Raw genomic sequence first — 72,089 nt, forward strand, 5'->3', positions numbered from 1 at the left:
TTAATGAAGAAGTACAAAATATTTAATAGTTTAGAGTGGAGTCATTTTTCGCAGACCCCATTTTAATCAAGAGATTAAAGTTAACACGATCAAAAATAGGACAGATAGACCTTTATGCTTACTGATATATTTCATTTAGGAGCATAAAGCATCACCTCTGAGGCGTTGCTACAGAAAACACATAACCTGAATATAATTGTGCGGAGATGTCGAACAGATCCAAACTGAAGATTATTCTACAAATAAATAGGCTGTATTCTATGATCTGCTTCTATCCTACCTCAATATATAAATGGGAAGCTTTCAATGGGGGCAAGACAGAAAGGGGAGCAGTTAGCTAGAGAATGGCAAGGCCTAAGGAAGGCCCGGATGGTCCCCACATGTTTCGGACATTCAACGAAGGAACTTGCTTAATGGTTAATGAGCTCCTCCATTAAGACAAGCCTTTGTGAAGGTTAAACCTCAGATTCTCACCTTAGCATGAATTTCTTTAATCAGATAATTAAATTGCTTTCTTTTGAACACGTTACAGAATCACAAACTGAAAGAAACTTTTTTTTTCCCTTTTTAATCAAGCATTTCTTTTTTTTTGGCGGGGAGGGTTACTTGGAGCACATGACATTTAGGAGAAAGAAAATCCTTAATCAGAGAGTGGGGACACTTTGAGTAGCTGAGGGGCAGCTGAAAGACATCTTCCTGTAATAGGAAGAAGCATGCAGGGAAAAGTTCAAGATTGTTAGTAGAGAAAGATCAACTGAAAATTTTGTTTTCTTGAATTTTTTTTTGGTGGACTCAGCTATCTCTCTTTATGCTCTGGAAAGTCATCCAAGTGGCCATTGTCCTATGGGAAGAAGGTAATGGCCAATCCCTTGAACAGAGCTAATGGCCAGTCAAGACATTGCCAAGGAAATGAGTGGGTGGTTCCAACAGTCACCCATCTGATCAGAGTGCTAGAGAAAATTGTTCTCGCGAGGGTGGGGTGTTGCTTGTTGCCCTACCAGATATATATGGTTGGAATAGTCATCTGGGTCCCAGAAAGATTCTGGAAAAAGCCACAGGTTCTGTTGTTCTACTGCCTTAGAAATCTGTTTCCTCATGCTATCTGATCGCCTTGAGGCGAGCTCCAGAAAGGAATACTGCCTCGGAATGGGATCAGGGATGTCGGAATCTCAGATAAGTAAAAAGCAAAACAGAGCAAAAAACCTTGTTCGACATCATTTAATAATGGTTCCTATGAGTAGCCAAGAAGAAAGACGAGGTTGTTTTCATCAAACAAAATCTGGCAGAGAAAGAAGAAAAAAAGTTTAGAATGCTTTGCTGTGTCCATCTAGCTTTTAATCTTAATATCTTCTCAAATTCCTGGAGAGAGGATGTGTGTGAGGAGGGCAGTGGACAGCTGCCTACAGATCTATCCTCTTGTTCAGGGGGAGCCCCAAAGGACAAATGCAGGTGCATAGTTATAGGTGGAATCCTTGCAATTCAATTGGCTAAATGACAATGTCTTAAATGGCCTCATGCTGAAGACTCATGCCTGGAGGCTATGGGGTGGGGAATAAAATTAAGCATCATTTGGGAGTTAATTGGGGTGAACCGCTGATCCCAGTTTGCCTGGGACTCTCCTAGGTTTAGACCCCGTGTTGCAGTCCCAGGTAAACCTAGATATCTGGTCACTCACCTAGATGGTCAACCTCAGTGCTTGGAAAGCTTTTTTCAAACCCTAAAATCCTTTTATGCTGACGATTGTATGTGTAAGACCAGCGTTGCCTCTGTGAACTCTGGGCTTGGTATAACGGAAACAATAAATGTGTCACTAGCTTGGTCAAGAGGACAGAGTGTTGGACTAAGATCTGGTGGTTTTACCAATAAACAACTATGTGACCTTAGGAAAAGTCTTTCCTCTCTGAGTCTTTTTATTTCCCAGAGTGAAGGAACTCATCTGGAGGTTTTATAAGGTTCTTTCCAGCTCTACGATACCATGGCTTTTTTCTATGAATTTAAATTGTCTCATGTGAGTCTTAAGAAGATGCTCTTGCATACCAATTCTCTGCTTATTTATGTGTATGTGGAGGGGGATTGGGTGTAGGAAGGGAGGTGGGAAAAGCAAGTAGGTTGAACGAAAAAGAGAGTGTAGAAAGGACAATAATGACAACAGCAACAACAACAAAAATAGGAGAAATTCTGAGCTTTTACTCCAAGGAAGTCAGAAGGCACATTATAAATCTCTTTACTTACCACTATAGAATTCCTTTTGGGGGCCTAACAAGCAAGATCTCGCCGTTCCCTATCTAGCTCCACAGAGGAAAAGAAGTTTGTTCAAGGTTACACATTAAATTTGTGGTGAAGGTAAGACGTTGAGGTTATGTCTCCTAGACTGTGCTGTTTTCCTGCCAGGCTACGCTGCTTATGAAGTGCCCCTAATTAGAGCAACTGCTCCTTTCTCCTTTCATTTTGAACCAAAGAAGGGGAGCATCATCTCTGATTTAAAAAAAAAAAAAAAAAAAAAAGCAAACATGATAGGGAATCATTTTCAGGCTCAGGCTCTTCTCCCAACTCATTGTCCAACCCTTGGCATTGTTGACACTTTCAGATACGGGTTAAATACTGCAAGGGGAAGTCAATGCTACCCCTTAAAAATTAATTGTTCAAGTACTAGGTCATTTCAGAGTAATGCACCGTGAAATTATGTTATTCTCCAGAAGAATTTCCATAAAGTTTAACATGCCATGACACATTCTTTTTCCATTGGAGTTAGTTTTTTTTTTTCTTTCTTTCTTTTTTTACGTACATAAAAGGAGGCTTTGGAGTCCAGGGATGTGTGTAAACCTTGCTGCAGACAAAGCAGGACATGTGAGGCAAGACTTTCAGAGCAGCAGATGCTGCTGGATCACTGCTAAAGAAGACCCCCATTACCATGGCATGTCCCCTAAAAGCACAGCCCGGCTGGTATCTGCAGAGGCAAGCGAGGAAGAAGTCATTAGTCTTGGTGCTTTTTTACTGTTATTCACACTGGGATAATGAGATTATTGGAATATTTTTTTTCCTAATGAGAATGAGACAGACTACCTTGGTCTCTAAATGATTTAGTCACAGGGGGAACACATTACTCTTCCCTTGATTGCTGTCAAATGCTGGAAAATTGGAATATTATACTGATATTTATCGTGATGGGCAATATTTTTCCTGCCTTCTCAGTGTCAAATGAGATGGCAAAAATATTTGTCTGAAAAGCAGACTCCTTTACAAGGTTTATAGAAAGGAAGACAGATGAAGATGCAGGATAAAGAACCAGGGGTGGAGGTTAGAAGGAGGATAATTGGAGGATGGTTTTTTGCTATTTCTTCATCTTCTTTTTTTCCCCCCACCAGTAGAGCTATCCCCTTGTTTTAATTTCCTACCATCTTCTCTTCCAGTAAGCTCACCACTGCTTGGGGCTAATTAGACATTGTTTAGATTCAGAATAGAAGGTTAATTTCAAGGGGAAATGAGTTTGTGCTGGTCTGGAGGTCATTAGTGGCAGCTAGTTAATTTGTGTTGCTTGGGTAGAAATAATATCCTCGGGATGGAGAATTCCTTGCAGAGGGAAGGAAGGTTTTCACGCTTACTCTTAAGAACCTTTCACCTGAGACTTGTCAGCCCTGGCCAGTATGGACTAATTGGGTGACCTGGGGCACTGAGGTCCAACCCAGGTCATAGGTGGCTTTGCAGCCAACTGGACAAAGAAATTCTGAGTTCTAACTCCTGGTCCAAACTTGTTCTCCAAGAAGGTCTGAAGCTTTGAAAAAAATGACCAATATTAAGTGAAACACTGCCTGTCATCATTATGTGCTGGCTTTCAGAAGGGAGATGTCTTTGTATTTCTACATTATAATCAGGAAATTTTAGTGTTCTCAGCCTAACAGGTGGAAGAAGCTTGCAGCATAAGCACTGGCCCTTGATGTGGAGATGCGACTCTCTGTCAGATTCATTCTGGGATCCAGTTATAAATACAGAAATTCAGGCTTTCCCACGGTGGTCCTGATGCGGTTAGTTCAGGTGGAGGCCTGCTCATCTGCATTCTAGCAGCCTCCAGGAGGATCCTGTTGCAGCCCTGGACATAAACCAGGGCTCTTCCGGGGAACGGAGATGCTCTAGATGCTTTGAGTGGTGGAGGAGGCGGGCGGGAAGAAATATTGGAGGCTTTATGCGAACGAATGAGATGCAGGACTTGTGGATGTATCTGCGATTAGGATTTTTAATCCTAATCCCTGGAAATGAAAAATTCCTGAGGGCCAGGAAAGGGGACATTCCTGTAGCTCAAATGGTGTTTGGATTCCAGCTCCTCCATGAAATTTCCCACCCCTGGCCTGGAATCTCTCTTCCTTTGAACACCTCCGAATTAAACTCAGCAAAGTCCAACTCGCTTCTGTGTCTATATCTATAGGTGGGCAACTGCATCTATGATTTAGCCCCAATTGAACGGTGTGCAACTTGAGACCAGAAATCATGCATTTTATTCATCTTCGACTCTCATCCCTGGGGATTTCTAGAAGGGCCTTCCCTGTGATCTATTTTGTACTGAATTAATTAAGTGGACAAAATTGTGCCACCCAGAGGGACCACCGGGTGGAATGAGTGGCCCTCGGTGGCACCCTGTCAGACACCCTTTCTGTCTCTTGCTCCTTCTTTGTTTTCCTATTCGGGTGTCCTCCCCTCCCCCATCATCTCAAGCTCCCAGATAATGGTTTGCCTTTTTCTTCTTTGAACCCCTCCTCTTCTTCCCTCAGCATCACCATAGAGACATTACTTAGCCCACTCCTGGGTCAGTGTTCCCTTATTGCTGCCGGGGACCTTGGGGAGGTTGGGGATTCCAGCATCGTTTTGCATCAGAATGCATGCAAATCATTTCCTGGGTGTCTGTCGAGGGATAGTGTATTCCAGTCACGCTTATTGCTCGTCGAGCTATCTTGCGTGTCACTCCCAGTAATACCACTGATTTAAAACATATCAATGTATCGACAAGGTCGGAGAGCAAGGCTGTCCTAAGGTGAGCTGCACATTCCAAAGGGGTGAGCACTAATTGTTCCGGTGATTGTTTATTTATTGGCGACCACATAATTACTCTCTTTGGGGTCGCACAGTCCCCTCCAGGTTGCCACGTCCTTGTGGCCTTGGGATCAGGCCAGGGCAGAACATGGTCACCGACACTCACATTCCCAAAGCAATCAGCCAGAAACCTTCCAGAGAAGGTGGTGGCCTCTGTTGCCAGAGGGATGAGGAGTGGTGGGTGGAGAGGCTTGGCTTCCCACCCTGCTTTGGAAGCTCTCCTGGTTTTCTGGAAGGGGTGCAAGTACCAAGCGGGTCCAATGTGTGACCCAAGTGACCCCAAAGGGAAATGGGCAGAGCAGATGCATAGGAGTCTCATCCTGGGAGAGTAGTCCCGGGGCTCTGCATTTACAGGTGTGTGGCCAGAACCTATGTCACACCCTCCGAGTTTGGGAAGCACCCCACACTCCACAATCGCACAGCCAGTGACAGGCCCTGCGAGGCACCGCAGGGGCACGTCCAAAGCAGACGCATTTGACTTCTGCACGTCCAGCCACAGAAAACAGATAAGAGGCTCTGCTCCTGATTGGCAGGCAGGCATTTCCTGGCCACGCAACTGAGGTCACCTTCGGGGACCCACCGGTCTCCTCAGAATCGGGGACGACGAGGCACCTGTGGCTGGTCTGCTGCAGCTACCCCTGGGGGCGGCTTCGTCTGTGATGTTTCAGGTGGACCCACACCTGCAAGGGGCTGCGCAAAACTGCAAACCCAGGGGACCCGTGCAGCCGAGGGCTGGCACTGGGGTGACGTTAGTTTGCACTCTGGTCTCCAAGGCTGGCGGTTGTCCCCGGGAGGGGGAAGAGCAGGTGCCCGGAGACGGCTGAGTGCGGGAGAAACGGGTTTCCACCAAAGTGATTTCGTCCAATGTTTTTCTCTATTTCCTTATACATTTTTAAAACAGATTTATTGCTAGCAAAAGTGCTGGCTGGACAAAGCGCTCTCATGCTGTGCGTTTGCTTTTGCTTTGGAAGGGTTTTAAACCTCTCTAGGTGTTTTCTCTCTCTGACACAGGCTGGCAGAGAAACCTAGCCGTCTGGATTCCCAGTTCACTGCGGCAAAGGCTTCGCTGCCTCCCCGCCTGGCCAGCTCCAGGCCTGCCGGGCCCCACGCTGCGGGCCGCGCAGCACCAGATGGAGAGAGGGAAGGCCGGCCCGGCGAGAATCCTCTCGAAAAGCAGCAGACTGCCCAGGGAGGAGAAGGATGGTGCTGGACCAGTTGGACAAGAGCCCAGCTCTGCGCAGCTCCCCCCAACCCCCCATGCAGGGGCTGGGGGTGGGGGGAGAACAAAACCACAAATGAGAACACTAGGGGGCCACGAGCCAGCTGGAGACAAAGGGGTGTGAGCCTCGGGGTGGGGGCTGTGAGACAAGGAAGGCTCTGACGGGATGTTCAGAAGTCTGGCCTGCTGGTGGACAGCTGCCGCCCGAGCTCCAGGCCCGGATCATTGTCACAAGTCCAGCAAGCTGAGCCGTCTGCCTCAGCCCAGGACCCAGGAAGACTGATGAGACCAGGAAAGGCCTCGGGCCTCCTCCCGCCTCCCCCATCTTTTAGCTTTTCCTGTCCACCCTGGGTGATTTAGTGAGGAGAGCCAAGACCCCCCTCCCCCACAAGGCAACTGGCAGCCGCAGGAGGAGGAAAGGGCTGAAGGGAGGGAGGGCAGGAGGGAGAAGGAGGAGGGGAAGGAGGAGGGGGAGTGGGAAAAGAGGGAGGAGGAGGAGGAAGGGGAGGAAAAGTGGGAAGGAGGGAGGGGAGAGGGGAGGAACAGGAAGGAGGAGGAGGGAGAGGGAGAAAGAGCAGGTTTAGAGATTCAGTGGGTTTCAGAGCAGAGGCTGCTTCTCATCATCCCGAGAGACACTGTCTCTCGGCAGGAAGCGGAATTGGTCTTTCTGGAGGGTTTCAGGCTCTCCAAATTTCAGAACACCAAACAGAAATGGAAATCCACAGCAGGAGGCTGGCCTCAGTCCGGCTGTCCCTATCCTGTTGTGCAGGCCACTCGCTTCTTCCCATTCTGGGTCAGAAAATCATCCCTGCTTGTGTTCTGACCGAACTTCTCATCCTGGAACATCAGAGAGCTTCTCTCCTCTGCCTATTACTGCACAACGCAGAAGATTAAAAGACTTCATCCTCCTCCACCCCCACTCAGAAACAAGAGCAACATGAAGTGCCATTTAGTCATTTCTTTGCATTAACTGATGATCGTCTGTTGAGCTGACTTGAGGTTTTCCAAGGCATTTTCCTTCCTGGGTAAAGATGGACAGGACTGGGTCCTGGTGTGCGGAGGAGAGAGAAGGTTAGGTTCTTTGAAGGTTATTATGCAACACACACACGCACATAATTCATGTCTGTATATACACACAACATACGTACATAGACATGCATGTGTATACTATACACAGATAGATACATAGATGTGCACAAATTTATATGGACACATATACGCTTTTATCTATGTTTAAATGACATTTATACAACATTTAAAATATCTGCATACTGCTTTATATTTCAAAAAAGTATTCCCATATCTAGTGTCACATTTGATGCGATTCGTATGACACCGTTGACGGATATGTAACAACAGAATCCTAGTTTTACAGAGGAAATTCAAGTTCAGGGGGGTTGTAATGTGTATAAAGTGAGTGGCGTAACTGAATTCAAACCTAATTTTCTTTTTCAGTACAAGATTTTATGTTCTTTCCTTTACAGGGTTCTGCCTCGTATATTATAAGGTCAAGGAATGCTCGTGAAAGGGGTTCCTTCATCTTTATCAGGTAATGTGCTCGACACGATTTCATCTAATGTAGTTTTTAAAGTAGTTATTTAAAATAGGAATTAGTGTTGTTCAGTATGTAAGTGGTAAAGTCAGGATTTGAACCACGATCTGGATGACTCTAGAGCCACACTCTTTCCATTACTGCAGAGAATGGACAAGATGACTTCTTGCGGGCCAGTGGGGGGCAGAGTAGTCCAATGGTGAGGCATGAGTTTCCATTGAAACTTTGGGTCTGTTGACCCAAAGTCAACAGTTTATGCCTCAGTTTCCTCAAGCATAATGGGATTAACAATATCTATCCCACCGTGTGCTCTCAAGATTAAATAAAATCAGGTAGGTCTCTAGCATAGTGTCTGAGACATAGTAGGTACTCGACAGATGATGCTTATAAAGCTTCTGTCTATATTCTGTCTATATTGTTGCTTTGGATATGATTCCCTAGTCCTCACTTAGACCAAATAACCCCTACAGATCAGGAAATGTCATCTCAGTAAGAGCAGGACGTGAAGATCCAGAACAGGGTTTTTGTTTTGATGCTGAAACTAAGGCTCTAAGGCAAGAAGAAGAAATCCTGGACCAGAGAGGTTCTGAGGATTGTTACTGTTGCCTCTCCCTTCTCCACTTAACCAACTTTCTGCCCCAAAGAGTGGGGGACAACACAGAAATACAAGTACACGGAAACCTCCAGTATTGCTCTCCATTCTGGCCAACCCCATGGAGGCCCTGCCAGCCGTGCCCACGTTATCCGCTCTATGCCAGCTTGAGGGGGTCATTCTTCTTGGCTTTACCTTCCTGAATGAAACAAAAGAGAAGAGTAGCTTAAGTTATATATTAGGACAGGGAACGTTCCAATATGAACCCTCTTCCCTTTCCAGTCCATCATGATCCGACCTCCACCTTGCCTTTCTGCTCATTGACAGAGTTGTCAAAACCTGTTAGCAATGACGGAACCAATGAGTTTACAGAGTATGGCCTGTACTCCACTTTCTCTTTGGTGCAAATGCCCTATCCCTTGGAAGCTTCAGGCTAACGAGGATCTCTATCCCTTCGTTACTTTGTATTTTAAATTAAATTCTGCCCTTTCTGTTTTAAAAAGAAAATAAAATACCGAATTTGCCCTCCAACTCTTTCTTTTCTCTGACACGTACACATGCTGCATTTCTAGGCTCTTAGTATTGGTGTTTTTTTCTTTTTTTTTCTCTGACGCATGTGACATTTTAATAATTCTAACACCAGGGGTGGGAGAAATGAAAAAAGAAACAGCATGACAAAATACGTCTGGGCCATTTTGGAATTAGTGATATTTTTCAGGAGTGATCAATTACATTACTTAACTGGAGAGCTCAGATTATAAAGAGAAATATAATTAGTGGCAAATGTGGTGAGATATATAAAGACAGATAGGCGGGCCAAGGAATGGGAGCTCATCAATTTTTCCAGGTTCCATCAGGAGGGCAGTTGTTTTACTGCAAGACTCCATCCAAGTGATTGGAAAGCAAATGCAAGCACACTCTGAGCATTGCCAGTGCTCAAAGGAAAAAGCATCAGCTGAAAATCAGCGGGTCTGCATCTGGTCTACCATTGATTACCACACAATTCACTTCTCCGGCCCTGTGTCTCAGTTTCCTCCTCTGTAGAAGAGGATTAACAATGCCTATCCATCCTGCCTCCCTGGGAGCTGTTGTGGGGCTTAAATAAACCATATGGATGTGGACTTGCTTTGAAAATTAAAAGCCCTATATACATGCAAAGGAGGATTAGGAATATTATCGCTATTTGAGCTGGATCTTGCAGAATAAGTAGGATTTGACTTTCTGGAAACAGATATGGGGGATATCAATTAAAGGATACAGAACAAGCAAGGCTTCGAACCCATAATTAGTCTCCTGTAGCATAGAATATTGAAATAGAAGAGGAAAATATTATAACCAAAACATGGGCTGGAGCCGGAACATGAAGGCTTAGGAGTCTGAGGGTTTTTGTTTTTTCCCCCAAAGCAGGAGCAACTGCTGACAAGTTCTAGTGGGTAATTCCATAATCTAGCCAGGTTTGCAGAAAGATGAAATAGAGAGTGTAGGGTAAAAGGATTTGTTAGGGGGAAGTGGTTAGGCCACTGTGGTAAGAAATAAGGGATGCCGATGCAGGGACATGGGATCTGAGCAAAGAGGCATTGCAGGAGAATTAGTGAGGTGGGATACACAGGGCTGATTGAAAGGCCAGGGAAGAGGCTGGGGAAAAGGAAAAGGAGAAATCAGGCCTCCTTCAAATATCAGAGTGTGAGTTTCTGGGAGGATGGCCATGCCACAGACAGAAATCTAGAATCCGGATTGAGGAGCACCTTGGGGTGGGGATGGAGAGCATAGTAAATGCGATTCATCCTGCCAGTGCTGATTTTAAGGTGTTGGTTAGATATGAGTAAAAACTTGCCAGGCTGGAGTTCAGGAGGAGTTAAGGTATTTTAAAATCATCAGGAAAGAGGAAAAGCCATCAGGGTTGAGAAACTCTAGGAAGAAAACAAGAAGAGTCAAGGGGACAGACCCAAGAGTTTCAAGAAGTTTACTGGAAGGTGACGTGGATCTGTCAACCTCACTCGCTCATCGAATTTTCTGCTTTCCTTTTAAAGCTTGTTACTCTCAAGGACAGTGATGCAGAAGGGAGGCATCTTATCTCCTGGGAGGAGGCAACCTAGGGCCACAGCGGGAGTGAGAATGTTCGCTCAGATGGGTCATCCCTGGTGTGGCACTTGAAGAGGGGAAGGCATCGTGGCCCTGTCAGCATCCACGGAAGTCATGGTTGGCCAGTCTGGCCTCAGGGAGTCTGGGAGATTCCTCTGCAGCTAGCTAGGAATCACTCTTAAGGATCAATAGCATTTTTGGATTCCCTGTATCCTTATCCGGAAAATTATCTCTTCTCTGAGCATGCAAATGGCCTGTGTGGCAGCTTTGTTCATGGAAAGCTGGATTCTACTTTACTGGAATGTTCTCCACGCTGGCAGCTTGTAGGTATGGAGGAACCATCAGCCTGTAGCGCTCCTTTCCCTGGAACACAGGATCGACACTGTTATAGGAGGAAGGAAATGAATTAGATCAACAGATTGGAAACTACAGCCGGACAACTTCCCATTCCATGGCTGAAAACCCCACCCCCAAATCGGAATGCCAAAAATGGCATCTTTGCTTTGGTATCTCCCTGTGCCTGGGGATGGTTTTTATGGCTTTGTTTATGTGTGTGCATGTGTGCGAGTGTTTGTTTTTGAAATCTCAGACACACATTTTACAGGAAGAGTACTGGCATTTCAGAAGTCATTGATGTTTTGGGTTATTGTATCCTAGAGATGTGGGTCATTGCTGAACAACCTGACATGAGCATTATCAGGCTTGCAAACCTGTTTTCAAGTGAGATGTTCTAAAGCAATATTTATAGCAAAGTTATGACCTCGAGGCATCTAAATGTAATCCATTTTTAAATCTCATTTTTTCCCTCTGAATCCTTCAATCTAATTAGGCTCACATCAGTATATTATTACGGAGAGTAATCATTCCTTTCTTCTAATAACATTCATGGATAATTTTATTTCTCATTTCCAGCCTCCTACTCCTGTGGTGTAATTAGTGTCTTTGGCACCTCGTGATGCTCAGAATGAGTTGCAGCTGCTAATTGCTAATTGAAAAATTAGAAACTCAGTTAGAAAAAGGATCTAATTAAAATGAAATTAGATAAAATCCCTTCAAACCAGCTCCTGTCTCACTGTCTTTCTCCTTTTTCTTTGTTTTTCTTTTTTCTCCTTCTGCCTTCTTCTTCTACCACAGAACTATTAGCACTTGCAAAATATGTGTGATAACTGAAAGCCAAATACCTTTCCAGTGAGTGCTATCCAGGGGCCTTTAGGAGGGAATTTTGGAGAGTTTATAACAATTGAACTCAACTTCAGAACTTGGATTTTCTCTCTAATTCACGTTCCACCCATGGAGCTCCACCTTACAAATAAGACTTCCTTGCTCTCTTTGGAGGATAAGTGTGTGATGAGCCCTACGTGCTTTTCTTGTGTGTTTGGAAGGGTGAATCATTGCCAGCCTCCTGCCTGTGAGCCTTAGGGAGTCACTCACTTCTTGTCGCAAATCTACCCCACTCTCCTCTCTACTGTATTTTTCCACCCAATGAATGATTATCTAGTAAATTCTCAGCCCTGTAGGAGACACAGAGTGAACCAAGTCCCTTCTGCCTCCAAAGTACTTAGAGTCTGTCCAGAAGGCTGGACTGACAGACATAAAAACAGAACAGGAGAACATATAATCAAATGCAAAATAATGTATCAGACTATATGTGATATTTAACTCAACCCTTCAAGTATTTTTGAGCACTTTCTTACTGTATGCCAGGTACTGTGCTAGAGCCTCGAAATGTAAAATACACACCACATAGTTCCTACTCTTAAGGAGTTCATGTCTGAACACATGTAAGTCAGTGATTTATAGTATCATATGACAAAAGCAATAGTAACAAATGCACAAGTTGTCAAATTAATGTAGAAATACGGATGATGAATTATGGTGGGCTGGACAGAGAGGGCATCAGAGAATACATGGAGGAAGTGATATCCCCATAGGATTTTGAAGGATGAGTAGGAGTCTACTAATGGGACAAGCATTTTAGACAAAGGTGTCATTTCCAGAAAACAGACGCATAAAATAATATGGTGACTTCTGAAACTATAAATAAGCTGGCATTTCTGAAGCCTAAATTGGAAGATATAGAGCAAGAGATGAGACTGGGGAGGTGGGTAGATCACAAAGCATCTTGTGTGCTTTTGCAGTTTAAAGGATAGATAGATTTGAATATTTGGGAGAAATTTTCTTGGACGATATAGGAATTAAATGATGGTAGGATCAATAAAAGTCTTCAGGAGGGGGTTTTGTGGAATGAGAGGAACATTCTAGATTGAACAAAAAGATAGGAAAGACTTTGCATATCCAATATGACTATGAGAGAGAGAGTAGTTTAGAGAGCAGTAGGTAGAGAAAAATCAAGTGAGTTCAGATTATGGTTAAAAATCAGGTAAGGCAGTTTCTTTTAAAAAGCAACAATAAAAATAGGCACTTTCAACTGCATATTTTCCTTTGTAGATATAAGTGGACTCTCCTTTAAGATGTGGATACTGAGCCGCAAAGCTTAAATAATTTATCCGAGATCGCACAGCTAATTTGTGACTTAGAAGAACTGCAACCCCAGTAGGTCTGGTTCGGGAAGCCATTCCCTCCACTTTCCACCAGCGCCCCCACCTCAGGCCCTGCCTCAGCCCAGTGTCCACCCCACCACCTCTGCCCTCTGCGCATTCTGAAGGCGGCAATTTGTGCTCCGCACAGCTGCACTCCTCCTCAGTCGCTGGCAGACACGTGGAGAATGGATCCTGGCATTTCTTGACTTGCCAGTCCCTCTCGTTCAGCAAGGGAGGCAGTCACCACCGATTGATCTGCAAGCTGGCACTTAGGGGAGGCCATTCTGTCTTTTAAGAATTCTCAGTCAACAAAAAGCACAGAGATAAATGAGAAAGAGTGGTGAACTAATGGGCCAAGGGAGTATTTCCCTGCATATGCTGTGGAAGGAGAGAGCCGGAAACTGCTAATACCAGGAATTCATTCACCAATAATTTAATGTGTTTGGAAAGCTTCTACACGAGTAATCTATTTTCTGCTTTAGGAATACTGTCCAAACAACTCTGAAAACAGAGGTATACATGTTCTGTTCCTCATAACTTATTTTGAGCCCCAAAGATAATGGAATGGCAATTTAAGATAAGACCTGCCTTCAAAAAGTCCTTTTTGATAGCTAACCTATTTTTCATGCTGCAATTCAGCTACCTTCCCTCCAGTTTATCAGAACCAAACCTGAAACTTTTTTTTTTTTTTTAAACCAGCCTATTCTCCTAGAATAATTAAAACGCTCTGGTTTGTGCATGACTCATCACGCTGAGCAGAGTTCAGGTAAATGGGTGTGAAGGATATTAGTGTGTGAGCTTCGGATCGGACCCCTTGGCTTCCCACCTAATTGTGCAAGCTGATAAATCTCCCCATGGTGATGATGATGGCAAAAAAATACTAGTATTTGTAAGGTTTGAGGATAGTTACATGAGATAGTACATGACGTGTTTTAGTGCATGTTTGACACACACGGGTCCTGAGACAAGAGAGTGGGAAGAAAGAAAAGAAGGCTAGAGAAGCACAGAAGGAAGCGATGCTGGCCCTGCTTGTAGCACTCAGCTCTCTGCCCGACAGAGACTAAACCCTCTGTGCTCACGGCTCGCTCGTAGAACGAAATGTCTAGATCGTGCGGATTCTTTGCCTGATTTGCTTCCTGTCACTTCTAGTCATCCCAACTCCATTGACCCCATGCTCTCTTGGTGGAGTGAGATGTTCCGAGGCATACTGAGAAAGGAGATGACACACTGACAATCTCCGGTTTGTCACTTTGGGAAGAAGATTGAGCAAGAAAGAAAACGGGATTGTGAACTGGTCAAGGGAATCAGCTTGAATGCAATTTTAGGAAGCCACACCAGGGAGGAGGGAGGCTACTCCGGTTGCGGGGGTTCCAGATGCTGGTTCTCCTCGGTTTCTCTGTCCTTGATGCTCTCTTGCCCCTCCCCTCATGAGGTCCCTGGGCCTTGAAGCTTTCTGCTTCCTCATTTTGGGGGAAGAGCCTGATAACTAACTGGATACGATGCAAATAAAAACTATGGGAAAGTTAAATGAAATGACTATTTCCTGGAAAAGAAAGTTAAAGGGAGTGGACGGGGCGGGGGGGGGGGGGGCTCCTGTATATGCTAATTTACTGAGAGGCAGGTTTTAAAAACAAGCTGTTTGAGAGAGCATGTATGGATCATAAATTATAACACCCTTAAAATTCGGTAGCGATCAGCTCAAGTTTTGGGAAATACATTGAGTAACTTGCCTCTTTTCTAAACGATTCCCTTGCACATCACCTTTTTCCCATTTTCCTCTCCCACAAAGCATCACGGCACATTGACACAAAAATAATTTAGCCTAACATACCAGGGGGAGAAGCATTTTTTCCCACTTCAACCTAAACTGTCTCTCTCCTCAAATAGGCAACTGGGGAATTCTCTACCCTCTTGGACTCTGCGTTTTAAGGGGGAAAACGAGAAATGCACATCAAGACAGTACGTGAGGCACATCCATATTCAAAGCATGATTCTGTAGGACAGGTCAGTCCTTCTGGGGTTCAGCTCACTTCCACCTCAACATACCCTGCGAACTGTAGCCAAGATGGCAAAGCTATTGCTATTCAGCTTCGCAGCGAAGGGATTTTCAAAGAAAGGTGACTTTGAAGGATTCAAGGTGAAAGTCACTGTCAGCTGGCAGAGCTGGCTGTTTGCAGAGAAGGAATTCACTAGGGGATATAAGGAGGGCTGGGGGCTTTACGTCCTCGCTATGGCTAAGCTTCCCATTTCAGAGAAGCAGGTCGTCCTGCTAATTATCTGTCATGTCACCCTGGCTCTCCATAGAAACAGATAATTTCCTTCTCTGGGTTTTTCAAATCCATTTAGAGTTGCAAAAACACCCTTCCCACCCCGTCTTTCAGAGATCCCAGGAACAGGAGTAAAGGTTGTGACCGCTGGAGCAATTTTCTTCAAGGACTTCTAAGTATGTTAATATTTTTGCAGGAAGGCGACTGTGCTAACTCGGTCACCACAATATCTTTAGGTGAATAGATGCTGTTGTATGGTTGCTAGCTACCTGGGGGAGGAGGGATGAAAATAGTAGTAAGGGCAAATTTACTCAAGGGGAATAATACAGTGTATTATGAGACCCAGCTAAATGTCGCACATAGGATTTTTTGGGCACTCTGACCCAAAAGTGCCAGCACCAAATATTCTAACGATCTAGATTTTATTATGTGCAAACACCTCAAATCACTCTATCACATAATATGAAAGTGATAAGAGGGAAATCAGAATAAAAGGAAATGCAGAGTGATGTCCTCAAGGGAGGCTGGGCTTCCACGAGGTCTAATAAGACTGGTGAATCCACTGAAGTCTAGAGACTGTCCCTCAGCTTTACACGTTCAGATTCACATCGGTCAGTTTCCTGGGGTTCACCAGGGGGACTGGTACTCAGCATCGAGAGTAACGTAAGAATGTTCTATACAACTGCGCTTATCGTGTGTCCTTCATCGTGTTAAGAGATGGCAAAGTCCAGCGCTGAGGAGGGAATGAGCCCTTGGGGAGATGATTGGGTACTATTTTCTCTTTGTAGCTTCAGCATCCAGCCCAGTGCCTCGTCCCTAAATACACTTTGCTGGATGGCAAATGACCACTCAGTGACAGAGTGATTCACTGGCTGGTTGGGTAGGTGAGTGAGTAGATGGGGGCAGGTGGGTGGAGAGATAAAAACAACAGGCAGAAGAGAAAGAGTGAGGGAAGGGAACTTGGCAATGGTCCCAGCTGGCATTTATTGGACAGCACCATGTGCCCAGCACTGTGTTAAGTGCTTTCACCTGCTTTGATCCCAAAACCCTCACAACAACCCCAGAGAGGGTGTGCTTGCCATTTTATACAAGAAGAAAGTGAGGTTTAAAGGAAGGTAGTTGGCTCAAGGATACCCCAAGAGTATGTGGTAAAGTCAGAATAAATTCACAAGAGACTAGGGCATAAAGAAATTTAAAAAAAGATTTTTAAAATTTATTTAGTTATCATGAAAGAAAAAGAGAGAGAGAGGCAGAGACACAGGCAGAGGGAGAAGCAGGCTCCGCAAGGGGGGCCCAATGTAGGACTCGATCCCAGGACCCCGGGATCACCACCTAAGCCAAAGGCAGATGCTCAAGCACTGAGCCACCCAGGGGTTCCATAAAATAATTTTCCTTAGGACACAATGAAGACTAGAACACCTAAGTTAACACCACCCTTGTATTCTCTGGCAAGCATCGTCTCTCCTGCTGGACAAGCTATGTGGGACGCCAACTGGAATCAGACACATCCTTGGGGAAGTTCACCTCAGAAAGAGAAACCTCTAACCACAGTTTAAATGTTTAATATTGTCCAGTGCCTCCCTACATGTTCATGACAGCAGTATAACTACCAGGGATCAAACCTTCATTTAATCCTTCCGAGCACTTTCTTCCCTGGATGATACTCATGTGGAAGGTTCTATTTCCCTATGTTCTGTGCTTCCATTGTTCTTCTTTTAAATTTACACTACCTTGGAAATCAGAGGTCCTTTATGATAATTTTAGATATTTCTACTCTAGCGTATATTGTGTGTAATATCATCAACAGCTCTTCTTGTTTCTCTCATTTTTCAGCCGCTGCTACACATTTCAGTGTCACTTAGCATTAGCCCCAAGTAGGAAGTGAAGTGGCTTGCTCAGCTGGATGGGACCGAGTCTCCCGATTCCAGCCTAGTGCTTTCCTGCTATATTACATCCACAGTTGAGCGAATAAATGTCGTTTCACAGAATCTTATATCCATCAAATTAAACTTGTTTTTAATGAGATACGTCATGGTTTTTTAAACGCTCCATGAGTTCGGTGGAACGTGGGATTTCTCAGCTCTTAAGGCTTTAAGTCTGCTTTCTCAGATCTTCCCCAGCCAGGGACCTGCTTCCAGCCTGCGGGCTGCTGGCACTGGTTTATGGAATCTGAGTAGGTTTTTGTCTTGTGCTTTAAGAATTTTGGAAACCCAACCCTAGACCCTAGACCTAGACCTTGCTGCTTACCTGCTGCGAGGTAAGCAGACACAATGTGGACACGTTTCTTAAATCCACATGCCTTTCTAGTACATCTATTTTGACAACAAAATGTCAAGATTACTAGGTATTCAGGATACCTGTCAATCCCACAGTTAATGGTAAAATTTCCTAGATCTAGAAAGACTTTTCTATATGCAATCTTGCAGGACTTTGAAGGCAACTTGATGACACCAGAAATTCTGGGGAGGTTGAGTGTCTTCTGAGATTTTTTTTCCCCCCAACGAAGAAGCTAAATGAAGATACGACTACCATGGGGGTGGATAACTGATGGATTACTTTCTGCAAAAAACAGAGAGCTGTTTACAGGAACTTTCTCCCTTCACGGAGTAACAACATTCATTTGTTCCATGACAAATATTAGTAGAAGAAGCCACCCTCCTCCTGTGTGTAGGGACACTCACACACCCCCATGCCCATCCTCACTTACCCCCTCTCCCCAACATGGACCACCAGTGGAAAGCCTGAGAACTAATCAGACTGGCCTTACATGGCTAAATAGGCCTCGTCATTATTTTTCCCATATATTTTTTTCTGTTTCTGGGTAATGTGTCCCATACGCCCTCCAAGTACTTCATTATCTGCTTATTTTCTGTTTGATTCACCCCCTTCCTTAGCTAGCAATTTCACTGGTATAGCTCAAAATTACTTTTAATAGTTTTTTTTAACTCATTTTAAAATATTCCCCTTCCCTAATCCCTTCATGCTAGACTTGGCTTTCTCCTAAACTAATCTGTGTGGTAGCAAATTAAGGTCAATATACATTAAATATACCACCAATCAAAGTTTATAATGAGAATCCTTCCATATATTAGTTTTGTTTTAAATTAGGTGGAATGATTGATGGGAGGGATTCAGAGCATTGAGGATGATGGTCTAAATTCTCCCAGCCAAGAATAGGGCGGGCATCACCGAATCCAGATGGTGTATCTTCAGACATTTCTATGTTAGCACAGTCTGCAGTATTGCCTTATAGTGAACTCCTCAACCTCCCTGTGGGCTCAGGATCTTAATGTTTTCAGGACCCTAGGACAAAAGTACCAAATGGAGGCTCACATGCCCAAGCATTTAAACATTCTAACTCAAGTTAACAAACTGTTAACTACGTTCCAAGTGTCTACATTGACAATCATATCTAAGTAATAACCTGAGCACCAGTTGACATTTAGAATTCTTCAACCCTTCAGAATTCTGTTCTTGAACAATGAAGAATAAGGGCATGGGAAGGCCTGGCCCCTGACTTGTGGCCTTCCTTTTTACTTTCCACTGCTGGCTCTGATTTGCACTGCAAAGGCCCTCATAAGGCTTCATATGAACATCATAGTCTGCACAGCCAAGGTCTGTCCTATCTTTACCAGCAAACCTCTCTTCTGTCCTCAATGTGAGGCATGGATAAACAGAAGACCCGGGGAAGAGTCTTACTTAGATCCTAGAGGTGAACTCCAGGCTGATTTGGTAGGGGAATTCCTGAAGGGGTCTGAGCACTCTGAGTGTGGTCAAGATAGATGGGCTTGGAAGACATGGACACTCTGGGTAGACATCACCTCTTGACTCCATGGGGTGGAGAGCAGTTAGGAGAGTACGACAAAGAGGAACCCTCTAAAGTGTGGGGCCCATAGGCTAGGTCTCTCTTTTGGGGCCAAAGGTTAGCACTGGTGTTGGAAACTCAAGAGAGTTTGGAAGAATTAATGTGAGAAGAATCGGAGCTGACAACAAATTATTACTTTAAGGATATTTTCATCTTATTTTTATGAGGTAGTTTCCATTATTATAAGCAATAACCATTTTTATTAAATTAATAAGCATTAAACACTCTCAAGACTACTCATAAATCATTCAGAGTGCTCTTATTTTAGCTAGATGAAACAATCCACCAACCCCCTAGCATCTATTCCTCCCCTGTACCTGTTCATCCGCCTGCATTACCACCAACACGTACACACACACAAAATGCATACAGACCTTCAGAGGGGAATTTTAATCTAAATTGAGCCTTGCAAGTACAACTCATCTAGTAAATATTTCTAAGCTCTAAGTGCTCTGCGAAATCCTTATTTCCACCCCTCTTCCTTTGTATAGAGTAAGAACTGAGGTTGAAAGACTGGAAATGATTTGCCTTCATTTGCCTTGCTGACCTTCACATCTCCAGATCTCACTGTGACTGGAAATCAGGATGTTGGGGCCAGCAACAGAGTTAATTCTAGGGAAGGGAAAGTAGCCAGTTGTCCCTTGATCAGTGGCTAATTGGTGTGATCCACTAAGAAATCATCCCCCCCCACCCCATTTTAGAAATCTTTTGTCTACTCTTGGGGGAAGTTAACGAATCAGAGGGAATGGAAATATTTTCACTTTATTCAGGACAGAGGAGATAGGCTAGTGTGTGTCTAAGAAACTGAACCATTTTACCCCAAAAGGAATGTAAGGATTTTTTTCTAAAAATCAGGATTATGGAGGTAAATTTTACTTTTAATAAAAATCACCGGTTTTGAAAGTACAATTTGATGAAATATTATATGTGTTTATAGTCAAAATCACCATTGCAATCATCACATAGACCATACCCCCAAAGTTCCTTCCTGCCCTTTGGATGTCAATACCTGCATCTGTCCCCAGCATTTGCCAAGTGATTAGCTCTTTGCTGCTATTGTTTTGCCTTTTCTAGAACTTCATATAAATGGAATCATATAGAAAATAGACTTTTGTGTCTGGTTTCTTTTACTTCTGAGATTTACCCATGTTGTTGCATGTAATAGAGGTTCATTTTTTAAATTGTTTGAAGAGTCCTTAATTAGATAGATAACCCACAATTTGCTTATTCATCAATTGATGGACACTTGGATTGTTTCCAGTTTTTGACTGAGAAAGGAATAAACAAACAAAAGAGAGCATCCCCTGACATTTGAAAGCTGGCCTGGCACTCACAGCTAGGTCATGCTACTGTCCTAGAGGATGTAAACAATCTCACAAAATAAAAATCTCAGACAAGGTTATTCTGAGACCATGATAACATGAGACAAAGCAAATCCACCTCATAATTTTGTCTAAGTACAGACAAAAATATTTTTTTAAACAATATTTATTTATTTATTTATTTATTTATTTGAGAAGTGAGAGAGAGAGAGAGAGAGAGAGAGCACGAGCAGGGGGAGAGACAAAGGGAGAGGGACAAGCAGACTCCCTGCTGACTAGGGAGCCAGGTGTAGGGCTGGATCCCGGAACCCTGAGATCATGACCTGAGCCAAAGTCAGATGCTGTACTAACTGAGCCACCCAGGTGCCTCCAGACAAAAATACTCTTTCTTATTTGCTACCTCCAAATTCTAAACATTACCCTTCTTGGACAAAATGAGTGACTACTGCTTCTTTACTAATTAGAGCTATGTGTTCATCTGCCCTCCCTATAGATTTATTATCCAGATACCCAATTATAGAACTACCTTCACTTTGACACCCTCAATCTAGAGTCAACCCCCACTTCCTTCTGGTGTCTCTCAAATGACCCAACCAGAGTCTGAATCCTATAATAGTCTCATTCTAATACCCTCCTACTGAGATTCCCCAAGCTTCCCCATTGTATGTGTTCTCCCTCATTGCAATGAATAATAAACCCAACCTATACAACTATAGGCATCTTCCTGGGGCACTTTGGCTGGATAGCTATTTTTTTTAATTACTTAAATTTAGGTTACATACAGCTGTATTATTAGTTTCAGAGGTAAAGCTTAGTGACTTATGTTGCATAAAACACCCAGTGCTCATTACCTCAAGTGCCCTCCTTAATGCCCATCATCCAGTTACACCATCCCCCCTTTGTTTTACTCATGTGTTATTTAGAACTATATTTTTTTTCAAATAGTTTAGAGTTTTCTAGATCTCTCTTTGTTATTCATTCTATTTTCTTTCTGCGAACATATGATTTTAATTTTCTTAAATGTATTAATGTATGCCTATGACTCAAAATATGGTATATTTGGTGCATGTTTCATGTGTACATAAAAAAGAGGAGAATTCTACTGCTATTGAGTAGAATATTCTATAAATGTAATTGATATAAATATCAGATCATGTTTGTTGATGTTGTTAAAGTGCTCTATATCCTTGTATTTATGTGTGTGTGATTGATTATTTTATCAATTACTGAGAAAAGAGTGTTGAAATCACCAACAATAATTGTGAATTTGTCTGTTCTTTCAGTTCTGTAAGTTCACTATTTTTTTTTTTATTTGTTCCATCTACTCTGATAGTAATTCCACCCCATGTCTTTTTCATTTCAGGTGCTGCATTTTCAGGAGTTAGTTTCTTTCTTTCTTTTCTTTCTTTCTTTCTTTCTTTCTTTCTTTCTTTCTTTCTTTCTTCTTTTTTTCTTTTTCTTTCTTCTTTCATTTCAAATATCTTCCTCATCATTCTCCTATTGTCCTTTGTCTTTTTGAACATATGAAACACATTTATGGTAACTATTTTGACATCATTGTTGACTAATTCTATCAACTGTCATTTCTGGTCCCATTCTAATTAATGAGTTTTCTAGTTATGGCTCATATTTTCCTATTACTCTGCATGTTTTTGACCGAATACAGACATTATGAATTTTATTTTGGGGGTATTGAATTTTGCTGTATTATTTAGAGAGTACCATATTTTATTTTGGCTTGCACTTAAGTTCTTCAGATCAGTTTGTCCTTTATAAGGCTTGCTTTCAAACATTCCAGGGCAGCTTTTGGTCTAGTGTTAATTTAGTTCTACTACTGAGCCAATTTTATTCTGGGGATTTGTCTTGTGTGTTTGGAAACTCTCACTTTGGCTGGTAGGAGAATAAATTATTCTCATTCTTATTTGATGTCTGACATTGGTCTATCTATTGCTTTCTGGTGGTTCTTTACCAATTTCAGGTAGATTTCTCTCCTGCATACTCAAAATGGTGCTCAGTCAAAGACACTAGGGGACCTTTCTTAGATCTCTGGATCTGTCTCTGTGAACACCTCCTTTATCACATTCTTCCTTGCAAACTCTAGCTACACTATTTCCCTGAAGTCCAATTTCTATGTCTTTAACTCAGAAAGACCATTGGCTTTGTTGTGTTCACCTTTCCTGAATGGTAGCCTGAAGAGTATCTCATTTATTTTTTATTCTCTTAGGACTCACAGTCATGTGCTACCTGTAATTAAGTCATTTTAAATGCTGAAACTTTTTTTCTTCTGGTTTCCTGGTTGTTTGAGGCACGCAGATAAATCTAATCCCAGTTTTCTCATCATAGTCAGTAGAGGAGGTCATTTGGTCACTTTTTTGAATGATCAACTTTTCTGTTGAGCTATGGGTCATTTACTGATTGCCAAACAAGACCTATTGTTGAGGTAAATGGCAGGAACTGGGTAAAAGCCTTAGTGGGGATAGAAGTCAGGGAAAAATATTGAATTTTGGGTTTTAAGCACATGGGCTCTTCTATGTGGTCATAGGATCATTTAGTAGTGTGGAAGGGTTGAGACTGGTAGAGTTTGTGTGGATCCTTTTTTAAAAATATTTATTTATTTATTTATTTATTTATTTATTTATTTATTTAAGAGCGAGAAAGAGAGAGAGTGAGTGAGTACATGCAAAAGAAGGGGGCACAGAGGGAGAGAGAGAGGATTTTTAAGCAAACTACCCACTGAGTGAGGAGTCCTCTGTGGGGTTCTGTCTTAAAACCCTAAGATCATGACCTGAGAGGATGCTCAACCTACTGAGCCACCCAGACACCCTTGTGCAGAGATTCTAATAATGGCTTGGTAGCTGTGTTGGTGTGAAAAAGAATCATTCGATAAATTCCGTTGTGTAATTGAGACAGTCAATGTTCACCTGTCATGAGATCTGAGCACTCTGTGGGATTGACACTTTGCCATATACCAGTCACTGATTCTGGAGAATGACAGGACAGCCATTGTGATACGTAAGGAGTGTCCTTTCCCAAATTTGTTCTCAGAGGCCAGACTAGGGCATCATATGTACTCTTATTACAAAAAGAAGATTGCTTTAGAGCTGATTTGTGGCTGTTAACTTTTTAATTTTAAAGTATTTTAATCTTTCAATGTCACAGCACTGGGTGGAAATAAATTAGTAGATGAAGCTCAGGCTTAGAATATTCTTTCTCACTTTTAGTATTAAACAAAGGATGGACTAAGAGGTTCATTATTCCTAATGAGAAATATAGCCATTCTTTTTGAAGAAGTTGAACACTTATCACCTTTAAACTTGATTTTTTTCTTCTTTCAAGTCCTAATTGTTTTATAAAAGAATCGAACCTGCTTATCAATGAAAATATTTATGCTCTATTAATTAATTACTTTAAGTTAGGCCTACATCCTATTTATATATGTATATAGGGTAGTTTTTTCTTCTCTCTCTCTCTCTTTCTCTGTCTTTTAAAAATTTATTTATTTATTTTAGAAGGATTGCATGTGACAGCAGGGGATAGAGGCAGAAGGAGAGGGAGAGAGAAACTCAAACAAACTCCATGTTGAGTTTGAGCCGAGTATGGTACTCAATCCCATGACCCTGAGATCACGACCTGAGCTGAAACCAAGAGTTAGATGCTGAACTGATGACACCAGCCAGGCACCCCATTTCCTTCTGTATTACAGATTATGAAAGGGGTGTCTGGCTGGCTCACTTGGTAAAGCATGCAGCTCTTCATCTCAGGTTGTGATTTCAAGCCCCACATTGGGTGTACAGATTACTTAAAAATTAAATAAAAATTTAAAAACTGATTATGCTATTTGGCTCATTTGGACACAGGAGAAATAGATCTTTGTAACATGTGGTTATTCTCATTTACAGGATTTTTCGTCATGGTATTAAGAAAGTTGGGAAGATGGGATGCCTGGGTGGCTCAGCGGTTGGGCATCTGCCTTTGGCCCAGGACATGATCCTGGAGTCCTGGGATTGAGTCTCCCACATTGGGCTTCCTGCATGGAGCCTGCTTCTCCCTCTGCCTTTGTCTCTCCCTCTATCTGTGTCACTCATGAATAAATAAATAAAATCTTTTTTTTTTTTTTTTTTAAAGAAAGTTGGGAAGATAGGAAACCTCAGGACCACTCAGTTGAACAAGGGGAATGAGAACATAATTCAGGATAGACTGGAGTTATGACAACCAAGCGTTGTATTTTAGATAGCCTTTTGATCTTCTACTGCCCCATTCAGTTGCTCTGCCGTTACAGTCACGATGTCTGCCTTTGCTCCTCTGTCTTTGCTTCAGCTTATTGTCCCTCTCTGGATTGACCATGTCTCTTTTCTTACTCATGGCTTCTGCTTGTTTATGATTTTGCTATATCATAGCTTCTATTTACTGCCTTCTTTCTACGTGTATTTCCTCTTCTGCCTTTCTCAGTTGTCTACTTGGTCTTTCTATATTCTGATTGGGCTGAATTCTCTTTTTGGGTTACATCATAGGCTGCTGGACAGATGGCTATGTTAGAACAAGTGCCCATCCTTGGTTCAATCACTTGTAACAATGCAGCATAAATAATACTACTGAACTGGTTGGCTCATCTCTATGAAACCACTTAGAAGGGTCCTGGGATGATTGAAGGCACTATGAGATATTCTGGAGGGGAAATAAAGGTGTTAGACATCTTCTATTGACTATATAATGTGTAGATGTCAACTACATTATCATTGAGTGAATGAATGAATTAAATAGTAAACCCACTCTCCTTTGCTTGACTGGCTGAAGAACACTTAGCTACAACATAATTTATGCTTTAAACTTCCATTTTACTTCATCTCAGTCTGTTTTTCCCCCTCTGTAACTCAAAATGGAACTGGGCACCCTGCGGCAGAGCAGATCCTCTACTGCTGAATGAAGGAAGGTGTTTCATTTTTTGCAGCATCCTATCTCCCAACAGCTAAGTGCCTCATTCCTCATTTGCTTCACAGGATGGCTGTGAGGAAGAAATGAGATCTTTTATAGAGAATCACCAATCTCGTGTCTGTGCCATAAAAAGTGCTTCATATCAGTTGGGTATTATTTTTCTGTGCTCCTCATGATTGGGTCCTCAGTTAAGCATATCCCAAGCTCCATTAAAAAAAAAAATGTTCCCTTTCACATCAGGAGACATTCCTTGTTTTTGTGCCATCAGTGGCATGGGGGTGGCAGTAAATTAAGTAAAATGATCATACTCTGAAGTTAATAAGTTATTTTTCCCTCTTCATAAGATTTTTGTTTTTAAAAGAAGATTTTGTGAACTCTAAATTAAACTCTAAATGTATATATCTCAAGCAAATAGGAATTGGGTAAAGAACATACCTTTTATGAATGTTCAGAGGTAAGAAAATGTAGTGGGAAATACTTATTTTGGCTTATTTGGCTTTCTCAATTCAAGTGCGGAATAAATCAGATCCCTAATATTAGGGTCAGGTTTAATTTCTACAGCTTTTAGAAGACAAAGACCAGGTCCATGTATTACCTTTATGGAAAATCTTCAGCAATCAAATACTTAAAAAAAAAGTGGTTAGGACAACTAATTTCACAATGGTGTAGTAAGAAATATTTTCCTGCTTTAGAAAAAGATGAATGAAGAATGGAGATTCTTGACCAATCTAATTGGTGAGTTAGAATGCCAATATAGGCCCATTCTCCTAGACTCTTTTGTTGGCCCTGGAGCCCCTATTTTTTTTATGTTTTCAACTGCGCGGTGAACCCTCCTCCTCTTATTTGGATCTCTAGGAGAAAGTGGACATTGGTGGAGCTGAGTTGTCAAATGTCATGAGACCCTGGCCCATTTACAACTTCTTAGAGAAAGTAGTCGTCTACCCTCACCCCCCATCGAAGTAGATAAACCATACACAAACTCTTATATGCAGCTGCTTGCTTTTGGGACGTCTTGCTCACTAGTTATTTTAGCAATGTTTCAGCAGGCAGAGCAGTCAAGCAGAAATACCACACTCTTTGTGAAAACCCGAGGTCAGCACAATTTCTTCCCAGGGAAATTGTAACCTTTTGTGCTGAGATTGGGATGTCTGGGTTAGAAAAGAGTAGAGAAAAACCAGTTTCTGGGGCCCCCAAATCCCTTATCTTTTTCCGGAGCACCAGCGCTAAGATCACAAGTTCATTCCTGGCAGATGGAAAGTTACTGTCTCTCAGGGCTGCTAAGAGAACGTAGGGTATTTTGCAAGTCACACTACCAACAATATTTACATCTAAGTGATATACATTTTTGAGTTTCCTGTTGTCTTGCTCTTATCTCTTCCTCCATTTTATTTTCTTCTTCTTCTGTATAGAATGGCTTGTAGAGAGACTAATCCCTCTCAAAGATTCAATCCTTCAAGATAGTCTTTCCGAACTTTACATATCACATGCACACCTCCTTCTCCACCAGCTCTAGGTAGTTGAACTTTGCTCTTGCAGCCTCTGTGTTTGCCTCCAACCTAGAGAGCACAAAGTATGGTATTAAAGTCTGCTTACAGGTCTGTGTCTTCCAGTGTCCCATGAGGATAAGACTCATATTACACTTATCACTGTGTCCGGAAGGCTCAGAGTTTAGTTAAAAGCTTTCAAATTGGAGACTTCTAGATTCAAACCCATTCTGTCTCTATGTCTTCATGAACTTAATCTCTTCTATAAAATGAAGATGATAATACCTTGAAGGTTGATATAATTTTAAAAAATATATGGGTAGATTCCTTAGATTGTTGTAAGGTTTTTAAATTTTTTTATTGAATACACGTTTGCTGAACATCAGGACCCTCTCTGAAGGAGAAGATTCCATGAAAGATATACAGTTTTAGGGGGACGTTAGGAGGTGTAGACAGTAAAGCAGTCTGTCTTTTGGTGACATGGGATGTTGTGAGCTGATTCTAAATGTTTAGGTCTGCTGGGTCTTTCATAGTGTAAACAGGCTTGGCAACCACTTTCTGGCCAGCCCCAGGCTTCTTCTCCATTGCTGTCTCCACCCTCCACAGCCTGAGACGCATGTCTCCAAGTCATCGCCTGGGATTATCATGTTTTATGGACAAATGTGGCGTCAGAACAAAGGTCTCAAGAGAAAGAGTCTTTCTGTTTTTATTCAGATCAAAGCTGAGCCTGTATTGGCTGGACTCTGACCTTTTCTTAGAAGACTTGGAATCGTTCTCCTGGTTTCAGTGGATTTACATTTGTGCAGAAACATATTAAGCATATAGGCCTACTTTATGTCTCACCTTTACAGCAAAAAAATAAAATAAAATAAAATAAAATAAAATAAAATAAAATAAAATAAAATAAAAAAAATAAAATAAAGACCATGAAGACTTGCTTTGTCAGTCTGTGAGCACAGTTGAGAACATATCAATTTAGATGGCAAGATTGCTGAGCTGGGAGATGGAGTAGTGGCCCTTGGTGTTCTGCTTCTCTAGACACACATCGAACAAACATTTCTTGAAGATTTCTGGCATGCTAGCCCAAATTTTTCCTTTCAATTCATTTCTCTTAATTTTTATAACATGTGAGATATTGTTGTTGTGATTTGTAGAACTAGAGTTACGGAGGTAAAGAGACTCACTCCAAGGCAACATAAAATAAGTGGAATAGTCAGGACTTGAACCTAAGTCTGCCTTATTGCCTAGTTCAGCTTCTCTCTTTCAGCCCTATTTCCCCAGTGTCAAAACATACTTTCCCCCAAAGCAGTACAAAAGCTGAGGTCAAGGGCAACCCTCAGTTTCGTATTTTGGGGAAGTTCATGGCCTCACTGTGAGCTTGGCAAAAGCTATATTCTTTCCTCTTGGGAAAAGTGTATATATGTATCAAATTTGACATTGAATTTCTTGAATTAACAGAGTCCTGAATCCCATTCATGGGCCTCAGTTTAAGAATTCAAAATCTGGTCTAAATTGTCAGGTTACTTATGGAGAAGTTAATACCAAGAGAGGGGAAGGAAATAATTTAGTCAATCACTTGGCGACAGAAATTTTCAAATTTTTATCTAGTTTTATTTAATCACCCAATGAATCTCCCGTATGCAACTGTACACTGAGAAAAAAAAATGACACTCAGGAAAAGAATGAAAGTCAAGATGAATGAACTTAACTGCTTTAATTATTTAAACCCCAATTTCTAAGCTCAAGTTACTATCAACTGTGAGGGCACTACCCTACAGAGTGGGGTAGAGCATGCCAGTGATTTTAACTCCTTCAGGTGTCTATTCACCCAAGAATCTCAAATTTCCAAGGCACCTCACCTTATTTACTAAGAAGCAACTTCTACATAGAAAGAATCTACGACATTAATATTCTAGCCTTGCCTCACGCCCTATAGATCAATGGCTTGTTCTTATCTGACAGCATCCACTGACATATTTCCCTGGGATCGAAGAAGGAAGAGAAGAAATTGCAGGTAGGATTTGCAGCTGGTTGGCATATTGTGTTTTTATTGAAGGGCTTTACAGTCCCCACATTGCCCGGATTCCCCAAATCCATGCAGTCAAGAGTCTCAGCATGCATGAGAAGCTGATAGGAGAGCCCTGTCAATAAGCTTCCGCTATTCCACATTAGTTGTCTCCTTACCAAATTGGAATATCGTCTTCAAGGGCTCTGACTCTTATCCTGGCAATTCTGTGTTTTTATGAGAGAATAAGCAGAGGAAATCCAAGCTGTGTAAATGTAGATCCATATATGGACTCACCTAGGCTACTCCTTATGGTAGACCACTTACACTGTTAGTTCCAGATCCACAAAGGGAAAAAATATATATGAAGGCACACTATAATTTTGATGAATTGTGAAAAGCACAAATTTTAGATGAAAAGCACCTCTCAGGTAAAAATCAACTCTTACATATTCTTATTGAACATGTGCCTGAGACTATGTTAGGTGATGGGGATATAAGATGAGTAAGAGCCAAGGTGTCCATCCATCCATCCATCCATCCATCCATCCATCCATCCATCCATCCATTATCTACCTGTCCTTTCAGGGAAAAAATGTTCTAGAGTTTCTATAGGAGCACAGAAATAGGTATAAATCAAATTAAACACTCAAGTAGGAAAACCTGGATGAATCAGCCATTAAGCTAAATTTGGAAATGGAGTGGGGCACCCTGGATAAATTAGAGATTGGAAGGATGAGTGGACATCTTTTCAGTGCAGAGATTGTATGATGCACCTCCACTGGCATGGAAGCATTAATCAGCATGGTGGGTTTAGGGAGTTGCATGTACTTCAATATTGTTGGAGTAAAGGTCATGGAAGATAGATAAGTGGGGGCAGGGAGAGAAGAGTCTAGAGAGCTATTCAGGGGCAGAATCAGAAAGAATTTTATGTGCTAAGCTAAGGAGTTTGAACTTTACCTTGAAAACTAAGGGGAGCTATTGAAGGTTTTTAATAGCGGTGAGTGGTAGGATCAGATTTACATTTTGGACAGATTATTCTGTCTGCAGGGAGGAGAATTTGTTGGAAAGTGTCCAGACTAGAGGCTGGAAGATGAGTTAGGAGGCTATTGCTGTAATCCAGATGGGATCCAGAATGAAGCAGTAACAGTTACTAAAGATAGGAAGACATATCTATTAAATAGATATTTAAGATGTAGGATATACTGTTTGTAAGTGGGAATGAAAAGGAAGAAAGAGTCAAAGACTCTGCTTTGGGCAATTATTTGTATGTTGGTGCCATTCCTTGAAGCAGTGGATATAATGAGAGCAGCACATGGCAAGGACATTAGCTTAAGGCAAAGTAATTTTAATTCATTTTAGGATATTTTGTGATTGGAAGAATGTTCAAGTGGAGATACCAACATAACAGTTGGTCTCGGGTAATAAATCTGAACTGAAAATACAGATTTTTGGATTCCTCCTGCATAGACGGCTGTGGACTAGATCATGGAGAGCATAAAACCTGAGAGGAACAAATGTGAAGATGGAGTCCAAAGAGTGGTCAGAAGGTTAGAAAGAAAACTGTAGAAAAATTGTATCAACAGAGGCCAGAAGAAGAGAATGTTTTAGCATGGAAGAGTTCGGCATGGTTGAGTGCCTTAGAAAACAAAGATGGGGTAATTTGGGTTATTTAATGATATGAAGGGCTTTGGTGTCCTACAAAAGATCCATTTCACCAGGGAGGTAAAAGTGGAAACCATGTTATAGGGGGATGAACGATGAGTGGGAGAAATGACAAATGATAAGAAATTAGAAAACAACTATGGTCGATGATGTTTTCAAGAAGATAGTCAAAGGAAGGAGGGAGGTTGGGCAACTGGATATGGTTTTGATTTGTGTTGTTTCATTTTGTTGTTGTTTTAATGGTGTTTATTTTCTCAGCAGGGAGTACCCTAACAAAGGGAGAATCGGATAAAAAAAATGAGACAGAAGGATAGAGCTGCATTCAGTAGGAGGTACAAAGGGACGGGATCTAAAATATGACTGGAGAGGGGATCCCTGGGTGGTGCAGTGGTTTAGTGCCTGCCTTTGGCCCAGGGCGCAATCCTGGGGACCCGGGATGAATCCCACGTCGGGCTCCCGGTGCATGGAGCCTGTTTCTCCCTCTGCTTGTGTCTCTGCCTCTGTGTGTGTGTGTGTGTGTGTGTGTGTGTGACTATCATAAATAAATAAAAATTAAAAAAAATAAAATAAAATAAAATATGACTGGAGAAACCATTCTTAGATAGCAGACCAGAAGGAAGAGGAAAGGTACAGATGGAGGTAAGACTGCAGGTGGCCCGGGAGGAGGCTGAGGGAGTGGGAGCTGCTGGTGGCGTGTCTCTGCATCAAGATAACACAGGCCAGTCTTATTGGAGAATGGCTGTGAGTCATCACTGAGGGTTTGGGATAACTAGAGGCCATAAGAGGTGGCCTGGGCAGCACCGAGGACCCACGGGAGGCAGCAGGCCTTGAAGCTGTAGAGGCACCCATGTGTGCTTTGGACCCGACTGTAGTGTCGCCTAAACCCTGACAATGCATCAGACGGTGGTCTGGAGAATAGGCTTATCTTGCCACAACACCAGGAAGCAGCTGTGGTGCAGCCGGGGAGGCACCGACAGGGGGACAACTATCCCGGGTCTTCATTTCACCAGACCACATTCCGCTGATGTGACCTTGAGCTGATAAGTTTACTTTCTGAGCCTCATTTTTCTGATCTGTAAAAGGGTTAAGATGGCACATATCCAGGGTAGTTACTATGTATGAGAATTCACTCTGTCAATTATTTAATAATATGTAAAAATGATGGATGTTTTTCCGAATATGAATAATGAATACAGGGCCTTGGAGAGCTTACTACTATCTGATATAGAATAAAAGTAAATGGGAGTTGACGTGGCCGAAACGCAAAGTTGAGCAGTGCTGAACAGAAAGGACCTTTGCAATGAAAGACGAAGGCCTGGGAAAGTCTCTTCTTCCTTTTGTCTTTTCTCTCTCTCTCTCTCTCTCTTTTGTAAGTGAAAGTTTAAAAGTTATAAGATAATGTTAAAGTTATAAGATAAGATGCCTACAGTATCTCTATCCTAAGAATCTCATCTGAGAATGAGGCCCAAAGGAACCTTTGCTGGTTGACAAGCTGGGAGGTAAATATGGGGACTAGGATGCTGGTGCAAGCCACTAAGAAGTTGCCCCGGGGACATGCATCCCGAGCACCCTTCAGGTCCCACAAGAAGATAAAAGGAGAAGGAATCTGTCATTTTGGGAAAGACTTCAGGACTCTTCCTAAGGCAACTGAGGATATATCTCCTTTTCTCTGACAGCCAGATAGCCTGGTACTGCCCTTCCTGGTGTGCCCACCAGAGCAACGTGTCAGATGAGCAGTGTGGGTCTGTGTGTGTGCATAGAAAGGTCTGTTACAACTAATCTCTTATTTATAAAATCGATCCACTTTCCAAAAAACACTGTATGTTCTGAAATGCCATTTATGCGACACCTTTGGAGGAGGAAACAACAGGAAACAATTACAGAACAATAGAAGGCGGTTGTGTAACCTGGAATGAAACCTTGAGTTACCAATGATGAGAATTACAGAAATTCGTGGCAAGAAAGTGAGCATTGTGGGGCTGGCAGATCAGAATTGGGGGAAAAAAAAGTCAAAACTGGAAGAGCCCTAGAAGTAATGTAGGGTGTTTTTTTTTTTTGTTTTGTTTTGTTTTTTTTTTTTTTCTGTCTGTCTTTTTCTAAACTCAACTCCATTTTACAGGTGAGGTGGTTAAGGCTCAGGGAGATGAAGTCACTTCCCCGGGCTCGCAGTGAACGAGGGAGCCGTAGTAAAAGCAGTAGAAATGGCAGATGCAGCCAAGAGGCAGTTAAGCAAAGCAAGAATCGAAGCAGTAAGAGCAGCACCTATTATGGAAACCATTTCAATTCATGTGGTGCTTCCTGGACACCTTCACTGCGTGAATCATTATATATGCATAATTCTCTTTTAATACATGCGGCTGCTCTGTAAGGTAATTTGTAGGTTATAATGAACATTTATCTTGGGTTCTTTTTTTAATTTGGCCATTCTAAATCTGAATCCCCCTTCTTATGTTTGAAGAATCGGTTGCTTTTCCAGGCAGACCGTGAGCTTCACTATAGAAGTTGGAAATCCCAGGCAAAGAGCAGAAAGGAACTTTCCCGAAGATAACAGGCTCTGGAGCCTGACATTTGAGGTTTTCATTTCAGCTCTGGGCGCACTAGCCAAGTTATTTGGCTCTCCTGTACCTTGGTTTCCTCCCTAGTGAAAATGGGGCTGACATACAGACTCCCCGTGGAGATTAAGAAGACCTGTGAAGATTAAATGAATTAATACATGGAAATACAGAGAAGTGTCTGGCACATCATAAATGCTCAACAACTTATAGCTACTTTCTCAGCCTCCCTAGCATCGGGGGTATGGGTCCATGGTCTATGGCCATCAATCACGCACACTCACTTTCACATACTGACAAGAAAAAACAGGAGCTGTCCAAAAAAAAAAAAAAAGTCATTTTTGGTTAATATCAAACGGCTGCAGCCACAGCAACAATAACTAGCTTCTAAAGATGTCGCTGGCAACAGCGGACCGCTTGGTCCTTCCTGCGAGCTACCCAATTTCCTTCTTTTTTTTTTTAAATTTATTTATGATAGTCACAGAGAGAGAGAGAGAGAGGCAGAGGCATAGGCAGAGGGAGAAGCAGGCTCCATGCACCGGGAGCCTGACGTGGGATTCGATCCTGGATCTCCAGGATCGCGCCCTGGGCCAAAGGCAGGCGCCAAACCGCTGCGCCACCCAGGGATCCCCCAATTTCCTTCTAATAGACTTCTTTTCTCCTTAAATTATCAGCTGGTATCAATATCTTCCATCTAGGAATGCTGACTCGTTAAAGAAGGCTTACTATTTTTGGCGATTAGCACTTAAGAAATGCTCAAGTAGCTGGTATATAGTGAAGCTAGGAGGCCAATTCAGATTTTTCTCATTCCAAATCCTTGTTCTTTTGCACGATGCTGCTCTGCCTTGGAGACTCATGGACTCCTCGTGTTCATGAACATGAAGCAGTCCCGTAGACCACCCCTCAGGGCAGGGATGTCCCGGACAATATCCTACATGGTGGTCGTCCAGACTCCACACGAACTCTACCCATGATGGGGAAATCACGGGCCTTGCATTTGATCAATTGCCAGATGCCTTTTTGATTGCTGTTCTTTAGACACACGGTGGTGGTTGGTGGATCAAAGAACAATAACTTTTGGTACCTTCTGTTTTATTAGATTTCCAAGACTACTGACCCCAGTTACCACAAACTGGGTGGCTTAACACAACAGCAATTTTGTCTCTTACCATTTGGAGGCCAGAAGTCTGAAATCAAGGTTGGCTCCTTCTGGAAGCTCTGGCCCAGGAACTTTTTTTTTTTTTTTTTTAAGATTTTATTTATTTAGGAGAGAGAGAGGCAGAGACACAGGCAGAGGGAGAAGCAGGCTCCATGCAGGCAGCATGACGTAGGACTCGATCCCAGGTCTCCAGGATCACACCCTGGGCTGAAGGCGTTACTAAACCACTGGGCCACCGGGGCTGCCCTCCTGCCGGGAATCTATTCATGCCTCTCTCCTCATCTCTGGCAGCTGCCAGCAATCCCCAGCCTTCATTGGCTCACAGCTGCACCCCTCCAAACTCTGCTCCACCCTTACATGGTCTTCCTCTTCCAACGTTTTTTCCTCTGTGTGTCTGTGTGTCCAAAGCTCCCTCCTTTCTCTCGTATAGATGACACCAGGCACTGGGTTAGGGCCCCCTTCAACTCAGCATGACCTCATTTTGACTTGACTAAAATGGCTAAGACCCTATTTTCAAGTAGTCGCATTTACGGGTAGGAGGGAGAGGACTCGAACATATCCTCTCGGATGACACAATTCAGCCTACAACTGTGATCAATAAAATTAAAATATGAAAATACTTTTTATTAAAGCACCTGTGAGTTTAGCCAGGTGAGAGAAAAGGCATCCTTGGCTGCTCACAGGAAGAGGAAAAAGCCAGGAAAGAGACAAGGCAAGGTGCTCGCAGGAGATCTGTAGCCTGGAGATGGAGCTTGTCCCTGCTCCAGGAATCTCTACTAGGTCTTAGAAAAGGCTAGAACCTGACAGATACTTACAGATTAACACATTAACATTTATCTCCCAAGCCCTTCCCTTTCCCAAAGATAACCCGCTACCAAAGGCTTTTCTTCAGAGCTGGTTAAAAAAAAATGGATTTTCTCTGTTTATACATATGTATAGTTTAAAAAATATATATGAGGTCAAGCTATATTATATATTTATTTGTATTGTTTTTCATCTTGCCATTTTCTCTTAAATTTATATCCTAGATGAGCATGTGTAGGTCTGCCTTGTTCTTAGTCATTTTACTTTTGATTTGAAATTGATTTTATTTTATTTTATTTTTTGCCAGTGCAAGCAAATTACAGTTAAGAACTTATACAATAGAAGTCTTTGCACACAAATACAAGTATTTCTTTAGATCTTGGAAGGTGATGTTACTATATCAAAGTGTATACGTTTGAAATCTTTATTAGAAACTGCTGGCTTTTAGAAATTAGTTTATCAGTTCATTTTCTCACAAACAGCCTGTTTTTGTGTCCTTGCCTACACTAATATTATATGCTTTATTTTTGCTAATCTGATATGAAAAAAACATATATTTTTTTCTTCACCCTTACTACTGGTAATGTTGGAAAGCTTTTCATATCTTTATTGCCTATTTAATCTCTCTCGTGAATTACCTGTTCATAGTCCTTACATTTTTATTGATCTATTTATCTTTTTCTTATTAATTTGTAGGTGTAATTTTTATATTTTGTATATTAATCCCTCATTTTATATGATCATTGCAAATCTTTTCTCCCCAGCTCCTAGTGTTTTAACTTTACTTATAGTCTTTTGAGGATGGAAGTTTTAAGGTTTTATGTGTTCACATGTATAAATTTTTGTTGTGTTTTTACATCTTCTACATTTTTGGATACTTTTATAGTTTTGATGTTTGTGCTTACTACATTAAATCTTTAAGTGGCTTTATTTTTTTGCACGTGTGAGGGTCTAGCTTCATTTTTTCTAAGAAATAGCCACTGATTTCACCACCATTTATTCAGTAGTTTGTTTAAAGTGTTGAATTCTTCTTAGTGTCTTTTTTTTAAATAAAGTTTTATTGGAACACAGCCACCATTATTTGTTTAGTTTTGTCGATGGCTACTTTCACAGGACAGTGTCACAGCTGCATGGTTGCAACTGAGCCTTGATGGGCCAACAAAGCCAACAGTATTTGCGATCCTGCCCTTTAGAGAAAGGACAATATTATTTTTTTATTTAATTGAATTTTTTAGTTTTATTGAGGTAAAAATCAACAGATAAAATGGTAAGATGTTTAAAACGTTCATCTACATGCATATGTTATAAAAAATTTCGTCTAGTTAATTAACATCAGCTCTCATATTTATCTCTTCTTTTGACTCCTAATTCTCTCCTGAATTGAAATACCTTCTTTTACATAGCGCCAATCTGCTTGTGTAGTGATGTTTTCTTGAATTCTCTTCTGGCCCATTTATCTACGTATCTATTCCTGGATCAACGCCATACTATATACAATTATAGGTTAGTGGCATATTTTGGTATCTGGTACATTGGATAATTCCCTTGTTTTTCTGCTTCAAAGAATTCTTTGCTCTTTTGCATATATTACTCTCTATATACGTCATAGAACCACCCATTGAACTCTACAACCAACAAACTCTTGCATTGCTGATCAGAATTTCTATGAATTTGTAGATCCGGTGATATTTGACATCTTAACAATATTAACAGTTTTCATTACGAAAATGCCTCATCATTTATTTTATATTCCTTTTACTTCCTCGGGGAAAGTTTTATAGTTTTCTTCTATGGATCTTGCGCATTTCTTGTTAGATTTGTGCACATGCATTTAATGAATTTTGTTGCTATTGTATATTGCATATTTGCTATTTTGCCAACCATACTCACCTTCTTTTTTTGGGGAAATCTCATAGTAAGGAAAGGAGTTGCTCTGGTTTTACCTGCCTCTTACTACAGAAGGTAAAGTAGAGAGGATATTTTATCTCCCCACTTCTGACAGCTACAGAATGAACATATAACTTAGTCTTGGTCACTGAAATGCTACTACCATAGACTTTAAACCTTAAGAGAACAATGCAAAGGATCTGTTAGAGATATTTTTGGTGTAGTAGCTGCTTGGAGGTGGAGTGATGAGGTTCAGTGGCTTGGTGGTGAGTGTACTGGGACAGAGGAGACCAGCAGCATGGCAGTGGTGGTCAGTGGTGGCACTGCCATGCAAATTGCTTTTGGTATGATCTTGGGTGTGCATTGCTTGTTCTCGATTTCTGCCTGAACTTCCTCCAATCAATTCAGTAACCTGTTTGATACCCTTCCAATAATCTTTGTTTTGCCTAAGATAACTAGAATTAGTTTCTATTATTTATAACCAAAAATCCTGACAAGGGATTATCTTACCATTACCGTTTATAATTGGTTACGGTTGATGCATATACATGATAGCAATTTTTGCAATAGTTTTAGAAGTCAAGGAAAAATGGATTATTTGACCTTCTGTCATTCATGTTTCAAGGATTCTGAGGCTGTCATAGTCCTGAGAGTGCCTGGCTATTGAACACCTACCACATGACGGGTACATGTGTCCTTACTGCATTCAATTCCTATAATTATTGTGAAGACCTGCCATTTTTATTTCTATTTTTATAAATAAGAAATGGAGTTTTAGAGAGATTATGGTTCATGGTTATGTAATTAATCAGGAATGGAGCCAGACTTTGAACTTATGTTTGTCCTATCCTTGAGCCCCTGATCTTTTTAGTTCAACAAGCTGACTTTTTAAATAAGTATCATCTTTTAAATATTTACTTCCCAGATATACTTGTGTAATATTCATCACATTTTTCCCCCTAAGAACATGGACATTGCCTCAGGTCTTCTCTTTAGACCTCTAAGCTTTATTCATGTCCATCCTGGGGCACTTGGGTGGCTCAGTTGGTTAAGCATCCAACTCTTGATTTCAGCTCAGGTTATGATCTCAAGGTCATGGGATCGAGCTTCATGTCAGGCTCCACACTCAGTGGGGAGTCTGCTTCAGATTCTCTCTATTCCTCTCCCTCTGCCCCTCCCCTGCTCATGCACACATTCTTGCTCACTCTCTCCTTTTTTTCTCAAATAAATTGACTGCTAAAAAAAAAGAAAAAAGAAAAAAAGAAACCCAGGTCCTTTCTCCATTTTGACAAAGGGGAAGAAAAATACAATCTCCTCTTTTTCAGGGGAGCTAAGTTTGAAGTTTTTAAAAAAGGGACAACAATTAGAAAAATAAAACGAGGTGCCACAAACAAGTACAGAGACATTTTGCAGAACATAGACATCTGAGCATAATTTTATACGCTGTTTAGCCAGCAAATTGTCGCACATATTTCAGAATGTTTAGAGACCAGTTTCTTTATTTTTATTCATCGCATTCTGGAATAGATATCAAATCATGATGTTCAGATTTCTGGCCTTGGTAGATTTCACTGAGTGTAACTTTTAGTTGTCATGTAGTCTTCAGTTTCCTTCCCCAAACCTGCATTGAATCAAAGTTTCCTTGCTCAGTCCCTCAAGTCATCTTCTCTGGCTTGGTAAGATGGGATTGAGAGTTCAGAGGCTGCCCACACGCAAGCTCTGAGATTCCTTCTCTTGAAGTTTCTCCTTCCCATCTACCAGGAAGAGGGTCCCATCCATCTGATTGTACAAATGCCTCTCAGGGCAGTTAGAAACTCTTACACTGACTTTAGTGTCATTATTTTCCTCTTTCTAGAGGTCTCTATGGCTTCAGTCTATAAGTTCCAAAATTGCCCTTGGAAAACATTTGTTTTTCTGAAACCTATTCGTCAATATTATTAAGGTTGGTTCTCTCCCTAACCTAATATGCTGATCTAGTGTCTTAAAGATTTGGTGGTTACATTTTCCAAATGTAAAATTGGAATATATGGTCTGACAAGGTGATAGAATATTTGGAAAATTTCAGGTCTGACCTAGAAAATTCAGGACATGCAGTTGTCATACATAATGGCCAAGTGGCCTAGATAACACACATCGTTTTCCCTGATGCCTGTCTGCATCATGACAGCTTCATTTTATGGCCCAAGATAGCCTGTCTCTTTCTGCTTTGGGTCACCTCGTTAGTAAATCCCAATTTCCTCTCAGAAGGATGAATCCTGCTTTCAGCTTATTTGTAACACAAGGATGAGTGACAACCCTTGTACCTGGCTTCACCCACTTCTACAGATCAACTTGGCTTTACACAAAGGGAGTTTCCCATGGAATGTCTTGTGGCTGAGTAACCAGCCCAGCCACACTGGAACTCAGGCCATGGAAAGCTAGTAGGCTCTCCTCCAGCCTGTTTGCATGACCTAGCATGCATAGTGTGGGATGGAGATTCTTTTGGGAGAATAAAAGAAATTAAATAATTTTCCCCTGAGAAAAAGTAGGGGAAATTGAAAATAAAGGTGGGAGGAGGAGGACGTGCTTGTTTTTCTGTTGTGGACTGTGATGAGGAGTGGAAATCGATTTGCAAGGCAGAGAGAGCAGCGGCAAGACTAGTTCTCTTGAGAAGTTTTTGATTTCTGAGCACATGTTTGGTTGCCTAGGATCCAGGTGTTCACGGAGAAGACAGAATTTAGGAGAAGGGCTCTCTTCTTATTTGGGGTATAAGACCCCTCTGTGACTTACAGTTTGGGAAGCACCAGGAGAAGATATGGGCTATGGACTGGATGTGTCCCCTCCCCAAGTACATATGTTGAAGCTGTAGCCCCAACCCATGTGATTATATTGTAGATAAAGCCTAGAAGGGGATGATAGAAGCTACACAGGGTCATAAGGGTGGAACCCTGTTCCGACAGAACTAGTGTCTTTAGAACAGAGGTAGAGACACCAGAGAACTTGCTGTGTCTCATCATGTTTTCCCATCATGTTAGGACAGCAAGAAGGCATCCTTGGAGAAGGCAGGAAAAGAACTCTTATCAGTAACTGAATTCTGTTGGAACCTGGATCTTGGACTCTCCAGCCTCCAGAAATGGGAGAAAATAAATGCCTGTTTTTTTTTGTTTTGTTTTGTTTTTGTTTTTTAAGATTTATTTGAGAGGTAGGGGGAGCAGCAGAGGGAGAGAATCTTTCAAGCAGACTCACCTCTGAGCATGGAGCCTGACACGGGGCTCTATCTCAGGACCCTGAGATCATGACCTGAGTTGAAACCAACAGTCAGACCCTCAACTGACTGAGCTACTCAGTGGCTGCTTTTTGAACCCCCCAATATCAGGTATTTTGTTATAGCAGCCTGAGCAGACTGAGGCACCTCCATCACAGATGTTGTTTCTTTAGAGTACACTGGCAGCAAAGGCAGGACAGGGTAGAGGGCAGAGGAGGTTCAGCAGAAAGGCTCTGGAGCCAGGTGGAATGGGTTTGTATCATGCTCTGCACTCACTAGTTCTGCAATGGTGCAAGTTAATTGATCTCTCTGTGCATTGATTTTCTCATCTGGCAAATGGGCCTAATTGAAGATTAAATGAGCAAATACATGTGAAGTGCTTAGAGCAGTGACTAGCATGTAGGAAGCTTGAGCAAGTGTTCACTTTTACAGGCCTATCTCATTTTACTGCACTTTGTAGATACTATCGGGTTTTTTTTTGTTTGTTTTGTTTTGTTTTTAACAAATTGAAAGTTTGTGGTAACCCTGCATCAAGCAAATCTACCAGCACCATTTTTCCAACAGCATTTGCTCATTTTGTGTCTCTTGTTACACTACAGTACTTCTGGCAATATTTCAAACTTTGTTTTTTATTTGTTTGTTTTTATTTTTTAGTGAGCTCTATGTCCAGTGTGAGGCTCGAACTCACAACCCCAAGATCAAGAGTCACATGCTCTACTGAATGAGTCAGCCAGGCACTCCTCAAACTTTTTCATTTTTTTTACATGTGATCAGTGATGTTTGATGTTACTATTATAATTGCTTTGGGGCACCATGAACTGTGCCCATGTAAGTTGTGCCAATATATTGTGCCTACAAATTTAGTGGGTAACTGTTTTGTGTGCTCTGACTGCCCTACTGACTCATTGTTTCCCCACTTCTTTCCCTCTCCTTAGTCTCCCTATTTCCTGAGACATAACGATTTTTGAAATTAGGCCAGTTAATAACCCTACAATGGCTTCTAGGTGTTTAAGTGAAAGGGAGAGTTGCACATTTCTCACTTTAAATCAAAAGCTAGGGATCCCTGGGTGGTGCAGCAGTTTGGCGCCTGCCTTTGGCCCAGGGCGTGATCCTGGAGACCCGGGATCGAATCCCACATCGGGCTCCCGGTGCATGGAGCCTGCTTCTCCCTCTGCCTATGTCTCTGCCTCTCTCTCTCTCTGTGACTATCATAAATAAATACAAAATTAAAATAATAAATCAAAAGCTAGAAACGAATAAGCTTAGTGAGGAAGGCATGTTGAAAGCTGGGTAGGCTGAAAGCTAGGCCTCTTGTGCCAGTTAGCCAATTTGTGAATACAAAGGAAAAGTTCTCCAGGGAAATTAAAAGTGCTGCTCCAGGGAACACATGGATAAGAAGAGAGGGAAACACCCTTATTGTTGACATGGAGAAAGTTCTAGTGGTCTGAATAGGAGATCAAGTGAACCACACCATTCCCTTAAGCCAAAACCCAATGCAGTGCAAGATATTGACTCTTCAATTCTGTGGAGGCTGAGAGAAGTGAGGAAGTTTCAGAAGAAAAGCTTGAAGCTAGCAAAGGTTGGTTTGTGTGGTTTACAGAAAAAAGCTGTCTCTATAACATCAAAGTGCAAGATGAAGCATCAAGTGCTGATGTAAAAGCTGCAGCCAGTTTCCCAGAAGATCTAACTACAAGAATTCATGAAGCTGGCTACACTAAATAACAATTTTCTATTAGAAGATGCCATCTAGGACTTTTCATAGCTAGAGAGAAGTCAATGCCTGACTTCAAAGCTTCAAAGGATAGGCTGACTCTCTTGTCAGGAGCTGTGCAACTGGTGACTTTAAGTTGAAACCTATGCTCAGTTAGCATTCCAAAAGTCCCAGGGCCCTTCAGAATTATGCTAAATCTACTCTGTTGATGCTCTATAAATGGAACAACAAAGCCTGGATGATATGATAAAAAAAAATCTGTTTACAACATGATTTACTGAATATTTTAAGTCCATTGTTGAGACCTACTGCCCCCCTACCCCCCAAAAAAAGATTCCCTCCAAAAGATTACTGCTCCTTGACAGTGCAACTGGTTACCAAGAGCTGTGGTAGAGATGTCCAATGAGATTAATGTTTTCTTGCCTGCAAAATAATCCATTCTGCAAACCATCCAGTCTGCAGCCCATGGATCAAGGAGTAATTTTGACTTTTTGTCTTATTTAAGAAATACATTTGGTAAGGCTATAGCTGCATATATGGTGATTCCTTTGATAAATCTGGACAAGGTAAATTGAGAAATCTCTGTAAAGAATTCGTCATTCAAGATGCCATTAGGAACATTTGATTCATGAGAAGAGATTCAAATATCAGCATTCCGGGAGTTTGGAAGAAGTTGATTCTGACCCTCACGGATGACTTTGAGGGGTTCAGGACTTCATTGGAGGAAGTCGCTGCAGATGTGGTGGAAATATCAAGAGAACTGGAATCAGAAGTGAAGCCTGAAGCCATGAGTGAATTGCTGCAATCTCCTGATAGAACTTGAATGAATGAGGATTGCTTATGGATGAGCAAAGAAAGTGGTTTCTTGAGATGGAATCTACTGGTGAAGATGCCATGAAGGCTGTTGGAATGACAACAAAGGATTTTGAATATTACATTAACTGAGTTGAAAAAACAGTGGCATGGTTTGAGGGGCTTAACTCCAATTTTGAAAGCAGTTCTACTCTAGGTAAAAGGCTATCAAACAGTACCACATACTACTAAGAAATTGTTTGTGAAAGGAAGAGTCCATTGATGTAGCAAATTTCATTGTTGTCTTAATTTAAGAAGTTGACACCCAACCTTCAGCAATCACTGCCCTAATCAGTCAGAAGCCATCAACATTGAGACAAGACCTTCCCAGAAAAAAGATTATGACTTGCTGAAAGCTCAGATGATGGTTAGCATTTTTCAACAATAAAACATTTTTTATTGAGGTATATACATAGTTTTTTAAATATAATGTTACTTCATACCTGCTAGACTACAGCATATATAAACATAACTTTTTAGTGCAGTGAGAACCCAAAATAACCCACTTGAGTCACTTTATTGTGATTATTTCCTTTCTTGTGGTTGTCTGCAGCTCAACTTGCAATATCTCTCAGATCTGCCTGTATTTTGTTTGTTATTATACTTTTTGCTTCCATAAGGAATGTTATTATCATTTTTTTCTTGTTTTTGTTGGTGGTGTGAGGAATTCAGAGTAGGGTACCATTAATGGAATTATTTTTGAGCTCATTAGATATCTTGCTAGAGCTCCCACAAACAATCTGCATAAGCTTACATGGGGCATTGAGGATCTGTAGTTAATCAGTTGATACAGAAGTCTTTGCAAATTTGGATATAAATATTAATGTGACCTCACTTATATCCATAGGCTGATGAGGCCTGTGTGTATCAGTATAACCTGTAATTATTGTTTTATAATGCTCCTTGCAGAAGCAACTGCTAACATCTCACTGAAGTCCATGCTTTCCTCCCCCTCCTGGACAGATTGTGATGCCAGCTTTCCTGCTGGTAGGTGCATCTGTGTAACAAAAGGCCAGTTATAGAACGTGACATGGAAGTGATATGTGCCACACCCAGGCTTGGCCCATGAAAACTTCCCGTGGGTGCGTCTTGTGCATTTCTTCTTCTAGATGGCAGGAATGAGAATACCTCTAAAGAACAAAATCCAACTCCTAAAAATGGCAGAAACTCCATCAGTCCTGGTCCTTGAATAATAGCAACTGTTCACCCTACTGGCAAAAAAAATGAGCTTCTATTGTGTTTGTGCTATGCATTTTTGAAAGGTTATTTGCTACTGCAGTTAGCCTAATATATTTTAAATATCATAAGCCTACCATAAGTATAAAATACTTCTTTCATGTTTCTTCAAAAGGGTTATTTACCTACACATTATAGATGTAGTTATTTCTTTTTCTTTTTTTTTTTTTAAAGATTTTATTTATTTATTCATAGACACAGAGAAAGAGAGACAGAGATACAGACAGAGGGAGAAACAGGCTCCATGCAGGGAGCCCGATGTGGGACTTGATCCTGGGTCTCCAGGATCACACCCCAGGCTTCAGGCAGGGCCAAACCGCTCTGCCACCGGGGCTGCCCATGCCACCGGGGCTGCCCGATGTAGTTATTTCTATAAAAAAGCAAGACTCACGAGATTTGGTTGGAAAGCACTTTTTTTTTTTTATTTATGATAGTCACAGAGAGAGAGAGAGAGGCGCAGAGACACAGGCAGAGGGAGAAGCAGGCTCCATGCACCGGGAGCCCGACGTGGGATTCGATCCCGGGTTTCCAGGATCGCGCCCTGGGCCAAAGGCAGGCGCCAAACCGCTGCGCCACCCAGGGATCCCGGAAAGCACTTTTATATTTATTACCCACTGTCTTTTTTATACTTGCTCAGTGGTAGAGGTCTTTCCTTTCCCATGGACATAAACTAGGGTGAACCTCACAACATTTCTGGTCTCTTCTAGTAAAGACAAAGACCTATGTTTATTTAAAATTGCAAAGACAAACTCAATTTGGTAATAAACATGTCCATTCTTATATAATAACCAAAGCTTCCAACTTCATTGAAAGGTCATATTTTCCTCCTTCATCTTCTTGCTAGGGGCATGTTGCAGATGGAGTCTCCTGCCTTCGGGAAAGATGGTGTGGTCAGTTTTTTCTCTATATTTTATCTGACCATCCAGGGTAGAGTGGAGTGTGGAATGGGGGATGGGGATGGGGGGCATGAGAAGAGATAAGGGGAGCAGAAAATTTGCACAGTCAGACTCAAGAGGTAGACACTTCTTTCTGTCTCTTTCATGAGGCTGATCTTCAGAAGTTTTTTGGAGATATCGTTTCACTGGTAGTTTCTGACCTTCAGTTACCTAACCTGGGTGTATGATTCTCTGGCCCAATTTTATTATTGAATCTTGAATCCCCTTCAGTTTTTAAAAGTCTGTGATCCACCTCCTGGTTCTCTCTGGTCTTGACAAACTTTCAGGTGGGCTATGCTGAAAAGCAGTTTAAAGACTCTAATTCTGGCTCTGTCTTTGGTATCCTTTGATCTGACAACTTTTATTTCTTGCTGGATGGGTGAATAGTCAACAGAAACCCTCCTTTGTTCTACTGCCAAAGCCTCTAGCCAGTTTATCTTTTGTTCTCTTGATTTCCGGAATGGAATTAAGATATCAATACATCGTGGTACCCTTATCCCACATCCAAGCACAGGAACACATCTCAGATCCACTGAGTGTTCTCATTGAACCTAACTTTCTTAGAGTTAGGTGAAGGTCAAAAGGAGATACTCATAGTCCTATATCCCCAAAGAGATTCTCATCACAAATCTCTGCATTCGTGTTCTCTCTCTCTTTTTGTTAAAGATTTATTTATTTATTTGAGAGAGAGAAAGAGAGAGAGAGAGAAGAAGAAGAAAAAGAAGAAGAAGAAGAAGAAGAAGAAGAAGAAGAAGAAGAAGAAGAAGAAGAAGAAGAAAGAGGAGGAGGAGGAGGAGGAGGAGGGCCAGAGGGAGAGGGAAAGAGAGAATCTCAAGCAGACTCCACCTGACATGGGACTCAATCTCATGACCCTGAGATGGTGACTTGAGCTGAAACCAAGAATCAGACGCTTAACCAACTCAGCCACCCAGGTGCCCTGTGAATTTATATTCTTTTGTCCCTTAATATATAACCTTAATGTGGATGAGGAGGTTCAAGAATCATGACACTGATTTTTATCATTTCCTCTGAAAATCTGCATCTTGATTGTGTATCTGAAGGTGGTATCCAGTATAATTGTAACTCATTATAAAATTTCAATTTAAACATCCTGCTACAAAAATAAAAAATTAAAAAAATAAACATCCTGCTACAAAGAGGTTAAATGTGCTATATATCAAAAACTAGGATATGAGATTCTGAGACTCAGCAAGTAGGTGGTTAGTGAAACGATGAAGAGAAAGTAGGATTTGTTAATTTATTCAACAAATATATACTGAGTCTTTATTATATAAAAGCTTCTGAAAAAGGCATTAGAGGTTGAATAAAGTGGAAAACGTGCATAGTCACTGCCTTTATGGAGCTTGTAGTCCAGATAGGGAGACAAATATTAATTAAATAATAATTTTTTTAAAATTTTTTATTTATTTATGATAGTCACAGAGAGAGAGAGAGAGAGGCAGAGACACAGGCAGAGGGAGAAGCAGGCTCCATGCACCGGGAGCCCGATGTGGGATTCGATCCCGGGTCTCCAGGATCGCGCCCTGGGCCAAAGGCAGGCACTAAACCGCTGCGCCACCCAGGGATCCCATAATTAAATAATTAAACAAAATGATATATAATTTAAAATATTGATGATTATATGAAAGGACACTATTGGATGTTATAAGACAGAATCAGAAACACCTGATTTAGATGGAGAGTTTTGTTTGTTTGTTTTTTTGTTTTTGTTTTTTTTAGTTGGAGAGTTTTTAAGGAAAAGTCATTAGGAGGAGGTGGCCAGGTGAAATTTTGAGAAGAGCATTACAAAGAGAAGGAAGGTTGTCTTTAAAGTCTGTGAGGCTATAGTTGGCATAGTAAATATGAAGAATTAAAGGAAAGCCAGAGTCAGTGTTCCCTTAGGAGCCCAGTCATGCAATGCTTTGGAGGCCAAGTAGGACATTTTGGAAATCCATTAAAGGAGGAGTAAAAGGTTAATATTTGTGCTTAGGAATGATCATATTAACTGCTGTAGAGAGGCTGAATTAGGATGGGAATGAACCTAGATAATCCAGGAAAAAAAATGTGATTCAGACCAGGTATGGTAATGAAGATAGATGGAAAGAAGAAGGCTTATTTGGGGTATACATTGGAGGTAATCACAAAAGGACTTGGACTTGAATTGGATGAAGAAAAGGGAAGTATTTAGGACAACTCTCAGGTTTGTGGTTTGACCAAAAGGTGAACAGAGAAGGCATGCACTGATGAAGGGAATGCTAAATAGGAGCCAATTATAGGCAGGAATGAGAGAGTATAAGGAAAGCAAGAGGAACTTGGCTCCTGCAAACTGGTCTGAGGCAAGGGTTAAAAATTTTCATATGCTTGGACACAAACACCTCCTTCTCGGGAAGAGAATAAATGAGAGCAAATAGCCATGAGGGAGTAATGGTTGCCTGGACGAAATTAGAAGAAACATTTTAAAGCCGCTTGCGTAAGTATTTTTATTGTCCAGGAGCCCTAAGAGAATGTTGATCAAGAACAAAGGCATCCTGTGATTGTCTTGTGTCCACTAAAAAGTAATGACTACAAAATAATGCCTGTGAGACTGAAGGACACTTGCCTACTCCCAGCCTTTCACTCTTTGGAAAAGCGTCTTTAGAAACCTTGCATGCTACACAATCAGAGAGTGATATTCCTCTGTCTTGTTGGCTCCCTGGTATACAAGCTGTCCCTAATAAATACCTGCTTTCTTTCTCTCAAGTTCAATGCTCATTTCTATGACATTGAGACTCAAGAAACTGGTCTTAGAGGTCTGGTAATAGGAGGAAGATATGAAATTTAGTTCAAGACACACTGGATTTGAGGAGTCCGTGGAACTTCTAAACAGAGAGGCTAAACCAACATTTGCATAGAAGCATCTGGAGCTCAAAAGAGAAATTTATTTATTTATTTATTTATTTATTTATTTATTTATTTATTTATATTTTATTTATTTATTCATGAGAGACAGAGAGAGAGAGAGAGAGAGGCAGAGAGAGAAGCAGGCTCCATGCAGGGAGCCCGATGTGAGACTCGATCCCGGGACTCCCAGATCACGCCCTGGGACAAAGACAGGCGCTAAACCACTGAGCCACCCAGGGAATCCCCCAATAAATTTATTTAAAAATTTTTTTTATTAATATGTATTTTTTATTAGAGATTGATTTGCCAACATATAGTATAACAGCCAGTGCTCATCCCATCAAGTGCCCCACTCAGTGCCCGTCACCAAGTCACCCCATCCCCCTGTCCACCTCCCCTTCTGCTACCCCTTGTTTGTTTCCCAGAGTTAAGAGTCTCTCATGTAAAGATTTTATTTATTTATTCATGAGACACACACACACACACACACACACACACACAGAGGAAAAGGCAGAGACATAGGCAGAGGAAGAAGCAGGCTCCATGCAGGGATCCTGATGCGGGACTCGATCCTGGGACTCCAGGATCACGACCTGAGCCAAAGGCAGATGCCCAACTGCTGAGCCACCCAGGTGTCCTTCAAAAGAGAAATTTAAGCTAGAGATTAAAATGTGGGAGTTGGTGGCATACAATTATCACTTAGAGGTTGCATAGAGAAGGAGTCGTCAGTGAGGTGAGAAAAAAAAAAAAAACAGGACCATGAGACTTTATCAAAGCAAGTCTATTAAGAAAGAAAGAGTGGCAGCTCCATTGAAATTTGTTGAGATATCAAAGTAGGAACAGCAACTAAAATGTGCCCATTGGATTTTGCAATAGTGATTTTGCCATTAGTGATTCTAGTAAGAAAGTTTAGGGAAGAAAGAACTTGGAAGAAGTTATTGTTGAGTGGGTAGCAAGCATTCCAGGATCAGATGCTGGAAGGACAAGATTCATTACCAGATAGTGAGATGCAGAAAGTGGAGAGTGGACACAAGTCGGGAATCAAGCACACAGAAGGATGCCAGGGCAAAGTACTACATCAGAAGGACAAAGAATGATTTAGAGTCAGAGGATCCTCAGTGATCATTTCATCAAACCTGACTCCACAGATGAGTAAGGGGAGCCCTAGAAATGACTGTGGACGCCACACAGTGAAAGGATAGGTGAGCCAGGACTAGAACCTTGTCTGTCCAGGATTGGAGTCCATCGCTTTTCCTGCTACCTATGTGGCCTCCCATGGTCTGCTTCTTCCAGGCAAGTGACTCAGGAAGAGGATCTCAGCTCCGTTGTCAGGCAGCACCTGGCACTCCCATCTGGAAGAAACTCATTGGAGCAGACTTAAGTGACCTGTACTTACAACCGGCAAGCCAGGGTCAGAAATAATCAAGCCTCAGCCGGATTTATCAGCAGCTAGAAGCACGCTTCCGAGGCTGCCTGTCTCTTTGAGTTGCTCAGGCACAGGCCACACAGCTCTCCCTCGGTCTCCAGTGGCAGGAGGACTTCATAAATGACATTTGATTATGCTCAACACAGCAGCCAGAGGCTGTACACCAACTGCAGTAAAGACAGCAAACACAAGCGATCTCCATAAAACACGGGAGCCCTGGGGGAATGGAATCGAAATCTTAATGTAGAGATCCACGGCCACTAAGGCAAATGACAGCAAAATGGGAACAAATTGCAAAACCAATAATAATAAAATTCCTGCTTGTGCTGCCTGTAGGGCATCGGCTCTCCAATATCACCCCCAGGGAGCAAAGTCGACTCTCCATGGGGTCAGGGGAGGCTATTAGAAGCCTGCTTGCTGGGCTTCTCAGCTGGAACCCATGGTTGCTGAAATAGCTTTGTGTTCAATTGAGTTGGAACCCTCTAATCCTGCCTTTCCGCCTGAGGAATCATAGGCAAATTTAGCCTAATTCCCAAACCGGGAATATTGAGACGTATGAATCTGGATTTTTTTTTTTGATTTCTCAAATATTTAGTTTTGAATGAAATTTTTGAATTTCAATGCTACTAGAAGTCTTGGAGAGATCATTTAGTTCTCCCCATGTCTTTATTCATAGAAATGGAGAGCCAGAGAAATAGGAGCCTTTGTCCCGAATCACACAGCTTGTGACAGTGCTTGAATTGGAATCTGGGGCTCTAAATACACAGTCATCGCTCCCAGGCAGATGTAGGGAAGGAGGACTTACTGTTAAATCAGGAACTAAATATAGATGGACTTTTCCCCCCCCCATTCTAAGAGAGTCACAGAATTTATCTCAGGGGGAAATTTATTCTTTTGTTTAGAAACATACTTTCATTATTATTATTATTTTTTTGGTCAGAAAAGGCACAGCTTTGGGTTTTGTCTAAAATGGTGAAGTTAGGCTCTCTGCTCCTCCCCATTCGACAGACAGAGGCATCTTCTGGTGCAGGGCCAGTCTAGTCCCTGAGACACGATGGTGAAGGTCGGAGTGAATGGATTTGGCTGTATTGGGCGCCTGGTCACCAGGGCTCCTTTTAACTCTGGCAAAGTGGATATTGTCGCCATCAAGGACCCCTTCATTGACCTCAACTACATGGTGTACATGTTCCAGTATGATTCTACCCTTGGCAAATTCCACGGCATGGTCAAGGCTGAGAACGGGAAACTTGTCATCAATGGGAAGTCCATCTCCATCTTCCAGGGGCGAGACCCCGCCAACATCAAATGGGGTGATGCTGGTGCTGAGTATGTTGTGGAGTCCACTGGGGTCTTCACCACCATGGAGAAGGCTGGAGCTCACTTGAAGGGCGGGACCAAGAGGGTCATCATCTCTGCTCCTTCTGCTGATGCCCCCATGTTTGTGATGGGTGTGAACCTTGAGAAGTATGACAATTCCTTCAAGATTGTCAGCAATGCCTCCTGCGCCAACAACTGCTCAGCTCCTCTGGCCAAAGTCATCCATGACCACTTTGGCATCGTGGAGGGCCTCATGACCACAGTCCATGCCATCATTGCCACCCAGAAGACCATGGACGGCCCCTGTGGGAAGCTGTGGCATGACGGCTGAGGGACTGCCCAGAACATCATCCCTGCTCCACTGGTGCCACCAAGGCTGTAGGCAAGGTCATCCCTGAGCTGAATGGGAGGCTCATTGGCATGGCCTTCCGTGTCCCCACCCCCAGCGTGTCAGTTGTGGATCTGACTTGCTGCCTGGAGAAAGCTGCCAAATATGACGACATCAGGAAGGTGGTGAAGCAGGCATCAGAGGGCCCCTCAAGGGCATCCTGGGCTACACTGAGGATCAGGTTGTCTCCTGCGACTTCAACAGTGACACCCACTCTTCCACCTTCAATGCCGAGGCTGGCATTGCCCTCAATGACCACTTTGTCAAGCTCATTTCCTGGTATGACAATGAATTTGGCTACAGCAACCGGGTGGTGGACCTCATGGTCCACATGGCCTCCAAGGAGTAAAAGCCTCCTGGACCACCAGCCCCAGCAAGAACAAGAGGAAGAGAGAGGCCCTCAGCTGCTGGGGAGTCCCTGCCCCAACTTAATCCCCCAACACACTGAGAATCTCCTGACCTCCAATTTACATCCCAGACCCCGAGGAAAGGGAGGGGTTTGGGGAGCCCTACCTTGTCATGTACCATCAATAAAGTATACTGTACCCAGCCAATAAATAAATAAATAAATAAATAAATAAATAAAATAAAATAAAATAAAATAAAATAGAATGGGGAAATTAAGTGAACTGTATAAAACTGCATAACAAAATAGAAGTGCATTCTCCCCAGGGTTGGAGGGATTGTTTTGTTCTGTCTGGGGATAGCAGTGGGGTAGATTTCCCCTGGAGGAGAGTTCTGGTGGGTTCTTCGCTTGTGGACAGAAGGGAGAACTCACCAGGCTGAGTGAAGTTGGCTGTGGGTTTTACAGACCTAGACAATTTGGGGAGCAATGGCCTCCTTACAGGTGGCTCCAGAATGTGTGATATTACCCTGACATTAGCCCTGTTAGCCTTCAATGACAATGGTTTGTTTCACTGCTAAGCATAGTGTGAATGGTGTTGGGTAGAATGGAAGCAATGTATGGGCTTCCGGGCACTGAAGAGGGGAGGCCTTCCTAGCACCTCTCTCCCTGGAGACTTTGAGGCCTAGAAGAAGTGAAAGCAGCATGACAGGAAGAGAGAACCACATCCCAGAATTCCAGAAGCTGACAAACAAGTAGAGGCTTTGGGGAGGGCAGGCAGTGATGACCACCAGCCAGGTGGCAGCATGGGAGTAGGGAGCAGTTGGACCCAGACTCAACCCAAAACCAGACTTACTGGGAGGAGGTACTCTTGCAGGAGTGGTGGGCAAGCCATGAAAGGTAAGAGATTCTAGATTCTGCTTTAGGAAATGAGAAATTGTGTGGGTAATAAGTATCAGAGGGGACCCTGGCCTTGGGTATTCGAGTTAGTCACTTAACTTTGCTGAATTCTCTGTCCTCATGCTAAAAGAGGTTCAATTTTACTCTTCAAAGTTGTTGTTCTGATTCAATAAAATAATATGTTAATGTGCCATAGAATGAACACATTATTTCTCTCTTTATATTCCTGCTACATGGGCCATCTCAACCCCAAAGCTAATCGGTGCCAATATCAGTGCAATCATTCATTTAGCTTTCTCTCCTGCTCAGTCACAAGGTCATTCCAAAGAGCAGGTGAGCAAAGGCTTTGTGGTATAGAAGGGATTCCAGGCTCACTCCTTCCTAGAAAGCCAGCATTTCTCTCTTTGAATCTCCCTTTTTATTTGGGGTTTCAGGATGAAAGATTCAGGAACTGAAATCGTCCCCCTTCTACATTTTGAGATTAAGATTCCAGAGGTATCCATAATGGGGAAAAAGTCATGAAGAAAAGTAAAGCCATTCTAATCACCAGATACTTAGATATGGTCAAAGGCGATAGGGATTGCAAGGTAGGTGGAAAGGAAAACAGGAGTCAGAGAGGATCTGAACCTCTTTTACTGGCAGTTCTCTGGAGCTTGTGGGAAAGCACAATATATATTTTGAGCTGTGTACATCTCATTTCACTGTTTAAAGGAAAATAGCAGGCCCAGGCCACAAGAGGCCCACACAGAGAGACGGGGCCTTGGGGTATACATACACTCAATACTGTGACCTTCTCAAATATAAACATTCCAGAGATGAATAGTTTATGACTTCTGCTGGTGCCTGAGATAGCTTCATAAATGAATGAATTAGATTTGGCCACAGTAAATACCAACTGTAAGAAATTTGCAAGGCCAGCAAAAGAAAAACAAAGGAATGGAAGCTTCTGGTTATCCTTACAAGAAATGTGATGATTTTTCATTTGTAGACTCTGTAATATATGTTAATTTTCATGCTTTCTAAAGAGAACAAAGGATTCTTACTTTTTCTGGTGGATGCTATAGATTATTTGGCATCCCTCTTCTCCTTTTTTCTTAATGATTCAACTCTGACTTTGTTTAGGGTGGCAATGAGCCTAGGTATTCCCCAGCGCCTCCTTGTGCATAAGGTAGCTGAATAGAATAGTTCTGGCCATTAGGTGTAAATGGAAATCACTGGTTGGAACTTCTGGAAAGGTCCTGGGAGGGGTACAGAGTCATCTCATTTTTACATTTCTTCCCTTGCTTGTTGTTCTTCTATTGTCTTCTAGAATGGAAGCCAGCATACTTATGACCATAAGGATGACAGATGCTCACTGGGGCGACTGAGCAGAAGCACAGGCACCTGGCATCTGCTGGTATCTTGGGGCTACTGCACTATTACTCATCAGAGGAGTCCTCTGGACTGCTTTTTTGCACAAAAGTAACCGCCCAACTGCTTTTGTGAATTTTTCTGTTGAAGCCAAAAGCAATTCTCACTGATAGGCTGGTAATTTTTAATTTTAAGACACATATGGAGAGAAATGAAAAGTAGTAACCAGTATAGTGAATTCACCATGATTTCCTCTGAAGAATGCACAGGAATATCACACTGGTGGCTAGGATTCTCCATGGATCTGAACACCCTCAGGGGAGTGAGAAAGACTGCTTCCTCCTGGGATTAAAGAGGCAAATTGAATGTAGACCTCCCAAATCTCCTCCAGGATGAGATGATCTATAAAACACCGGAGAGAATCCAAGTAGACACATGTGGAATGAAACCTTGAGCTTAATCCTTGCTTACCATCTGTGGGAAAACTTCAGGAAGATGGTCAAACCTGTCTCATGGCAGCTTCATATATTTTCATGCTAAGCGTGCAGGAGACACTCCACAAAATTTTGTGAGGTGAGTGGAATTCAGAAGTCTCTTTAGAATTATCCAGACACTTTGGCAAATCATAGGTGTGTGTGTGTATGTGTGTATTATATATATCAAAGACCAGGACACTGAAGGCTCAAGGATATCCGATTATTGAAAAACATAAACCCAAGCTTTATCTGACAGAGGTCAAGTGCTGTGCCTACTTGATGGGTTGAGCACTGGGTGTTATACTATATGTTGGCAAATTGAATTTAAATAAAAATAATAATAAAAATTTTAAAATGCTGTGCCTAGTGTTGACTTTTTTTTATTTTTTTAGGATTTATCTATTAGAGGGAGAGAGAAAGAGCACAAGCGGGAGAAGAGCAGATGGAGAGGGACAGTGAGAATTTCAAGCAGACTCCTCGCTGAGAGTGGAGCCTGATGTGGGGCTCGATCCCACAACCCTGAGACCATGACCTGAGCCCAAACCAAGAGTCAGATGCTCTATCAATGGGCCACCCAGGTGCCCTGTGCCTGCGTTGGCATTAACTGTTCTTCCTATAGGGCACAGTTGCTGTTAGGTTGGTAAAGTCTAAGTGACATCTCCTCCTTTACCCAGGAGAAAGTGACTCGTGTTTAATTCTGCAAGAGCACAAAGGAAGCATGCCAGACACATGAAGTATATTTTGTAAAGTGAATCAGAGCCCCTTCTCTGCTTCATTTAATTTCAAGTTCCCTATCGGCCTTGTAAATTTTTAACTATTACAGCTCAGGTTTCCTGAAAGGGGCATGCTATTGGCAATTACTGGTAGCCTTTGAGAACAGAGCAGCTCCGTAGAACAGCAAGGAAGCCACCAGCAGCCGAGCAGTTAAGAGAGGCATTTGTTGGTAAAGGAAGCAAAAGTAATTGCGCAAAGCTTTTATGAGCTTTTCGAAACAGTCTGGAAGGTGATGATCTTTCTGACGGCTAAGCTCAGCCTGAATGACAAGGAGAAGGTAAATACACTGACAAATCATTCCCCAAATGTGGCTGCGAGGTGACTTTTTTCAAAGGAAGCATATTGGAGATAAAATGAGGCGACCTTTTAATGTTCTGCTCCCAGTCAAGTTATTATAAGTTGCTTTATAACAAACAACACCAGGAGTAGCATCCCCAGGCCACTTCCCTAATGTGGCTCCTAGAAATCTAATTTGGAGATTGGATGGAGACCCACTAGAAAGGGCAGCCTTCATCTGAACCCCCCTGTTCTCAAAGATCTTCACACACACACACACACACACACACACACACACACACACACACGCAGGAATTAAAATTGATTTTTCGATGTTTTGGCAGCCACAGGAGACCCTTGTCCCTCCAGCAGCATTTCCCATCGAAGATATTACTTATCAGAGCTGGTCAGCATCAGTCATCTCTCAGATAAATAATTTATATGGGGAACTAATAAAATAATGGAATATTTCGGGGGATGGTAATAAGCAGGCAAAACCAGGGCCTCCTGGGGACACTCTTGAGAAAAGGCATAGATCTACAGCTTGGGTGCACTACTGGTCTTTGCTTTAACTCCTCACCAGCCCTCCCCTCCCCTTACCCATGGAATGTCATCTCTTGTTGTACTTGCTTGTACTTCAAACTCATGTAAATTCTCCCCAATATTTCAATAACCAGCTCAACTCTTTTCTTTTTGCGACAGGCTTTCTTGACCCTTCAAACCTAATCTCTCTTTCCTTCAAGTGTTCATAGTACTTAAGTTTACATGATTTGTCCAGTATCCCTTTGATACAGCCATGTGTTACCCCTTGTCTTGCAATGTTATTTAATTTTTTGACTAAAATTATATGGTAAACTCTTTGGAGGCAGGACACTTTGAATAGTCTCTGTCCCAGCAGTGTATAGCACATTGTTTCACACCTGCCAGTTGCACACATTTGCTGACTCACCTCCAGGGCGAGAATCCTCTCAAGAAATTATTTCTTATATGATGTGAGTATAACATCTTATATGATGTGGGTCTAAATGTACTGGATTTTGGTGGCAATTTCAAAAACAAGGTTTTTTGTTTTGTTTTTGAAGAAATAGACAAGTTATGCCCAAGAAACAAAAACATATTGTTTTGGAGGAAATTTGCAAAGAACAGGAAGACTCTGATTAGCAGACAATTAAAAATAAATTGTCTTTTCTAGAAAGAAGTCTTTGCTCCAGTTTGCCTTTCTTTGTGCCAATGGAATGGCAGCCTAAAGAGAAAGGGCCTTAAAGTCAGGAAGGAGACAATGAGACCCATCCAAGTGGAGCTTCAGTGTGGCTCCCAAGGAGGGCTGGCTCTTTTGCTTGATGCCTGTAATGACTGGCTTTCTGGATCCTTCCCTCAAAACTATGGGGCTTCATTGCCCAGCAGGAATCTTTCACAGAATCCTCAGTTCTAAGAAGCAGTTATAAATGCTTCTTTCTTACAGCTATGAGCTGGCCTCCCTCCTGCATTTCCCCACCATCTTTTCTTATTAGGAAATCCTGAGATCTTGGGTAGGAGCCAGTTCTCTGATGCCTGAGTTTCTCTCATATTCTCTCTCTCTTTGTGATACTTTAGACTCAAACCAGAAAACCATGCTTCTTTGAGTAGGATGGTCATGATGGATTTTCTTGGAAGCTGACATTTAAGTTGAAGCCTAATGGATAAGACTAGCCAGCTAAGCAAAGAGCAGAAGACTCTGGCTGCCCAGGCAACACTGTGTAACCTCTTTACCCCCCAAGCATTGGTTAACACACACACACACACACACACACACACACACACACAAATATGTAAATGGGTAGGGAGACTTCCAGGGTCAGAGCCCAGGAGAACCCTTCCTAGAGTGCTAATAATGAGTGGTGATTTGAAATAGTTTTGAGGTGTATGAGATCCTTGAGGAGAAAGAAGGTCTTCAATGGTGTTGAAACAAGGTCAGCAGAAAAGACCAGACAAAATGTGGGGAATGTGTAGAGCAGTCACAATAGCTTAGCTAAGGACTTCCAGGTGTTCAGACCCAAGTCTTACTCAGTCCTCACTGTGTGCGTCAGACATGTGTTTTTTCCTATTCTATGTGTGTGTCAAAGTCAAAGTCCACGGGAAAGGATGGTAGGTAATCTATGAGTCTAAGGGCAGTGAGACTGTACCATATACGATCAATATAAGGAGCACATCACTGCCGAGCTCCAGGAGATTCAGAAATCCTGCCTAGTGTTGTCATATATAATAATTTTTAAAGAGACACTAAATATCTGGATTTGCATGTGAAATTTACTCATTTCCAGATGTTAACAACTAATAAGAAAAACACTGTGTGGAATAAAAAAATGTCCTTTTGTAGACCATGTGAGCCACATGTTACAATCTAGTGCAGGACTGAAGCAACATGGAGGTGAGACGAGGGCCTCTTTTGTACACCATTGTCTCCTCAACCCCACACAGGGTATGGCACCTAATTGCCTCAAATATGCATAGATGAATGGATATCTGTACACCCCATCCTCTGACCACTTCCATGCCTGGTTCCTCCTAACTAATCAGTCTGTCTCAAGTCTTACACAACATCAACTTAACATAGGAGGGTCAATGGAATTAATTTCTCCCCTTTTTTGGAGAAAGAAATTCTAGTACCTGAATTCTCTCAATCCCAATCACATACCCAAACGCTTTCAGGCTTCTCTGAGTCAGACTGGGCTTTGCATTGCATTCTAGCATTTTCTTTCAAGCAGCCATGATGGAGTAGTTATTTTTTCCCCAGTCTGGCATCTTAAAGTGTTTTTTTATCAAATGTCTAATTAATTAACCTTAATTAATTGGAATTTGAAATCACTTTCCAAATCCACAATAATGTAAAGCTGTCCTCTCTTACTCCTAGGAAGATTCAGTAGAACGTCCTGCATTACCATTAAGAGCATAATATTGTTAAAGCACGTCTTTCATGAAGCCTATGAAATTGTTCAAAGAGAAAATCAGGAGAAATTGTCTCTATCAAGTGGCACAGGGCTATTTAGATAGAATTACTTTGTCAAGCCAGCTTTGAGCTAAGTTATTCTTTTGTGAGATTTCTTTTTTGCTTTGAGTTTTTTTTTTTTCCCATTCCCCTCCCTGATTCTTGTAAAAAAAAAAAAAATCAATGTTTTCTGGAAGAACAGAGATGAGAGCCTTTGGAGAACTCCACCTCCTGTTTGCTGCAAAAACATTAATAAATGTCACCAGCAAAGTTGGGTACCAGGGGAAACTAGATGACCTCATGAATATATTTTCTAGAGAGCTTAAAATGTCCATCTTGTATATTATTCGTCCCTTAAAGAGTCTAAGAGCTATTGATTCCTTGGACTGCTGCAAAAAGCAATTTAAATGCACTGAAAGCTCTCCGTACAAATGTATAGACAGAGCAGTGACTGTTCAGAGTAGCTTGTAAATGTCCCCTTTCTCAATGTGGAGAACTGCTCTGCAGTAAAGGGTCCCCCATGGTAGCTGGTGTCATTGAGTCTATTATCACAAAATAAAAGGAAATTAGTGCTGCTTTCACTTTAAATGATAGTGTCTAGTCCTGTTAAAACTTACCTGCTGATAACAATTGATAGTTATATTCATTGGTCACCATTGAAGGCCTACCCCCTGGCCTTCCACAGGGGGCAACTATCTGACACTCTTGGCCATTTACTTACTTATTTAGTTCTTCTGCAAGCATTCAGTGGTGGGTACAGTATTCTAGAATAGCACATAATGTAAGGAGTGACACAGACAAGAAGTTCTGGATAGAGATCTAGTTGTTGTAGGGTATTAATGATACATTCTTTTCTCCACCAAAGATCTTCTAGGTGATGCTGGATCACCTACTTCGCCTGTGATTTCCCTGCTGATAGAATGTCCTTGCCCTGTCTCTTGGGGGTTATAGGGTGACTAATGAATGTGCTCTGAGATTAGTAGTGTCCTTTGTCAAAATGAGGCAGCTGTAGGTCTCAGCCTAAAATTTCCGGGACAAAGAAAGAATATTTAAGATTTTATTCTTCAGGAATTTCAAGACACTCTGAGGCTTTTGGTTCTGGCTCTGTTGCTGCCACCTGAGAACCTTCAAAGGTTCTCCATCAGCTCTCAGCTCAAGAAATAGGAGATTTCTCCTGTTACCACTCCTTATTCATACAGAGACATATTAGCAGGGATACACAACTAGGCCTCTCTTCTTGAGTTCCCAGTGATATGAGGAATCAGAGATGTCTCATACAACGGTGACTGTAGTACAGAAGGAAGGGGACAAAGTTGGGACTCAGATCTGCTCTTTAATTCCATTTCTGCTGCTAACTAATTTGCTGTGCAAACTTGGCTGAGCCATTGACCTCACGGAGTTTTAAGCTTATCTATCTGTAAAATGGGGATTATAATAAAAGTGTAAGGATGAAAACCTCTCTGTGAAAGCATTATGTAAGCTATAAATAGAAAAAATACTATTATGAGATAGGTGAGTCACAAACCAATTTTTTTTTTCTCTCTGAGAACAGTTTCCTGGTTTCATTGGGATCTCACTCATGTGCTTCATGATTCATCATTGATCTTGGTGTAAGCTCTCCTTCTAAAATTTCCTCAAAAACACTCTTTTACCATCCATCCTCCAACCACAATCTGAGTATGAAAACCCTTAAAGGCAAATCTTTCCTTCAGGAGATGAAAATCCTTTGGTTCTCTCCAGCTTCCATTTCACCCAGGTAAAAGCACCACCCATTCTGGCAAACATGAGCACACCCAGGATCCATTACATTCCATCCTAAATACAAGAATGTGTTCTACATTTTAAAAACTGGTCCTGAGTTAGTAGCCAGATGATTTTGCTCTGTACCCTTGTACCAGCCTCTTTGTCCTAGAGTAGATGCTTTTTTAAGAACCATAACTTTGTTGCACTTGTATTTGCTGCACTTTTGACAGGCTTGGACAGCAGCCAAATATCCATGTGACATCTCACAGGTGACATTGTCTGGCTAGGCAAAAGCCACTCAAGTTCACAAAAGTTTAAAGATAAAAAAGGGCAATGTTTCCTTCTCTTTGTAAGAGGCATCTAATTTTCTATAACACTCATGGTCATGCAAAGCCCAAACTGACTTTGTTTTAGGTGATCAAGGTTTGGAGAACTGTACGTTCAATCTTGGTCAGGCCCTGGCTGGGGCTTGGTAGGGATGAAGCCATGATATTTGTTAGTCTGTCCTAACATTCTGGTGATGTCAACCTCAAAAGATTTGGGAGATACGTGAATTATTTTACTTTCCTATATATTAATTCATCAAAACTTTTGAACTTACATATTTCTTTTCTAGGCTGCATTATTCCCGCAGAGTAACAAATGCCCAACTACATTTCCAAAATGTGAGTCTGATTGTGTCATTTCCCTTCTTAAAACTCCAGCGGCTCTGTCTCTCATGCAACTCTCAGGTTGCTTCAGGTGGCTCCTCCTACCTTGGTTGGAGACCAATTTGCAGGTTCGCCTCCAGTACTTCCCACTTCCTGTAATAGACTACCCATTTTCACATCCCCATGCTTTCTTATGCTCTTTTGTCTGTGTCTGAAATGATCTTTTTCACTTTGTCTGATGACATAATCTTACTCATTCTTCAAAGCTCAGATCAAATGTCACCTCAGCCGTGAAGTCCAGTGATTCTTTTCTTGAATTACCACATACTTATGATAATGCAATCATGCCTATTTTTCTATAGCTCTCTCTCTCTTCTGTTAAATTTCCCATCAAGGGCAGAGTCATATTCTATTTATCCAGGTGTTTTAAGAGCCTAGTTGAGTCCTTGGCACATAGTAGGTGTTCCACAAATGTTTGGGAAAAGAAGCAATGCAGAATCAAGTATTGACAAACACTGAGTTTCTTACAGGTTCCAATATCATTTTTTTAAGGTTCAAGAGTTAGCTCCTACTTCATATATATACACAGTACAGTCAATGGATACCTTATATGACACATTTTTTCCACACTCTGTACTCTTTTAAAAGATTCATATAGCACATCCCCTCTCAACTTTTTTTTTTCTTTCCAGATGGTTCTAATCTTTCTGATTCATTTTCATGTATTGCATCCTGTTGATAATTTTAGTTGTTTTCTCTGGAGCTTTGCAGTATTATTTCATCTTTTATAAAATAAGGACAGGTTAGACAGCCTGAGCTGAATCCAGGATTCCAAGAGTGGAAGATTTATGGTTTGGACAAGGCTGCAACAATGTTCTCTGCCTTATTACAATATCTTCTTGCCCCTGAAGGCCAAAGGCTCTCTTCAGGGAATGGTTGCAATGTCTCTTGAATCCTCTTATCAAGTTCTAATGATCACTCAGAGCCCAGTGTCCTTTGAGTATAGATGGATTTTTTTTTTTTTCTAAAGTCATTGCCGTATTCTTGTTCATGTGGAAATGTGCCTCCACCTTTTGACCTCCACTTGGTCTTCCTGACATTTTTCACAAGTACATCACAGGAGTTTTCTTTTCCCCATATGAAGAAATTCTCTGTTATCTGCAAACTTGGAAATTTCACTAGATATTCACTCTTCTGCTTCATTAGCTAAACTTTTAAATAAGAGTGATCAAGAGTCTAATATCTTGGTGATCCTACCATTAACGTTTCATCACAGAATGCTCATTTATTTCAATCCTTTCATTCCTGGATCTATGCCAGTTCTCTAGCTACAAAAAAAAAAAAAAAATCTCTTTAATTATGTGTTTTTAGGAAAAAAAATCACTTAGCATATAATTTAGTCAAAGGCTTTTTGAAAGTGCAAATAATTGCATCTCTTAATTTTATTTTACCAAGTTCAATTTATATGTTCAGAAACACCACAAAGATTAGGTAGCCGGGCAGAGCTGCCAGTGGTAACCAGAAATACACTGATCAGTAGGAAGACCAGGTAAAAGAAAAGCAGGGAGAAGAAAAAGCAAAACAGTGAGGCTAGAGTTTGCAGAGAATAGAGAAGGGGAGTGAGTTTAGCCAGGAGACAAGTAAGGAGGGCCAAAGGCTGAGGAAGGCAAATGCCCATGAGACCAAGGCCCATGTAAACCAATGAGCAGCCAAAGGATAGGAAGTAGATATAGGTGGTGGGGTGGAGTATACTTGGATAGTGGTTATTTTTAAAGATCTTATTTTCTAAGGGCTTGCATCTCCCCTAAGTGCATGAATCCCTGAGGTTGACTTGTGAAAGTATAGATTTCTGAGATATGGTTCCATCTCCACCCACACTGTGCTACTGTGTTTTAAATTCACTTCATTCACTGTTCAGTGATTCTATCCTTTGTTATCCAGTCAATAGACACTTACTGGACACCTATAATTTTTAGGTCCTTGTTAAAAACAAATAAGATGGAGAGAATAGAGTTCTCTCCCGTAAGGACATCACAATCTAGCAGATGGGGTAAGACAAATAACGACAAAAATTGATATAAGATAGACTAGAATAAGTGCTGTAAGAAAGGTAAAAACAAAGTGTTCGGTATGCTGGCATCTCTGTTTAGAAATTCCTTCTCATCGTCACCAATCTCTGATTGTCAAAATATGGATTTCTTTCCAAAGTAGCCTGTCCTATGAAGTCTTCTCTGACTCTCTCTGGCCCCATAACCTTTGGTTTACAACTTCCTTATGGCATGGTGTGTGTTTGAGGAGTTATGAAGATTCTAATTCCCAGTATTAACCTGATGAGTGTTCACCTAGATTTTTCTGGACAGTTAATTTCATGTAGCTGTGTTTCTTTTTTCGTAGTAGAATGCTTTTAATATCTGTATGGTTTAATCTTTAGACCTTATCGCTCATTAGACCACATGTTCTGACCCTCACCTTTGTTTTGGACAATGTGGTGACTGCAGCTAGAGTCAGAGATAAAGTGCGTGTTCCCTCGAAATGACTGACCCACCAACAATTGATGATTGGCACCCATACTGAGTGATTAGGAAAAGTCTATTCTGACTGGTTGGAGCCTCTGCTGTGTAGGTTAACTATTTCAAATATCACTCTAGGTGATAGGGTATTTGCAGAAATATCAGTTGGGTTCAGAAAAGTAGAAACTTACACAGTAGGTTAGGGAACTTTGAAGGGCACTTCAAAACCATCAGTGGTTTTATACATATTTACTCAGGTCAAATGGTTCACTGGTCAGTAAACTCAAAAAATCCTCTTATCAGCGTAGACATTCTTTTGGCTTTATGCATTTTGCACTAAGTTATTCAACAAATACATATAGGGTACCAATGTGTCAGAGACTGTTGACTATTTACCCAGATCCACTGCATATTTCTGGGGGTAGCTATACATTTTCTGCATCCTTTGCAATTAGGTGTGACCAAATGACTAGACTCTAATATGGTATGACGTGGATGGAGAGGCCCTTGAGTGACCTTGAAACTATGGGTTTAATAAGGCAAAGTGGCCATCATCCTCGGTGGTGAATAACTGTGTGGACCAGTGTGCCCTCCACTTTTACCTCACCAATCTGGCACAGTTAGTGAGCAAAAATTAAACTTGTAAGCTATTAAGCCATTTAGTGTTTGGATCTACTTATTATTATTGCCTGGTTACATCAATTAGGATAAGCTAGGTTATGATTTTTTTTTTTTTAACTCTGTGGTCTAAACCATAAATGTTTGTTTCTTATCCATGCTATTTAATCTTTGGGGGTTTTCTGAGGGATATATTCCCATATTGTTCTTACTTTTTCACTCTCACTCTGGGGCCTGGCCACATGGAACATCCACCGTTTGGATCATCCTGGTTACTCTGAAGGAGCAAAAAGATCCCTAGAGGGTTTTCATTAGCCATTAAACAAGCAGCCAGCCAGACCTCACTCCTACCAATAACTCATTGGTCAGACTTGGCCATATGGCCCTAGTCAAGGCTAAAAAGTACAACCCTATCATGTGTCTAGAAGCTGGGCAGCAGAAGAATTCAGAAAGTATCATTAAAGACCACCAAAACCAGCCTATCTAAAACAGCCTACTGTGTGCTAGACACTATGCAGAATGTTGGCATTTGAAAGTAAATATGTCAGGGTCTCAATTTTGTAATTTTATGATACATTGTCTTTTAACCCTGTGGGTTGATACCACCTGTATTTGCTGGTTTTCTGTAATATGTTCTAACACAACATTGCAATTAACTGTTTATTCCTTTTTTCCATCAATACTATTTATTAAGTGTTTCCTTACTACATATATCTTTCCTGGGAACTGTGGGGTTTACAATGATAAAGTCGACATTAATCCTGCCCACAAAGAACCAGAGTGTAGGAAATGTGTTCTCATACCTGCAAGCTACCCACCCCTTCCCCTCCAACCCTCGCTGCCTCCCCCCCTCCAACCCAAGTAGCTCCCTGGCCATTTTCTCAATAAAACTAAGGCTGGGGTTTCATTTTGTTGTTTTGCTCTCACCATGTGAGAGTCAAGTGTTAAATTGGAAGAATGTCTAGACCTCTGCCCAAGGCTCATGGAGAGATCCCCTGGTGTTCTTCCACTCTTGGTTCCTGGGCCCTTGACTCATTTGGAGGTCCTGTGAACCACAGTCTATATGTGATATGGGTCTCCACCAATATACCAGAAAAACAAAAGACAGGGACACAGGCTGAAAACAAGATACTCTGCTCTAACTCATTCTTTTTCCGATGTCCAGGCCCTACTTTTTTTTGGAAACTTTTCAACTTCCAAGTCTCTAAGAAAGGTAAGAGAATAGTATTTTCAAACTGTGCTCTACAGTGCCTGAGGAAAAAGGAAGGTGCCCAGGGAGGGGAGAGGCAACCCAAGCAGGAAGCTGCAGGCATGCTGTCTCAACTCCAACCACGGCAGCTTCTCTTTTGATGATTTCATGTATCAGAATTCTACCTATGATTCTATTATTAGAACATTTAATTTCTTTAAAAAGATTAAATGATCTAATAAGATGCTTTTACAAGACATTTACAGGAGCCCAAGAGAATTAACAAAGTCACCTTTCCAAAACAAAACAGACCATGAAATCTGGAAGGGCCTCTGAATCATCCACATTCTTTGGAGGGAGCAGCTTCGGTCTACGGCTCACTGTGTCATCTGGAAAATGCAGAAGATCTCAATGAATAGACTCCATGCCCTCAGGGCCATGATTTCCCCAAAAGAAGCAGTTAGATGATCAAAGAGTATCTGTGACATGGGAAAGAATCAGGATTAACCTTCTTTGTCATGGGTAAGAAGAACAAAGCTCAGAATGGTGAAGGTTTCTGCCCAAAGTCACACGGTAAAAGCAAGAGCAAAGTCAGGAGAAAACTCTAGGGCTTTGTACACTCACTTATGTCATGGTGACTCCTCAACAGCAATAAAAGTTTCAACCTCAGTCTCTTACTTCTTATCCTTTGCTCTGTCTCCGTAGCCATCCTCATGATATAACAAAGATGGCCCGAGTTCCAACTCAAATGATCAATGGCCTTGTCCGTCTGCTATCTGTGAATATGGGATGCAAACGAGGTGTCTCTTATCCTCCATGATACAGACTGTCTCTTCACTGCATCACCAGGGGCAGGGCACCCTCAGTGGGGGACCGCCCAGCAGCAGTATTTGAGGGAGGTGTGAACAGAAGACAAGGAGGCAGTTGAAGGAGGACAAGTCATACTAGGGTTAGGTTCTTGCTGTGTCTTTTTCCTTTGTGCCTTCTTTTCTTTGCATCACCGATGATGTTATTTATGGAATGCCAGTTTCTTTTTTTAATTAAAAGAAGGAAAAATCCAGTCTTGTACGAGAATAAGAGTGATGACTCAACAGGACTGCTCGGTGCCAAATGACTTCCTGTAATCACTTCGCTAACAAGACTGCTTCTTACAGAAGCAGGCTTTTGGACGTTGGGTGAGACGGAACCCCCGGATGCCCACCTGTCCAAGTGGCTCACTCATAAGACAGCCCAGGCTTTCTGGCACGTCTGCAGTCATGAACTCTGGGCTGGAGAACCCAAGCTGACCAAATCTTGCTGGTCTAGGAGCACAGAGAGGGAAATAACTTAGAGGAGATAATGGAATTCTTGCTCAAATCTTTCAGAATCTCAATAGTAGCCTTTTCTGGCACTGCACAATGTCAGAGGATCATTATTTTTAATCATGTAAATTACCTTGAAACTCACCTGTTTTAACTCCTTCCTATGACTGGTAAGAAAACTGAGACCTAAATCAATTTGGCAAATATGTATTGACTACCTACTGTTTGTAAAGGAATGTGCTCAGCCTCTCTGAACCAAGTGACATTTAAAGGTCTCACAACTTATTGGATTGGGTGACAGAAGTGAAAACTAAAGGACTTTACTCCCTTGTCAGTCTTCTTTCCATCATTTGAATCTAGAGTTTGGGTTATTATCATATCTTGCTGGTCTATAAATTCTAAACTGGTATGTGATTGAGTGTGAGAGTGTGTGTGTTTTTCTTAACCCTGGGCATGTAGCTACGAGAGATATATAGCAATCCAAGCTGATAAGAGGAAATGCTGGAGGCGGCATGTCAGAGTTAGACAAACACTCACTTTGGGTTCAAACAGACATAGTTATGAATCCTGGCTTTTCCACTTACTATGTGACTGTGGCTCAGTTTTGTCTTAAAAGAATATATACAATATACAGAATTAATATATTAACCATATCTTCTATTGTCTAATGCTTCAACATCTTGGGGCCTTCCTGAGTATGGAAGGATTGTCCCTCACAAGGTTCGCTAATCCCGAGTAACCTTTCATAGACAGATCAAACAATCCAGAGCCCATACCCTCAACCACTTCCTTCATTAGGCTCTCCCATTCTAGACCACTATTCCTCTAACCTAATCACTCCAGAGCCAGGTGTCAGACATGTAGAGACGGCCCCTGTGATCCAGAACCTCTGAAGTTCTTCAAACTAGTCAATCTTAAATCTGTTTACCCTGCCTTGTCGTTTCTTTCTAGTGGAAATGACAATTAAGGCTCTTGCCTAGATTTTCCCCTCCTCCCTTTGCGTCTCCATCTTTGTCCTTCCACTGTGGCTTCCCCCAGCGTGGCTTCAGCCTTCAATCCCCTCACCCCTTGGGATCTGTGAGTAACAAATTATCTTTTCAATGACAACCATCCAATCTATTGGCCTCACTATACCTGAGTCATAATAAAAGCTATATTTTAAAACATAGTGTGCTTGACAAAGGACCTCATGCATAAAGGTTTTTAATAAATTCCTTCCTATAACATAATGTATTAATGACCTGCTACGTGCGAAGTCCCAGGCTGCACAGATATGAATAATACCTAGTTCCTCCTCTCAAAGAACCTAATTGAGAATAAAGAAAGCAGCAACCTATCAGAAGTGGGGGCAGGCTGTGAAAATTTCTCTATGGCAGATGGAGAGGTAGGAGGACCGCGGAGGTAGTAAATGAGCTGCTTTGGGACACACAGCAGGATGGCACCAAGGAGGACTCAAATTCAAGGCTTTCTGACCACCAGGCCAGGATCTGGTTTTTGGTGGGGTCCATGATTTCTCTGCGTGCATGAGACTGGAGCTGGAGGAGGCAGCGCATGCCTGGTTGCCCTTGAAACAGTCATCCTCGGCCTCTTTCTGCCCCTCTAGGGGTTTGCTCCTGTGGTACTTAAGACAAAATATTCAGTTCTTCTTTGGCCTCTATTCTACATTCCATATTCATTTATTTTCAATAAACATCCTCAGATTCCTTATTTCTCCCCCTAAAGCTTACAAATAAATTTTTCTGTCTTGCTTTTCTTGCTACATTTACATAAAAGCCACACTGAAAAATTTATAGCAGTAATGGAGGTCTTGGGGAAAACAAAATGCTCTGAGAACAAATGCTGCCTTAACCCTTTCCTGAGGAGCAACGCCAGGCTTGCAGGGCCACGGAGCAGGACTTTACATTGGCAGAAAACATGCTGGAGATGCTCATTTTACCACCGAAGTGTTCATCATGGGCTCAATTTGGGGGTCCTCGTGACTTCAGTCACTACTTCTTTAGACCACAAAGGACACTGTGGAAATAAAAGTGAATTCAATTGTGAAATCTTGAAGCTGCTATATAAATTCTATGAAAAGTTTACTGTTTGGAAATCCTGAAAGGATGAAAAGTAGCTCAGGGCAAAATACAACTTCATGGGAAGTCTGCTTAGCAATATTTTATAAGGATTATAATTTGACCACTTTGAAATATAGTACATATAAAATAAAAGACCAAATCATTCCTCCTTTCATCCAATGAACATTTAATGAGCATCTACTATGTGTGGGTCCCTCAGGATACAGAGAACTTAATGCATTCCTTGCCCACAAGGAGTATGTAGCCTAGTGTTCATTAATAGAAAATTGGTACTAATAAGCCAAATAAGCTAAATTAGTAAAAATCAGGTTTTTTTTATTTTATAATGTAGCATACACATGAAAATACTTGAGCACATGAGAATTAATTTCTGAATGCCTGGAAGTAAAAGAGATCTTTAATTTATAGCATGTTCAGTTCAGAAAGGTTTCTAATTTTAGGATGAATTCCCTTTTTGAGTAAGCCCCACAACATTCAGAGAGAGACATGATTCGAGTCTTTGTATCACTCCGATCAAGCATGTGCTGCCTATCATGATGGAATCGGTGCCAAATCCACATTATGAAAACTGCACTCAATTAGGCTTTGCTGATGGCCTTGACATTGGTACCATTCAGGCTTGAAAGGGATATAGGCAGTCTCTGCCATCCGGTTGCTTCAAGCCTTCCTTTCTTTGAGCAAGTGAAATAAGTAGATGGGAAGATTTTGCAAAATTTCCATGATATGAAATAATGCTTCTAATTCCTTGGTCAAAGTGATCACAGCTAACATTAAAAATATATATGTTTATATATATATATATTGCCAATGGTTAGGACATTCCAGTCCAATCTCCCATTTTGGCCTCTTTACCTGCTAGTACCCAACCTCCAGAGCTTTGCCTCGGTGTTCTATATAATCAGATGAATTATCTAACTTCACTAGAGATTCAGAGAGTATCTCCCATCTAAAGATAGGCTGTGTGCAACGTATAGTAGTCTTGAATGCTGTTCTTCCTCTCCCTTGTTTAGATATATTGTGATTGTCTCTGGGAAGCCTAGGCTGAAGAAATCCTTTATCAACTTTCAGCTTCATCCTCTGCAATAGCAGAAGGAAGGAAGACGACTAAGGCACTTGGGATGATCATGAGCAAGAACCAACAGACAGGTGAGACACCACCTCCGATAATGGACTCACTTTTCCCTTCCTTGCTGGGTTATGCAACTTTGGAGCCAAGTTTGCTCTGACAACAGAGGCAAGGTTGAGTGATGCTGTCATTGGTTCTACTTCTCCATCCTCCTTAGCTAAGCATTCGGATTCCCCTCTGTGTAAACGTCGAACAAATATTGGAAAATACTAGTCCTCCTGTTTCAATTTGTCCCTGACCATAAATTGAATACCCAGGGAAGTTAATACTTCTATGTCTCCAAATTACATGTGTTTGAATGATAATAGTGAGCGTATAATAAAATTAGTAATAGTACGGTAGTGGCAGCAGTAGTGGTAACTCCTATTTGCTGACCTCTTCCTTAGTCTTACATGAGGAGACTAGGGGTGAGAATTCTGGATTTGATATGGTTGGTTTTACCCCCCAACTCTGTCATTTACTGGCCATATAGACTTAGTTAACCTCTATCTCAGTCTCCTCATTTATTAAAAAAAAAAGATTTTATTTATTTGAGAGAGAGAGAGAGAGCACAAGCTGGGGGATGGGGCAGAGGGAGAGGAAAAGTAGACACTCGCTGAGTAGGGAATCCAACATGGGGCTCGATCCCAGTATCCTGGGATCATCACCTGAGCCAAAGGCAGACACTTAACCAACTGAGCCACCCAGGTGCCCCATCAGTCTCCTCATTTTTAAAGTGCAGATAATAATAGAACATGAATTTATGGAGTTGACAAAAGGATTAATTGAAGTAGTATATACAGAGTCTTTAGAATATTCCTGACACGTATGTGACATTACTTTATTTGTTATTACGATTTTATATTTTCCTTGTAATAGCCTTGAGAGAGAGGTATTATTCTCATTACACAATTAGGAAACTAAAGCTCTTGGAAGTTAAACAATTGGTTCAAGACCAAATTACAGATTAGTGCCAAAGCTTATTTCAAACCCAGGTCTCACTGATTCTGCAGCTTCTCTGACACAACATCTTCTGTCAGTATTGGATAGTCCTTGAACACAGCGGCTCTTGGGTTGAACTGCCTAAATTCAAATAAGAGCTCCACCTCTTTTGGCCATGTGACGCTGGGGGAGTTCCTTCACCCCTCTGTGCCTTTGTTATCTCATGTCTCAGGTGAGGATCAGAGTAATCCCTATCTCAGAGGGTTAAATAGTGAATATACAGAAAGTACCTTGCATAAAGCCTCACACACAGTAAGTACTCAAGGTTTTTTATTTTTTACTGTTGTCCACGAAAGCCATTTTATAAATTGGGAGCTTTGGGGTACAGGATATTAATTCCAGTGTTTTTATTTAAGTAAAAACATCCATATTAATCAACTTTTGTTGAGAGAACGTAAAATTTGGGTTTTGGATATTCTCTGCTACATTATCTTCCCCTCTCAGAAGTGTTCAGACTTCCTTGTGCTTTGTGTCTTGTAACTTACTGCTTCTGCTGTCCAGGTTGTCAAGCCACACTGACATTTGTTTTCTGGGGTTATAGGATGCATTTTGTCTTCCCCCTACATATTCATATACTGAAGCCCTAACCCCCAGTACCTCAGAATGTGACTCTATTTGAAAAGAGGGCCTTCAACAGGGTGAATAAATTAAAATGAAGCGGTTGGGAAGGACCTAGCTCAGTATGACTGGTGTCCTTATAAGAAGAGGGAGATACCAGGGGTACTCATGCACAGGAGGATGAGCTGTAAGAGGGCAGCTTTTTGCAGGCCACAGAGAGAGGCCTTACAGGAAACCCACCCTGCCAGCACCTTGATCTTGAACTTCCAGCCTTGCTTTAGATCAAGATCTAAATATAAATGCTGTAGCAACCAGTGAACATAAAATGATTCCAAAAGCAGAAATTAAGTCAGAAGGTGCAGATGAACTGAAGGTGGGTCCTGAGAGCAAAAGCAGTCATGTTTTTTGTGCTTCTGTGACCATGGAGCCCATGGCAAGAACTGCAAGAAAATTCATTTAAGCCACCTGGTTGGTGGTTTGTTGTCCTGGCAGCCCTAGCAAATGAATATTCTTGGCTTCACGTACTTGCTTCCGCATACCTACAAACTCGTGGGCCCTGTTTTATCTATTTGAGCCTGCTTAATCTCAGCCTCATTCAGACTAGATTCAGACACACATCATGAGTGTGGGCACAGACTCCTCCTCCACCTCCCACCTTGCTTGGTCCCAGGACCACAACAGATGGACCTTCTTCCCTCCTCCCAGCCTCCCTGGGGTGGAGACATGGGTGTTGGGCACCATTTCCTAATTCTTCCTTCTGTAGTTGTAATGCAAGAATGGATTGATACCAAAAAGAATTATGGTCTTGCAGGCACCTATAATTGAAATTAAAAAAAAAAATACTCTGTTAGGAAGTCTGACAAACTTCCGATTTTACCCATGGTGATTGTTTTGATGTTGGGGGGAGAAAAAAGAAAATAGCAAATTTTTCTCTACCCTCATGTCACCTCCAATTTATTTTGTGGTTTTATGGCCCTGTTGGAACCTTGAACACATGTGTATTTTGCCTGTTTATTGATAAAGATTTAATAGGATGACTCCCAGCAGCTCCATGGTATCCCAGCTCTGGCATACTTGACCTGCTTCTTTGACTTTCATCCCACCTTAGCCATATAGTCTGGGTTGACCTCCAAGCCTCTGCCCCTGCCTCCACCTTCAGTTCTCCTTCCTAGTTTGCTGCCAAGTTGCAGCTGCTCTGCTTGGTGCCCAAGTCCAGCATAACAGACACCAGCCCTGCTAGTCATTCTCTACAA

General features: G+C 41.7%; 1 long non-coding RNA gene across 2 annotated transcripts; it reads left to right on the plus strand.

Annotated features, from left to right (window-relative positions):
• Positions 1-18,817: 18,817 nt before the first annotated feature.
• On the plus strand, positions 18,818-54,376 carry LOC140634785 (uncharacterized). 2 transcript variants are annotated; one of them, XR_012032168.1, is made up of 4 exons: positions 18,818-18,949; positions 28,900-28,951; positions 30,869-30,939; positions 53,551-54,376. It is a non-coding gene; the product is annotated as an uncharacterized lncRNA (long non-coding RNA). The 2 variants fall into 2 exon arrangements; XR_012032167.1 differs by lacking the exon at positions 53,551-54,376 and adding an exon at positions 32,727-32,943.
• The last annotated feature ends 17,713 nt before the right edge of the window (positions 54,377-72,089 follow it).

This window comes from Canis lupus, chromosome 6, assembly GCF_048164855.1.
Source record: "Canis lupus baileyi chromosome 6, mCanLup2.hap1, whole genome shotgun sequence".
Lineage (NCBI taxonomy): Eukaryota > Metazoa > Chordata > Mammalia > Carnivora > Canidae > Canis > Canis lupus.